At 41.6% G+C, this 72,089-nt stretch overlaps 2 protein-coding genes and 3 long non-coding RNA genes across 8 annotated transcripts in view; 4 read left to right on the forward strand and 1 right to left on the reverse strand.

Moving 5' to 3' along the window:
- On the forward strand, positions 6,011 to 12,008 carry LOC8072011 (50S ribosomal protein L4). Its single transcript, XM_002446290.2, has 7 exons — positions 6,011 to 6,337; positions 8,545 to 8,662; positions 8,944 to 9,092; positions 9,224 to 9,331; positions 9,440 to 9,559; positions 11,184 to 11,357; positions 11,460 to 12,008. The coding sequence occupies exons 1-7, from the start codon at positions 6,107 to 6,109 to the stop codon at positions 11,559 to 11,561; spliced, it is 1,002 nt and encodes a 333-aa protein (XP_002446335.1). The 5' UTR covers positions 6,011 to 6,106; the 3' UTR covers positions 11,562 to 12,008.
- On the reverse strand, positions 15,424 to 22,513 carry LOC8072012 (poly(A) polymerase I). Its single transcript, XM_002447676.2, has 13 exons — positions 22,229 to 22,513; positions 21,994 to 22,119; positions 20,441 to 20,538; positions 19,249 to 19,335; positions 18,942 to 19,072; positions 18,790 to 18,862; positions 18,661 to 18,706; positions 18,462 to 18,571; positions 18,229 to 18,336; positions 18,071 to 18,130; positions 17,533 to 17,594; positions 17,063 to 17,375; positions 15,424 to 16,059 (listed from the first exon to the last, which is right to left on the reverse strand). The coding sequence occupies exons 1-13, from the start codon at positions 22,419 to 22,421 to the stop codon at positions 15,838 to 15,840; spliced, it is 1,629 nt and encodes a 542-aa protein (XP_002447721.1). The 5' UTR covers positions 22,422 to 22,513; the 3' UTR covers positions 15,424 to 15,837.
- LOC110436625 lies at positions 42,911 to 48,124 on the forward strand. 3 transcript variants are annotated; one of them, XR_002454436.1, is made up of 7 exons: positions 42,911 to 42,996; positions 43,720 to 43,957; positions 44,417 to 44,499; positions 44,588 to 44,769; positions 44,908 to 45,012; positions 47,865 to 47,939; positions 48,082 to 48,124. It is a non-coding gene; the product is annotated as an uncharacterized LOC110436625 (long non-coding RNA). The 3 variants fall into 3 exon arrangements; XR_002454435.1 differs by lacking the exon at positions 48,082 to 48,124 and having other exon boundaries at positions 47,865 to 47,963; XR_002454437.1 differs by lacking the exon at positions 48,082 to 48,124 and having other exon boundaries at positions 43,720 to 43,916; positions 47,865 to 47,963.
- Positions 48,825 to 49,172, forward strand: LOC8072013. 2 transcript variants are annotated; one of them, XR_002454052.1, is made up of 3 exons: positions 48,825 to 48,926; positions 49,012 to 49,080; positions 49,157 to 49,172. It is a non-coding gene; the product is annotated as an uncharacterized LOC8072013 (long non-coding RNA). The 2 variants fall into 2 exon arrangements; XR_002454051.1 differs by having other exon boundaries at positions 49,154 to 49,169.
- The window catches only part of LOC8072016, an 895-nt gene continuing 420 nt past the window's right edge, over positions 71,615 to 72,089 (forward strand). Inside the window, exons 1-2 of the long non-coding RNA XR_002453822.1 lie at positions 71,615 to 71,938; positions 71,979 to 72,035. This is a non-coding gene — a long non-coding RNA (uncharacterized LOC8072016). The remainder of the gene's footprint in view (positions 71,939 to 71,978; positions 72,036 to 72,089) is intronic.

Here is a 72,089-nt window from a genome sequence, read left to right on the forward strand (position 1 = left end):
AATTTGCATTTTAGGGTTTCCATCCAATCTACACTCTCCATGAGTTCTAAGTGCAACCACTACTTTGAGAAGGTCAACACGTACAACCCCTAGAAAGGCACGTATATCAATCGATCAAAAGTTCATACATTCTTTTTCATTGTATTTTGATTTGTGTTGTAACCTATGGAGGCTTCACATCGTAGAGGCTCCACATGGATACATGGAGGCTACATGATCACACTACTATAAAAATCTTTTACGAGGTGTTTTGCAATTGGTTTCGAAAGCGGACAGCAAATTCAACCGCCTCGGTTAATGGCTGAGATTAATCGAGATGGTCATTTTTTTATTAAACGAGGCGGTTACAATAAACCACCTCGTAAAATCTATTTACGAGGGCAGTTGAAAAATAACCGCCTCTTAAAATTAACCAAGACATGCCTTATAATTGGGCCACCTCCAAAAATACATCTATTTTCAGAGACGGGCCTCTTAACTTGCATGCCTAGGAAAATAAGGTCGAGGCCCAAATAGGCCCAGACCAAGCCCGATAGGCGCCAAGTATAAAAACTAAGCCTAGAGTTTCACTCTCTCTTCTCCCTCAGCGCCGCGCCCCTCGTGACAGCAGCGATGTGCAACTCCTCCCTATCTCCCCGAGCATGCCATCTTCCTTTGTGCCCCTCTTTCTCCCTCGGTGCCCCTCTCAGACCACGCCTCCTCCATCTCCTTCTCCCTTAGCGCCCCTCGCATAGCCTCACCTAGACGCAGCGGCCTTTCCCTTCTTCCTCACCGGCAACGAGGTAGAGACGATGATGGCCTTTCCCTTCTTCCCCATTGGTAGTGAGGAGGAGGCTGCGGGGTGGAGGCTGCAGATCCGATAGGGAGCAGTAGGGTGGAGGTGGCATGGCTGCCTGGCGGCGGGCACAACCGAAGTGACAATTTGGGCCTGGCTGAGGCCCTCTTCCACCGGCCAAGGCCTTCACCGATCGAGCTCCTCCACCAGCGGCGGGCCCTCCTCCCCCTTCTTTTGGTGGATCCAACCACCGATGGCTAGATCCATGACCATGGTGGCCAGATCCGCCACTAGTGGTGGGATCTGCGCTCGGTCATATCCGACGCTAGTGGCCGGATCAAGATCCTTGGTGGCGGATCGAGGAACCCCGATGACGGTGGAGGCACGTAGCCTAGATCTAGGCCCAGGCCCAATGGGGCTACGAGCTCTTTTTGTTTTTTATTCAATTTACTGAGGCGGGCATCAAACCGTTTCGAAAAAGGTCACATTTACCGTGATCTTTCGTTCGAGACGGTGGTAATGCCTGCCTTGGTAAATCGAATATGCCCTCGATTGAATTTGTTAGTTTCAAAAAAACAAACCTACTTACCCTCCTCTAGGTCCTTTGCTGGACCCTTTTAGTAACACATTTGAATTAAACCAAAACAAGGAAGGAAAATAAATTGAGACATTGTTAAAATATTCTAGTGATTTCATGTAAACCGAAAAATAAATAAAAACTTCACTAGAAAATCATGATATATCCAAGTTCTAATCTTAAAAATGGTTCAAAAAATACAACATAAATCATAGTTACATCAAGCTCATCATGTATTTTATACGTATTAATCCCGTCTATGACCAAGAGTATTGGTTTCTACGTTTAAGACTAATCGTTTCAACTCTTATTACAAGAAAAAATATAGCATACGATAGAAATACGAGAGCAAGATACTTTTATATATTCTTTCGGTTGTACCTGAGGGCTCGAGTTTTTTCTTTTTTAGAAACAAACCCCCTCTCCTTATTGATCACCAATTATACTAGTATAATACCCGTGCTAACGCTACGGCAACATATAACCAATTGGCACTAAAAACCCTTCCAACCCCCAATGAAATGAAAATTCGGGTGAAGAGACTTTACTCCCCCGGTGTTGACTAATTAAAAAAACAAATCCCTTTTCATAATAATAGAATCATTGTTTAGTGTTGCACCAATAATCCCTTTTTCATCCTTTTGTTATCTCTCTCTTTGCCTGTGCTTGCTTAGACCTAATATTTTGCATTCTTCAATGTTCATTTGTGTCACCTCCCTTTTACTCAGGTATCACACTTGTGTTGCACGCACTCTTTTCCTTGCACGCTTAGCTTCAAGTTGCTCATCTGTTAACTTCATACTACAGGATTTCTTATATGAGGATGTTGTCATTATAAGAGGCTCAAACAAAATTGTCAAAATAATAAATTATTAAATTATGTGATTAGTAAGTTACAAAAGCTCAAGATTTCTATGTAGCTACTTTTAGCATGGAACTGATATGGATGCATCAAACCAACGCAGTGGCGATCAGCTCAAGAAAAACCAAATTGGTTTCGTGCCCAGCTTAACTTGCTTCAACGACCAAAACAAAATGCTTGTGCGAGGCTGAGCAAACCACTGTCTGCTGCAAGGTGCAATTGAATTAAATAAGGTTTAGCCAAGAATTATATTACTTGATATAAAAGAACATGAAGCAACGATTCAGGTTTAGACATAGCTTCTTAGTAATTTTGAGAACTTGTTTAATTTTTCAAATTACAGAATCATTTCAGACCATAAGCTGCAAGCCTTCTAATAAAAGCAAAAAAATAATTTTAGGATTTCCCTCAATCTATCAGGATCAGGATCAGGGATTCAGGATGAAAAATTGGCAAGATTGTGGGTTATTAGTGGTCATCATAAATGGGTATTTTATATGCCTACAGAATATTGAAGTCATGCAAATATCATATTTGTCATAACATATTATATGCATACATGCCTCAAAAATATTCTAAAAAGCAAAAATATTTTGTGGTATACATTCAACTTTATTGAAAAATGATTATATAAGCTACATGAACAACCTTGATGTCAAAGTAGTGATTGTCAGCTTAAAACAATTAAAGGTTTCAGATTACATTCCATCTACCAGAGCTAACTAAACACAAACCTAAAACACTATTGCCAATTTTGTCACACGATTTGCTAAAATGAATCATTCGATCAATCTATTTGTCTTGTACATATGGGTAGACAATGTTTTCTTGGTTGTAAAAATCCACTACCAATTCATGCATAGTTGAGCTACTCTTGCAGCTTGTCATGACGCAGACACCCTTTGAACATCAGTTATTAAACACATGAAACAAAAGAAGAGAAAAAAGTCAGGGAAGTACAAAGGAAACTGACTCACCAAGCTAAAAAGGCTTTAGAGGACAAGAGAAGATTTTCAATAAAAAAAAAGCAAGAATCTGCTATAAGAAATATTTAGAAGGGGATAATTTAGCCAACAGCTCGCGGGCGTCTCAAATTCTTTTTGCGGGTGGTCAGGGAAACACAGCTTAGGGAATGTGAGATGAATCAAGACAGAGCAATATTTAGAGTCGAAGATTCCGATGATCCAAGCATGTAATATGTAAAAGTCTAAAATTTTGGGCAAAAACAATTCAAGGTTCGACTTCCGCATACCAGAGAACTCGCTAAGCATGCAGTGCCTCCTCTTCCTCCTTGTTGCTGGTATGCTAGTCGTGCACCACCGCCGCATCGCCCTGCAGTTTGCGCGGCGGCGCTGCTCCATGAAGCGGTCGCGCTGAAATTGCCTACCAACAAATTATATATTCAGGTTTGACAAGCTCAAAATCAACCCCAATAAAGAAACAATAAATAAACCTATCATACTAAAAGAAAATACCTTAAAAACATATTCATAATTAAAAACAAGAAATGGTTGGAAGGGCATAAAATTTTTTATTGGAATGCACGCAGAGGTATATATATTTTTTTTCACTGTTTCCTATTTAGCTAATGCCTGAAATCGATAAGCTACATCATAGTCCATTCCAATGTACAGATGCACAGGAAATTTAACAGTGACATTAGTGCCTCTTCAGGGTTGAACACAAATGTATTGTTATCTTTTTTGACAGAACTGGAGGGGCTGCAGCCCCTACAGATAATTAAATATGAGAAAATGTATTGTTATCTTCTTCCAGTGAAGTCACAGTTGTCCTTGGTGGGATCCATCTAGTACCAATAAATAAATAATAGCGATGGAAAGGAGGGAGAGGCGCTTACCAATCTCAAATTGCATTACTACTCAGAATTCTCAAATTGTGTTGTGACTACCTGTGGAATGCGGGAAAAAAGAGAACAATTCACTAAAACAATCAGATCACCCAAAGCCCCACTTCCACATCCACATTACTTGCAAAAAAATTCAATCTTTTCCACATCGCAACAGGTACACAAGTGCTGCTAACACATCCATATAACTAACCAGTCGATGCAAAATCCTCAAGAATCAAGAACTTATTACTGCAATGCATTGCACGTGTGTTAGTTTGCAAGTACCTAGATGTTGAAGATGAGGGCCAGGACGTACGCCCAAACGAAGAGAGAGATGATGCCGATACTAGAGAGATAGCGATGGGGCCGCTCTTCTCGGCGCCTTTTGTCTCCTCCATCAGGTGCGTCGCCTCGTCCTTGGTCGGAGCGCCACCATAGAAGCCATTGTTGTTGTGTCGCCGGTGGTCGTAGCTAGGGTTTTGAACTTGGGAAGGCGTGCTGGGGAAGGGAGGGGAGAGGAGGAGATGAAGTTGCACCTAGGGGAGGAAGGTCGAGCTTGGACTACCAGCGGCCTGGACTGGCCTGGTGGCCAGCGGCGGCGCCCTGCCATGGTCCGTCCGTGGGGGAGAGGAGAGGAAGAGTCACGCGAGTCCGATCTACAGGAGAGGCGTCGAGCATGCGTGGGATGGTAAGGCGTGCTGGGGAAGGGAGGGGAGAGGAGGAGATGAAGTTGCACGTGGGGGAGGAAGGTCGAGCTTGGACTACCAGCGGCCTGGCCTGGCCTGGTGGCCAGCGGCGGCGCCCTGCCATGGTCCGTCCGTGGGCGAGAGGAGAGGAAGAGTCACACGGCTGGTGTTTCCTCGTGTAAGGAAAAAAAAGAAAAACTACGTAATTTTATTTGCCGGTGATTGAAACCATCGGTGCTCGATCCCACGACGTTGGGTGAGTGCGCGCGGGTGGGAGTGTGGAGAGTTGGAAGCAGCTTCTCACCTCTTAATCTCAGACGTTGGATTCTTAGTTCGTGTGTTGTGAGCCGTTGATCTTGAAGGAGGGAGGAGATTTCAAGAAGATTTCAATTATAGTAGAGATTACAAACTCCAAATGGAGGAGAGATGAGCCATACATGCCTATACAAAGTGTAAACTAACTTGAGCTCTCCAACAGTTCCCTATATGGGTTGCCATCCTCTAAAATTTGGCAAAACATCAAAATTTCAATCTCCAACAGTTCTCCATTTAGTTTGCCATTTTTTGCCAAGTTGCCATCGAGAGCCCTCCAGCGCGTAAAAATGCGCACGCGCATCTCGCTTGCCATCGAGCGTCGCGGTTCTCGGAGGGTGGATGGCGCGCGTCGGACTTTTCCTTCCCACGTGAAACTCTTCGCTCCTGCGCGTCCTCCCTCTATATGTCGATTGTCCTCCTTGCGCCGCCACTAGGGAACCGGACGAGTGATCGCGGATCGCGCCCTTCCTCTTTGCGCCGGCATCCAGTTTTGCGATCAGGTACGTGCTTCTCCTCGTTGTCTTCGATCTCGCGATAGGCTAGGGTTCAGTTTTGTGCCGCCATCCAGGTTTGCGAACAGGTTCATGGCGATCAGGTTTGCGTCGGACTTTGCCATCCAGTTTTGCGCTAGTAGATTAATTGATCTCGCAATAGATCAGTTCATGGCGACGTGTTCCAGCGGCGGCGTGAGGAAGGCGACGTGTTCGTGCGCGATGGAGGAGAGTATGCGATGGAGGAAGCGGTATGGATCGGCCAGGCAAACTACCGGTCAACAAACTAAACGAGGTGGGCCTCCTCTTTTTTTTATTTGGCAAGGAGAAATAGAGAACTGTTGGAGATGAGCTTTTTTCAACTTGGTAAATCATTATAGCAACTTGCTAAAACTCACAATTTGGCAAGTGAGAAGTAGGAAACTGTTGGAGATGGTAACTGATGCGCATAAAAATTCGATTGCCGCCCTTCGCCGGGCCGGCATGGACCGGGTATCGGCCCACCATCTCGAACGACGAGGAGCACGTCGTGGTCTGTGGGCTGTGCGCGCATGCTGTCGCTGAAACTCGGAAAGGCTCCCAGGCGAACAAGCTCTCTTCCGCCGCCGCAGCCGCCTCGCTCCGCCGGCGCGACTCTAGCCGCGGCGTGCCCCTTCTCTGCCCACCCGATGCGGGCCCTCGCGCGCGCCGCGTCGTCGCTGCTCCGCCGCGCCGCGGGATCCGCGCCCACCACGGGGTCGCCGCACCACCCTTCGCCGGGCGTAGGCCCGTGCCTCGCCAAGGTCTGGACCCCCTCTCTTCCTCCCTCCCTCCCCGTGTCCTCGGTGCGCCGTCGCCTGGCTCTCCACGGCGGTGGTGGCGGTGGGCTGAGTCTGCTCGCCGCCTCGGTAGGGTACTAGGATTTACGAGTGGGTTTGTAACGTGGGATTCGGGGTGGCCCGTTGCCGCCACTGTCTAGGTGCAAGTGTTAAGCAGCTGCTGCCCTTGCGTTCGGATGCTTTGGTCCCGTGTAGGATGGGAAATGGGCCTGCTTCTGGCTAGAGTTGTGGTTTAGGTGCAAGATTGCTCGGCCACTTGCCTGAATCCTGTGTCACACCCCGTGGCCACCGGTGGTGAGGACCAGGACGTGAGGCAGATGAGGATGCTCTTGCCGGTAGATTCCTGTGGCAGCCGACGAGGATCGCCAGGATGTGAGAATAGTCTCTAAGGACGATGAAGAGGAACCCCTGATTCAATGTCTGATTAGCCTCTTCTAAGTGCCTCAGTCTTCCGCTTTTTTATCCTTCTCTCTCACTAACCACTGAGACCCACTGTCTGTAGGCCGAGGCCAAACATAGTACAGGTGTTACACTTCTGCCCCCATGAAAAGTTGTTTGTCCCCAAGCAACACAATTATCCGCAGAGCCTAATCCTTGCTGCCCCTTTGCTGCCCAACATTTAAGAAGAATTTCTCCAAGGTGTGCTATCCACCACTTCCATCAATTTAATCACGCTGAGGTATTGAGCTCCCCAAACTGTGAAGGGCCGACACAGTGCTTCGCATCTGCTAGCAGAATATCTAGCAGATGTTTCTTATGCAATGCCAAGATGTCAACTGGACATGAACACCCAGCGACTTTGGAGGAGACTGAAATGAGTTTTGGATAGTGCTAATCACTGTTATTATTTGTAGATCTCAGTATACCTGCATCGCATGGCCAGATGATTGACAAGATAACTAGGAACCTCACTTTAGCATCAACGACAAGTTGAAACATTTTCTTGTGTGTATAGTTCCTTTGTTCCACATACTTAAGCCTTCCAACTGAAGTCTCCAAAATCAGTCTCCCCGTGTTTGATCTGTCAAACAAAGTGATTTGCTCTCCTCTACACTTAAATCCACAACTTTTTGGAACAACTAAAGCATTTGTGTCACCTGTAAAAATTCCACTATGCCTCTGCACAGGACCCATAGAGTCAGCTTGACCTTGTCTTGATTTTAACCAAAGAAGTGCAACCATATTGACTGTGAGCAAACGGCTAATAAAGATAACCCAGGTCATCTTCTCATTAGGACTAGCTAATATTGTCATGAAGTTCTGATGAACAACCATCAGTTCAGGAGGGCGCAGTGCATGAAAATCCCAGAAATAGTAAGTTCGAAGAAGTAAAATGAACTTCATATTTTCCCTAGTAAGCCACTCCCTCGAACAACAACCTAATTCTCTGTACAGCCTAACGTGCTGTTCAGTTTGCCCAGGACTAATTGCTATTACTCCATACCTGACTCCCTTACTCCCATCATGATGCGCATTTCTTCAAACACTTGGTCTGTGGTGTTGCTTAGCCACATGAAGCTATCAGCAAAAGCAGGCAACATGCCCACTGTTTCTACACCATGCTCAAGTAAGAGAGGAAAAGAGGCACTGATATTGCTAGTGATCTTATTGGCATCAAGCTCAATCACTGATTCAGTGCTCTCATTATCCATGTAATCCGTGCCCCCTACAAATTTCTGCAATAATTCATGGCACAGATGAAGGTCCTGCAACATCTCCACATCCCACCACAAGACATCATTGCTAAGTATTTCATCAAACGCATACACAGCATCCATGCCAAGCTCCAAGAGAAGAGGAGCAACTGCTGCCATGAGTGAGAATGTCGTCTATGGATGCCTTGACCATTTGCTTGCTGTCCTCACCAGCCAAGTGCTCTCCATTTGCAGTTACTTGCTGAAAATAACCACCTTGTGAGTCAAGGTTGTGCAGCAGCTCATCATCCCACACAACTTCTGAAGTAAGCCATTCACTGAACACATTGAACCTGTTAGCACTTTGGGGTATTAAGATTTAAACATAGAAGTTTTCTTATCTTTTTGCCAATACCTAGCTTATTAAATCCAAACAAGTCTATTTCCTTTCTCTCTGTTTGAAAATGTATTTTTAGTATATTTGATTGCACATGAGTTTGCATTGACTTTTCTTTTAAATACTTGTTCCATTTCCAGAATCTGCCAGGTTTCTTTTTCAATGGGTATTCTACTCTTTTGGCTCCACCAAGTGAAGTGCTGATTCCACCAGAACTTCTTTCTAGCAGGACTGTGTGGACACCAGATCGGGAGCTTGGTAAGATCTCCCCCCTATTGACTAGTTTCAAATCACTATTTAGTGGCATTTCTCTCAATAGTAGTCTTCTCAATTTTCTTTTAACGACAAATGATCTATCATATGACTTACCATCTTATCTTTGGTCAGCTAAAGCTTTGCTTACTGTTTGTTACCTAATTGGACCAAAATTTGACATGAATGAAACTTCACTTCACTTCTGCATTATTGCAGTTATTCATGAATAATGCTGATAAGAATATGCTGAACTTTGATTCCTCTGTCTTGTTATAATAATGCAGGGCAGTATGAAGACCTGGTAGCTAGGGTTACAAACTTCCATAATGAGGACAAGGGCTTCATGGTTTTGGATGGTGATGTTTTTGATGTTCCAATTAGGAAGGATATTGTTCACCGGGTAGTAAGGTGGCAGCTTGCTAAAAGACAGCAGGTGCACCAATAGGATCACTCAATTATATTTTTACTTGGCCTTCACTTATGGATTTTTGGACTGATGTATATCATCTTGTCAAAGTAACAATTCTGTATTCTAATAAATTAGGCCCTTCTTTGTTTTTACAGGGGACACACTCAACCAAAACAATCAGTGAAGTGAGTGGCACCGGAAGAAAGCCTTACAAGCAAAAAGGAACTGGAAGAGCACGGCATGGAACACTGCGCGGTCCCCAGGTTAGTTATTATAACTGAACGAATAATGATACATATATTCATATTGAGATTGCTTGAAACATACTATCCCAGTTTGTAGTTCAGTCAACTAAATTATGAACATAACAGTTCCGTGGTGGTGCAACCATGCATGGGCCTAAACCACGAAGCCATGCAATCAAGCTGCAGAAGAAAGTGCGGCGTCTGGGGCTTAAGATTGCCTTGTCTGCTCGAACTGCAGAGGGGAAGGTATTTGCTATCTACTAAATTAATATATACTGTATATGCATTGATGTGCTCACTTTTGGTTAATAACTATTATTATATCTACAAAATATTATTGACAAATGAATTGCTATACTTAATCATAGTTTAATAGTGTGCTCTACGAGGAAACATGATTACCAAATTTTTTAAAACTAGACGACTTGCAATTTTTAACGAAATGACATCTTTTTAAATGTTTTTGTTGAACACCTTTTAATATCTTGACTTTCTAGACCTTCTTTAGTCTTTATGATGATATAGGATAAGTTTCTAACCACATGTGTAGTTATCTTGTAAACAACTATGAGCTGAGGAGTGTCAATTAATATTGTATACATGGTGCACCCCTGTGTTCTGTTGTCCCCATTGCATATTTAAGCCTGAATATATGAACAGGCTGTTCTCTTAGATGGGTCGATTTAATGACATTACCATCAATAGATTCCTAGGATCATGTTTTCACGACAGGTCCAATGGTTTGTTGCCAGATTTTACTGTAATCTGTCTATGTTTTCCTACCTTACTAAACTGCATTGTTTACTAAAATCTATTTAGCGGTATGACAAACAGGCTGCCAGGGCCGGCGGTCTGATAGTTCGGCCAAGTTATCTTTATAAGTTTAATTATCTTTGTATTTGTAATTTATATTAGTCTCAGATAGGTTATTTAGCAAAAGAGGTGAAGTAGAAGGGATATAAATATCTGTAGACTCTATTGATATAATCAAGCAATGAATTATGAAGAAACAACTCTAGTCTCCCTCAATCTCTCAAGCTCTTGGCAAAGCATAAGGCCTAGTTATCCCAAAATACCCCTTAAATCTCTCAAGCTCTTGGCAAAGCATAAGGCCTAGTTATCTCCCAAATATCCATCTTCCATAACACTGCATGCCTCCACTGAGCGCAACCATTGCCTGAGGCCAGATTCCATCCCGCAGGCAACAAACAGCCTGAATTCTGCCACTGCCCACCAAATCCCTTCTTCCATCTCAAAGATGAGCTCCTCTAGTCCTCCAATCCTCCATCTTCTTGCTTCTATGCTGTGTGTGCGTTTGATTTGTGCTCTGCACCTGCGACTCTGCCTTGCTCTAGCTCTGCTAATGCTGTTCTTGCCTCATGCTCTATGCTGCTGCTGGCTGAATGCACTGTTCGCTTGAACTTATCAGCACTACTTTTCAGCTATGGAACAGTGTTTTTCTCTCAGAACAAATCAGCATCAGCACCAGCATGAGGCAAGAATTTCATTTTTCTATTTCATAGGCAGTACAAGCAAGAGACAAGCTGTATTGGAAACAGTGCAGAGATAGTTTCACTCTCTTCATTAATCACCTGCCACATCATAATAAAAGCTGACATGACACTATATTTAATAAGAATGAAACTTCCATTGAGAGTGGCCTTATAAATCTTCTTGCATTCTGTTAAAAATGTATGGGCATATGATAATAATTTATTTGTTTTATCAATGTTAACAATGTTCTCTGACGTGGTTATAAAATTTTATTCTGCACACATTCAGAGCACTCTTGAACTTTTCTGTCCTGCAGGAAAAAAAAGAACTTATGAATTTCATCGTTTGCTTTAAATATGTTCCATTTTTTTTATAGCTCTTGGTCTTTGAGGACTTGGAAGTCCCTAGCCACAAGACAAAAAACATTGTGCAATACATTAGGCAGATGGATGATACAAAGAAGGTTCTGTTGGTGGATGGAGGTGACATTGATAAGAAGCTAAAGCTGGCTACTCAAAACCTTCACTATGTTAATGTACTTCCTTCCATTGTAAGTTCTGTGATTTCTGTACTTGAGGTTTGCTTAATCAAACTAAGTGTTCTTTGCTTGGTATATTTCTGGTTAAAAGACCATTCTGCTTTCATGAAACAGGGCCTGAACGTTTACAGCATCCTTCAGCATGACACCCTTGTAATGTCTCGGGCTGCTATCAACAGAATCGTCGAGCGGATGCATACCCCCATCAACCGCTAGCAAGGAGGGTTCTGGGTCAGACCACTGTTTCTTACAATCAGCAACTGTGCTTTCGTCCCCTGTTGAAGCTCGAGGATTTCCAGTTATCTCGGTGCTAACTTGGAGAGCTGCAATATCAACTGTTTATTTTTCGTCAGACCGAAGCAACCGAGGTAGGAGGGAATGGAGCCCTTCCGTGGCTTCTTGCGCGGACTATAGTGTCCTAGTTTAAGAAGACACGTACAGGTTGGTTTGGGAAATGAGTTAGTCCATCATCTACTTATTTCTCTCTTTCTCTTTTTTGGTTTGTTCTGTGGAATGGAATAGGTTGATGTATTATCACTTTATTACTTTCGAGCTAATAATTAGTACGAGTAATTTATTCAACTAAATTTGAGGAATGGGCTCGTGATGCACCACCTCTGGAGTGATTTTCAAACCAAATATCCTAGAAGGTTGTGATTATCATTGTGTGTGTTTTAAATGAATATCGTTGTTTTCTGAACACAAAAGAGGCTTGCAAAAAATGAATTTGTTCTACTTACTGGGCCTGTTTGCTTTTCATCTAGGCAAGTCTGACGCGACTAGCGTTCCCAGGCGTCCCGAATGTGATGCGTGCCTAAGCATTTAGTATTGGATATCGACCGTATACATCTAGCCTTTGCGGTATTAGAGGTGTGTGTTGTTCTTAATAGTTAAAATAAAATAAGTTGATGCATGACCACTTCATCCCTGGTTTCATCCTTTCATACCATAAGCAAATAGTTAGAATAAACATATGTAATAAAAGTAATTTCACCAAAATAATACTTCTAAAAGTAATTTCACCAAAGTAATTTGTTCCCAGGCGTCCCGAATGTGATGGGTTGTTTGGCTACGTGGTGACACTTTGGCTAACAAAACCTTAAACAGAGTATTATCTCCTGCTCCCTCCATCTTTAAATAAATCAATTTCTAAAATTTGTGCAAGTTAAACTATTTAAAGTTTGACTAATTCTATAGAAAAGAGTAACAACATCAATGATACTTTATAGAAAAGATATTTATCACACATAAAATTAGTACATCATAAAAATATATTCTATGATATATCTAATGATACTGATTTAATATTATATATCGATATTTTTTTCTAAAAATTCAGTAAAAGTTTTAAAATTTACTTAAGATAACGCTAGGAATTTATTTATTTAGGGACAAAGAGAGTATAAAAAGGCTACTCTTAACGTCTCACATCCATACAGTATCCATCCACAAACTCAATTTTAAAACATAGCTACTTTATTCTAAGCCAAACTAATTAGATTTAACGAATTTAATAAGAAAAATGTTAATATCTAGGAATTCAAACGTTAAATCACTTATAAAATATCTACAAATTTTCAAATATTCTATATGGTGCTATGGAATTTTTTTTTGACAAGGAACAAACAGACATATATTAAAAGCAGTATGAAGCTGCAGAGATGTTTACATTGTACAGGTCTACAGTTAGTAGAGCCTGAAGGAGAGAGTAGAGAGAGGCACATGCCGATCTATTGCAACTATGAGCTAACTCTGTAAAAGATGAGGTCTAGGCTTGTTTAGCCAAAGTATCTGTCGTAGAGTTGAAGTTTCTATTAATCTTGAACAGTAAGGCCTGCAATGTTTGCATACACCTGAGGATATGGTTTCATCCTCCAATGAAGAGGGTGGTCTTGGTTGTCTTTGTGAAGGAACTCCACCAATTATTGTGAATCTGAAAGGAATGTGCATGAAGAGAGTTGCATAGTTTGGACCATCTTTACACCTAGCGCTAGTGCTGCAGCCTCGCCCATAAAAAGCAAATGACAGTCCTTCATTTTGGCTTTGATGTAGATGGACTGTGCCGGTTGTACCTGGAAATTAATTAAGAATGAAAATCAAATCCCCAGCCCAGCAGTAGTATTGGTGCAGGGTGTGGAGTCTGGTGTCGTAGAAACATCCACATAATATCTTGATCCTTAGAGATGTGTTGGGTTGGAACAGACATATTGATTGCCACCCAAATTAATGTTTGTTTCCTGCAGGACAGAAGGATTCAGGCCTTGTTTAGTTCACCCCAAAAAGCAAAAAATTTCCAAGATTCTCCGTCACATCGAATCTTACGCCACATACATGAAGTATTAAATATAGACGAAAATTAAAACTAATTACACAGTTTATCTGTAAATCACGAGATGAATCTTTTAAGCCTAGTTACTCTATGATTGGATAATGTTTGTCAAATAAAAATAAAAATGCTACAGTTCCGAAAACTTTTCAGTTTCCGGAACTAAACAAGGCCTCATACATGAAGGCGGAGTGAATGTTTTTTCAGTGCAGTTGCTCAAAGTTAAAATATCTGTAAACGTGGTCTATGATGAATTGAGCAAAGTTGTCCGGAGACAATCCACCTGGTCAGCTTTGGAGGCGTCTTCGATTGGTCAATTCGTCACGAGGCAAAGCATTGTTTGCATGCGTAGGCTTGCAGCAGAGCGGGTCTTTTTTCATGAAAGCGATACCTCGTCATCAATAGAAGCAGTCTACAAATCGTTGGTGCACCAACAACTTTACTATCGACTATCGAGATGTGCATTTTTTTATTATTTTTCTTCTACATACGGATCAAAAGATACAACGTTGACATATATATAGGCCCCGTTTAGTTTCTCATTTGAGCTAAAAAATTTTAGGTTTTAGTCCACTATTTTACATAATGGAACTAAACATCATCCAAATTTTTTGGCAAGATAATTACCATTTTGCATTCTTGATTTTGGCCAGAGTAAAAAAAAAAAGCTCAAAAGAGTGGCTTAATGTATTTTGGACCCTGAAAATTTTGACATTTTGAATGGAACTAAACACGCCCATAAAAAATTTGATATTTTGCATTTCTCATTCCAGAGTGCTTGATATTTTGTATTTTGCACTTCATAAGAAACTAAACACACCCATAATAAAAAAATGTTGAATAATGACCTAAAAGGTCCACCCTCAAGAAGCCGATATTAGAGCAACCAGAATGTGTGCAAAAGGCAGTCATAGGACTTAAAATATTTAAATATTATGAAACTAGTCCATAGCAAAAGTTACCTATAAGACTATGGACTACCTATAAGGAATAAAAAAACGTTAGTGGAGAGAAGAGGAACTGATGGTTGGGTGGTTGTGCTTCTGAATGAATTTTTTGTGTTCGTGCACTAATTCTTTATCCATTTAGACTACTCATATGGACTATCATATTGTGGCAACAACAATAACTAAGTCTACTGACACAAAAGCTGCCCTTATGGATCAACCAGTCCAAACACATTGTGGTTGCTCTTAGCACATCCCAATAGACTATGCATGCATCTTTTATTACAAAATTTACAAACTAAACCAAAAAATCAAACCCCAGTACACTCTATCTTTTCCACTTTCCAAAACCACCACCCTCTCTCTCCACTAATGGAGAGGCTATATCTCTCCAAATTTAATATAGGGCAGTTTTATTGCGATTTTCACATATAAGGGAAATTTATGATAAACAATTGTTCAATATACGGTAGCTTTATCATGATTTTTTCACACAAGCAAAATTATAATAAACTATTTTAGCGCATGTTTAAGTTCTCCATGAAATACAAAAGGCCAACTACTTTGAAATGATAAAATGCAAAATACCAAAATTTTCAAAATTATGTTTAATTTCATCCGGAATACAAAATTTATTACCCTCGTTATGGCCTCTTGAGACTCTTTTGGACTTTTTTTAAAGCCTCTTGAGGCCAAAATCTAAAATGAATAGTCACCTTTTTGCCAAAAATTTTATAGAGAACAAAACGATGGACCAAAACCTAGAATTTTTTGGAATAAAAGGGAACTAAATACTCCCTTAATATAGAGAACAAAACTATATTAATGAATCAAATATGTGAGCGTTGGGTTTGACTTGGGCGGAAAATTGAGAGTAATCAGTTGGAATGCTAAAATAAATCAACCTATTAATAATGATTTACATATTATAGCATCACCTCCAACAGTCTGAAAGAATGTTGACTCCCTACTGTCTTATTTAGAAAAGGATCGACTCCACCCAGAAGGCTCGAACCCTGTCATGTGTCATGTTCCGGCGAGGAGCATACTTACGCCGACCATGAGATCATATCAACAGTATCAGAGCAGGCAATGACATCCATGTTTTGCCTTTGCTCTGATGCAGCAGCTCAGGTTCTGGGCCCCAGCTATTTATTATGATCTCGCAAAGCACCAGGTCCCTTGTAAGCCCTAAACTCATCCTGATCATGACGTGTCTTTAAGAACTGCAGCCATCTTCATCCTCCATGTCTGTAGGGTATAGTGTGTCGAAAACCACCAGTGTAAAGAGATTTGTTATTTCTGCATGTGAACCATTAGACAGGTTATGGTAATTGATCATCCCATCGCGTTTTGGTTCATAGCCACGCTCCTTCTTGCCATATTGAACACTCTCGATAGATTTGAGAACCTTCAGGTAGACTTGTAGTGGTATAAACACCTACAAAAAGGATAAAACTGATTATTTAACAGGAAATAAACACAACAGGTAGTAGCATAAACCAGCACCAGCCAGTTGCAGCAACACTAACAGCATTTTATTCTTTTTCTACTTAGAATAAACAAGCATTAGCAGAATGGAAGCCAAAACTCATTTCTCATTTTTATCTATAGGAGAGCCGTGCATCATTATATTTGTATATTAAGAAGAAAAAGAGCCCAAGATGACAGGTATTAATCCACACACAAACCCATATGCCCATCAGGGTGATTCTAATTCCATGAGGACTCGCCAGAATCTCATGTTTGCTATTTTCAACAATGTGAACTAAAATGATCTCTCCCACTCCCATGACTTGTAAGCATCAGCATCAGGACACTAGCTACTTCACTACGAGCTTAATTCTTTGCTTACTTTACTGATAAAATGAAAGCCAAAAGCATTATCATAACTATCAATGCTATTTTCAACAGTGTGAACTAATTTGGTATCTGACCCATTCTCATGACTTTACTAGGATCAGGACTAGGGATGAAAACGGATCAGATACGAACGGATATCACCGATACCACATTTGTTTTCATATTTTTGGTCGAATTCGGATAATAACAATCATGTCGGATAAGATATGATTGGATGTCGACATCATAAATATACAATTTAAGTATTCGGATACGGATACGATATCGGATATTAAATATTCGAACTCAAATACGGATAGATCTAAACCCCTCTAAACGAATTCGGTCTCGAATACGGTCGGAAAATATCCGTACCATTTTCATCCCTAATCAGGACAGTTAACAGCACCAATGATACTAAAGCTTAATTCTACTTGCTTATCTTATAATAAGATAATACTAACTGAATAAATTAATTTCAGCAATGTGAATTACTTTCAGGTACCTTTCTCACAGGATATAGAGGTCAGAAGATTGCACACACTAAACATTGGAGAAAATATCGAACCTAAAAATAGAAGAGATAAGTTGGTAGTGCTTACAAGATCTGACGATGGTGCTTGAGGGATTTTCGCCATAGCATTTCCGACATGATACTCATCAGTCATTTCAGTTAATGCCCGCTTCATCAATGCAGCAAAGCTTTGTACTTCACCTGCCAAATGCTTATCAGTCCAGACTTTGGGTTCTAAGAGCTCCCGAAATCCAGTATCATGTTGCCGGTTGATTGATTTTCCAATATCCACTGCCAAAGACATATCACCTCCCAGGTAGAAGGCTAGTGCAAAAGTAGCCACTACCAAAGGATCACATGGTTTGCGTGCCAATGCTTCATGAAAGGCTAAAAGGCTTATCCTGTAGCAGTAACAAGCAAGTTGAATATGTTGGGGAATAACAAAACTACCTCAATTACTTCATTTTCAATAATGTAAAAGAGTCCACATCAGCTAGAAATAGAAGAACGTAAAAAATTTCCTTGTCTGCCACTAACAGGTTGGATAATTCAACTCACCATAGACTATTATGACATGGCCTATTAGGTGCAAGAAAATTATCCAGCTTAGAAAATAAGACCTGCACAAAGAGATCGAATGAAACATAGTAACTTAATGGGAAAACCTACCAACTAAATAAACAAAATTAATCAGCAACAAATGCTCCATTAAAAACCGAAGCATAGCAACAAAACAAAGGAAATGCAATTGTAAACTGTTGCTCTAGCCATATCAGACACAAAGAACAACTCACCCTGAAACCATCAAAACTTGCAACAAGCAAGTCCTAATGTTCATTCAAATTTAAAATGACATTGATTGCAAACTTCGATTAGCTATAATTTTAGGAGCTAAGAGACTGATGAACATTAAAAATGATAATAAATCACAGATTCATAGTGAACATGACAAAATGTTCTGCTCTGGAAAGCGGGGCAGAGCACAAAAGGAGAATAAACTTAAATTTCTATTTCATCTTTACAGCATATCAATTGAAGATTTTAAGTTCCTTTCAATCTACATAACAGCAGTAAACTGTACCAACATAAAACTTACAAGTAGCATATTAGTTCCTTTATCCTTCCTCTTAAAACGAGTCGAAGAAAAATATGCTGCCTGTACAGTAAGATCAAATCATTTAGTCAGCACAATAACAAAAACTCTACAAACATTTGATTTTCAAGATATGTTTGTTTTCCTAGCCATGAGTTTACCTGAAAGGGCAACAAATGTTCAAGGAGGCCAAACCTCCACAGCAACCTTAAAGAAGCTTCAGCTGAACCATAAGCAAGCATATAGTTCATCTCCAGGAGTATCCTTCCCTGTAAAATTGCATGAAAATAAAATAAATCAAAGAGGCAAACATATAAGCTACTTCATTGTGGTTCTTTAGAGAAGCCAAAATCATTGATATAATGAAACTATGTTGTCCATGTCAGAATCAGACCTTGTCAAGTCTTGCCACTGAGTAAGCAAGCGTTCTCACATAATAAGCTGTTTCTTTGGGGAAGCTAAACCCTAAACGAGCTGCAATTCTGATTGCACGTAGAATACGGGCTGTTAATTACATGATCGCATTAATGACAATGATCACACACAAAAAGTAGAACTATAATGAAAGAAATGGTTGAACTTTGGATACTGACCACAGTCCTCCTGGAACGAAGTGCCAGCAGGAATTACAGTCCGAACCTGTTAAAGGGAGAAAACTGCAAAATGAGTGCAGAAAAAGATTGTCGAACAGGGCAACTATGAAACAAACAAGTAACACAGACCTTAGCTTTCTTAATATCTTCAATGCCTCCCAAGTAATCATAGATCTTTTCTGAATATGGGTTGAACATTAACCTGCATATTTCCAAGAAAAAAATAGCACAAGCTGCAATATTGTATGCTTCACATTTGATGAAAGTACAGAAGTACTAACCCATTAATTGTGAAGTCCCTCCCTTGGCAGTTCTTCCAGCGAACAAAATCATTCTTGCTACAATTTTGGCTCTTTGAATTGTAAATTTGGCTACCACTTGACCCCCTTGCACTAGTATAAAAACTTGACACCTGCAAATAAGGACTTTAGATATATCTTGCTAGTTGCCCACTCCAATGCAAAAGGAAATTTTGATTCAACAAATGCCAACAATGAAGTGTGCAGTTTAGCAAGATGTAGCTGATGACAATAGGTCTGTGTTCTGCAGAGGGTGCTAAAATTTACAATCAATAAAAGTTGCACGAACCTCAACGATGGAATTGTTCTCATGTACATGGCATATGGGGAAACGCCTTCCTACTATAACAGCTGATCCAGAGAAAGTGTCTTTAACCTGCAGAATTTAAAATAGTAACAATAATTTTAATTGGCACAAACACATTGTATAAGAAATATCTTCTCTGGCATCTCAACCAACAATCCTGAACATGGAAACTTCACAAACAGAATGAATCAATCACCATCTACGCTGAACTGTGCAAAAGGTATTTCTTTTACCCAAAATATTGACACGGTAATAAACAAAGAAGCATTGCACAAGTAGGGAAAATTTAAACAAGCATACACACTTGATAACTTTATTTGGCACTGGTAGATATGCCATATACTGATAGTAATGTCTCTTCTACATAGTGCCACATCCAATCATCTCTTTTCATATAGGATCGCATCCATATCAAACATATGTTTTCCAAGACTAAAATCATTTATGTCAGTTTGTGGACTCCCAAAATGCCATCACATAGATGCTAGAGAATGCAAAATTGATGGTTCACCAATATCTCACACCTATGTAAGGTATTCAGGATTGTCTGATATGAATTATTGTGACCACAAAAAAAAGGGACCATAAGAATATACTGAAATCTACAAAGAACAAAAGTGTAAGTGTAAGTAAACCAAGATCATTGTTTCCAAGCAAGACATCCTCACATCTAGACACCATCACTTTGACACCATTGAAATGACTAGGTACTGTTAAGTATGTACCATTTAAAAAACTTAAATATAAAGCTACCAAGTAGTTTCACTGTGTTTGGGACAAACAGGCTTTAGGTTATCATTAGCAGCACATCAACAGTGAAGTTCAGAGCAAAAACATAACCAAACTTTAATGTACAGTGTCAATAACATGTACATACAATATACATAATCAAAGTTTATCTTCATTTAAAAAGTGAAACTTTGCACTCAATACACTGAAAGTAACTCTGTCAGTTATAACCAGCAAATCAATCACAAATCTGCAGCATATGTGTCATATTTCTTTTGCAACAAAGTGGTACCTGCTATCTGCAAAATTATAACAGCAACTTAAAATATCTACGCATTACAGTGAAACAATAGCTCCAACACATGATGCCTCAAAACTTGAGTAGACTTTCATTCCAGTAAGACCACTACATCATGATAACATCCTTGTTAATTTGAGTTATAACCTGCCTAAGATCAGCTGTTGTTATTATGTCGAAATCTTTTGGCGTCTTCTTCATTATAAGATCACGAACACAACCACCAACAAGGTACACATCATATCCTGCACAAAAAGGTGAAACATATCAACAAAACCAGTAATGCAATGAACGAGCAACAGCAAAGGATACTCAAGCACCTAACTAGAAGATGAGAGAGAGGGAAATACAATGGAATTGAAATATCATACATATTTGATTAGCTGTATTAATCGACTAATAGCACCAGATAGGATACAAATATGGTTTTGCATTTCTATCCAATTAGTCATTTCTCCTGTAATCACATTTATATCTTTCACAAAATAAAGTAGACCATACATGTTTCACTCTGAAATGTGATTTTATCCAAACTACTACAATTTGCTTGCAGAAGCAATAGATACATCTGCTGCAGTATAGATAATAGATTTTTTTTTCTATTCTAGTTAAGTAAAATGCAACTATTATCTGTTGCCCTACTAAGACCTTTTCAGCATCCCTGATATCGTTCATGCGCACAGTCCTATCCCTAGTAGCAAAGGCGGAAGACGTGCATCAAATCAAAGAATCAGGAACAACTCTATATGTTGCTCGTGAGCCACCAAGTACCAGTCTCACAACAGTACTGGCGTTAAGGATCGGTCCTTCACTTGTGGATCATTCTCAAGTCGAACTCGCTCTCTTGCCACGCTTTTGACACACGAACTCGGGGCCAAAGCAATTGTTTGTCTTGCATTGCAGCAATCAAACCAAAATCAAGTATTGAAGTTGAAACACTTCTTTTATTGGTAGCCTAGCTCCCAAAGCTGTTCCAGTCCCTGCCCATCCCTTTGTGGCAGAGCGAGCGCCTTGACTAAGATAGATTGACTCTTTCATTATTGCAGCCTATTCTAGTTCCAATTGTGTTTGAGGAAAACCCCCTTAGGCATCAATGGAACTGTGATATAGGAGTTCAAAAACCTCATTTTGTTTGAGAGATAGTAAAATTTCTTCTTTCAATTGGAATTGAAATATCACACACATCTGATTAGCCATATTGATCGACTACTAACACCCAACAGGATACAAATATGGTTTTGCATTTCCCTATCCGGTTAGCCATTTCTCCTGTAATCACATTTACATCTTTCACAAAATAAAGTATGCATACATGTTTCACGAAATGTGATTTTATCCAAACTACTCAAATTTGCTTGCAGAACCAATAGATACATTCTGTTGCAGTATAGTCTATAGATAATAGATTGTTTGTTTTCTAGTCTAGTTAAGTAAAATGCAACTGGTATCTTTGATTCTAAATATTTGGGGCTATGAGTTGAGTGTTCAATTCAGTCAGCATTTGTTCCGACATTTGAACCATAACTAGTATAATTGAGTTTACTTATAAACGGATGAGCCCTCACCCAAAGGGCTGAAGCCACTAGTTCAATCGCAGGATCTCGGACTGAAATCCAACTCCAACAATGACGTTTCAGGATCAGGCACAAGCACAACAACAAACCAAAACGCTAGCAGTGTCATCGGGGTGGGGGACGCACCTCTGCTGCGGAGGCGGTGTAGTACGTTCCAGGCCTCTGCGGGGATCATGGACTCCTTGATCCCGAACCGCTTGGCACTGACCTTCTTCCACTCCGGCCCGTCCAACCCCTCCGCTCCCGGCGCACCTGCAGAGAATGCCCAGCGCCCACCAGATAAAGAAGAGCAAACCCTTGGGGGGTAGCATTTGGCCGTCACCACTGGACCGACAACGAGAACGGCGGAGGGGAGACTTACCGGCGGATGCGGGGGCGGTAGATGGGGTGGAGGAGTCGGAGGGCGAGGGCGAGGGCGAGGAAGGGGGCTGGGACGGGGACGGTGCGCGGCGGCGGCGCCGTGGGGAGGCGAGCGCCGCGAGTGGGGATGGAGCCAGGCGGCCGGGCCGCGTGAGCGAGCCGAGCCACCGCAGCTCCGGCGAGCGCAGGGCCATCGCGACCGGGACGGCGCGAGCGGGGTGGAGGCACGCAGCTCGCACGCGACGCGAGCGGCGGAGGGTGGTGGATAGGAAGAGCTGGCTGCTGACGGCGGCGAATATGCCAAATCCTCCTCCGCTACTTCTTTCCATTCTTGCTTCTATCGGCGGGCTGCTTTGTGGCCCATGGGCCGTAGCGTCCTCTCATTCGTACCATCAACCTACCCATATATGGGTTGTAGTTTTTTTTTTTTTCCTTTGGTCTCTCTTTAATTTTTGATTGATGATATGGGTGATGGGCAGTACCTCATCCATTTCAAATTATAAGATATTTTGATTATTCTATATTCATAACTTCCGTGTGTATGACGATGTCCTCGTGTTAAGCGGTTCTGTTTTGGAAGTTTGCTATGCTGAAGTGTAAAATCTAGTTGATATAATAAGAAAAAATGCTTACTTTGCACTACTACATAAAAAAGAATAGATAATTATTTTTGAGTAAAATGCTCAAATCAATGCCAAACAGAGTCTTTAGGTCAAATGTTGCTCTCATTCTTAAAAATTGAGGTGCCACTGAATTCACATGTCCATTATATTTGCAAGCAGCACACCTGCAGCATTTTGATCGCTAATGTATGATAGAAGATACTTCTTGGATCTAGATTACAAAATGTTTATCAAATCAATGCAATCATGTGTTCAATGTATAACTCATCCATACTTGTTGGACTTTCAGATAAGGGAACAATGAAAAACTAAAACCTCCTTTTGCTCCACTAGGAGAAATATTTTTTTCACCCATCAAATATATTTGTGAGATCAACGACAAGAGGGTCGTCTTAAGTCCAAACATAGCAGTGTGATTTTTCTTCTCTATATACTATTAAAAAGCGGCAAATGTCCAAATCTACCCGGCAGGACCAAAATCTCCACTGTATGGTACGCCACTACAATCTCTTCCTCACCCTGCCGTTATGTCACTTCCAGAATAATTATTTTCTCGCACCTTGCAACACGCCACTCCCCGCCTCCCCGACAATTGTTTAGCCTCCCTCTTGTGCCCGCGAAAACAAATTCGCGGCCCCAGCGCTGATGCTGCCCTTGCATCATAAACTCGGACACGTGTTGCCGCATACGCTCCGCCATCTCCACAAACTACCTGAGGAAAAAAGTCTTTGCCCCACCGTTGGATGCTACGTCACCGCCACCGTCAATGCAGATGCGCCATCAGAGACCCCGCCGCCTCGACACCGCTCGACGCTCCGTTGCCTCCACAAACTGCCTCGTTGACGCCACCAGACCACCCCTGCCTCGTCAACCCATATACTGTCGCCACAGGCCAGCTACGGGCAGGCGACGAGCGCGCAACTGGTATGCCACCCCTTCTCTTCGGATCTCATCTTACGTCGAGCTCACCGTTGTGGCACCTCTTATGTAGATTACCTGTGCTGCTAGCTTAACTTGACTCAGCTTGGAGCCTCCCTCTACTAACCACAAAGTACTCGGTGGGTTTGTTGTATATTATTTTGTGAACTTGAGAGTTTCATATAACAATAAAATTTGGTGTAGTTGGGTGCTTCAAACATTTTTTTTGTGATGTTTAGAGATTGAAGAACCGAAGAGACTTCTTCCAGTTCAGATCTTCTATTCAAAAACAAGAAAAAGGTATTTATGTTATTATGACAAATATGTCACCACTAAAAAGATGTTTATTCCACTGCTCACTACCTGGCAATGGATTTAGACTTTCAGATATTTAATTCAGTCTTTCAGACATCATTCAGTCTCTTTGATTAAAGGAGCTAATGCCTTTCATATTTAGAAATGAGCTCGGACAACAAGGCATCAGCTGGAGGGCGCTGAACAAGGACAAACTGATGCCTGGTATAGTTTTAATTTCAATTTGGGTGCTGTCATGTTCTCCTATCAATGCATGCTTGCTCTTTCTTTGGCAGTTATCTAAGAGTTTGTTTGGTTTTTCTTGCTAAATTTTAGCCAACTGAAACTATTTTAGCTACTCTTGGCTAACTAGTGGAACTAAAGTACTTTAACTCTTTTTTTAGTCAGTGTATTTGGAAGTTTAGCTACTAAAGTGACTAAAATTTAGTTGGTTACAATTTAGTAGGGAGAACTAAACAGGCCCTAAGTCTCTATTCAGGAGCTGGAAGAAAAGGCTCAAGGTCACAAGCTAGTATCCTTTAAAATCTGTTTGCCCAATTATTTTGTTACTAATCTAATATAAGATATCACACGGCCCACCTCTTGAATTTTTACTATAATCTTGTCTAGAAGACTCCATCCCATGTGCAATAAATCAATATTTTGTTAAGTTCGTAAACTTATGCGTACTGATATGATGATATTATTTTTAAGACGTACATTGTTCATAGTTTGATCTAAGATAAATATATTTTGATTCTTATATGCTTGATTTATTTACAATAAACATACTTCATTGTTCAAACAGTATATATGCACTACTGGATACTGTGAGTTATGTCAAACAGCACATGGGCCTTGTTTAGTTGGTGAAAAATTTTGGTTTTGGCTACTGTAACACTTTCGTTTGTATTTGACAAATATTATCTAATCATGGATTAACTAGGCTCAAAAGATTTGTCTCGTAAATTATAGATAAACTATGCAATTAGTTTTTATTTTCATCTATATTTAGTGCTCCATACATGTGCTTAAAGATTTGATGTGATAAGGAATCTCGAATTTTTTTTAGGAACTAAACAAGGCCCATGGTTGATGTGCCCTCCGAAAATCACTCGTTTGTCTCCGAAGAGCAATATATTATAATATAATCTACGTACTTCAGGATGTAGAGGTGGCATGATTTGTTAACAGGCCCAATAATCCCGCTTGCTCCATTCGTATCTGGGCCAGGCCTCCAAGCTCCAAGCCCAGCTGGCTACTCCTCATCAATCAAATCAAAAGTCAAAAAAAGAGGGACAAGGGCTTCGTCATTAGCTGCACCTGCACATACAACCTTTTGGAAGAGCAGAATACTATACTACTAAAAACAAACAATAAACGCCGTGTAGCATCTTTTTCCGAGACATGCATGCATGCCCATGCATGCAAAGCTGGTGATCATGGTTATATGGGGCACATGTGGGTCCCGTACGTACGTACTCATCCCGTTCCATGTACACACATAGTACACATTTTTAAAAGAGATGAGAGATATATACTTAATAACATAGCCCTAAATTACAAGACGTTTCAAGAATCTTAAAGAGTCAAAATATTTTAAATTTAACTTAAATTATCGAAAAAATTATAATAATTTGTAACATCAAATAAATATATTATAAAAATATAATTAATAAAGAATTTAGTGATACTTAGTTAATATTATAAATATTATTATTTTATTATATGAATTTAGTTAGACTGAAAGTATTTTGAGAGCCTGTTTGGTACAGCTTACAACAGCTTCATGAGCTGTTGTGAGCTGTTTTTTTTGCCAAACACTTATTTCCAAAACAGCTTCATGGGTGAAGCTGTTTTTCCCCTCCTCTCACAAATACATAAGTTGGATGAAGCTGGAAAAAAGTAGCTTATTGCAGCTTCTCCCTCATTTCTCTCTCTCAACTATGTATGAAGTAGTTGGTGAAGCTATTTTGCCAAACACTTTTTCCAAAACAGCTTAGCTTCATCTAGAAAGTCACTCATGAAGCTATTTTCTAAAAAAACAGCTTTACTAGTGAAGTTGAGCTGTGCCAAACAAGCCCTGACTTGTCAAGATTTTTGGATTGTATAATAATTTGGGATCGAGCAAGTACTAGCTAGCTGCAGGCTGGCCGGGGCAACACTGCAAATGTATATATAGTACTCATGCATGGGCCATGCACGCAAGCATCTTTTGGCCTAGCTAGCTCCGCTTTTGTGTACTACACGACCACACGACGCACGGTCAGTGAGAGTGATGCATCGTCTCTTATGAAAATGAGACGCACTTTGCGCCATTTTTTTTCCATGCATGCAGTGATGACCTATGATGACGATGCGTCAAGGCTTAGTGGGGGAATTCTGGTGTGTGTGATGTCCCTCGCTATATATGTGTGCCTCTTAGCTTCTTTTTCCTGCGCGCTCACCATTTGCATATTTGCAGTGCATGCCTGCGTGCATGTGTCTACTACTATACCATACCGTATATATATACGCATGCAGCATAGCATGCATGCATGCAGTGCCTGTGTCTGTCTATTGGATGGATGGATCATGGATCAGAATCACCAGCCAATATATATATATCGATCTGCAAAAATATAATGTCAGGGCAAGTATAGTAGAACGCGTAGGGTTTCTTTTATGCATGTCTGTCGTCTCTGCCTGAAACGTGTCCGCCAGCTTTACACCTTAACATGATTGAACGTTAGTTTAGGGTTCTTTTGTAGTAATTGCATATTGTAGCATCCACATCAGAAGGCACTACATACTGGTACGGTTTTATTCCTTGTCCAGTGTGCACGCGCGCTCATCTCTCTCTCTCTCTCTCTCTCTCTCTCTCTCTCTCTCTCTCTCTCTCTCTCTCTCTCTCTCTCTCTCTCTCTCTCTCTCTTTTCCCAGCTCTATTTGTTTACCAATTAATTTGCGAGATCGGTTTCTTTTCGGTACGACGTCTGACAGGACTTTCATAGTTTCATGTGTGTGTTCGTTCTTGAATCTTAAGCATGCATGCATGTCACACTCTGTCTCACTCTCCTTCAGTCGTTTGCACCAATGGAGGAGGATCGATAGTTATGACCACAAGGGGGGCCATGCGCCCATGCGTAGATGCCCTCCAGGCCGCCCCACTAATTAACTTTGCAGATTACTTCGAAGTTACAGAGCATGACCATGAAGAGTAGGTTTCGCTAACCTGTTTTCTGGATTTATTAGTTCAAGTTAGTGTTGAATTATATATACCCAGAGTTTCTAATTAGTAATAGTCAAACTTTTTTATCACTTTGACCATCGATTTTATAGAAAATCAGATAGTTTAACATCATGAAACTTATGGTTTTAAATTCACCATGAGAAATACTTTCATAACATGCATGAATTTATAGCAATTAATGGTCAAAGATATAAATATTTGACCTAGAAGAAAACTAGAATGGCAACTGATTTGAAAAGAAGGGAGTATATCACACTATATAATAATTTGTATCCTAAAATAACCTCCTTTCCAAACACATATATGCAATTAATTTATGGTAAGTCCAAGCTCTCCAACAAAAGTACTTATGAATACTGAAGATGTTTTTATAGTAACAGAAAGCTAATGACACTATGCACAAACTCAAAGCAGTTCTTCCAAAGTTCATGTCAATATCATACAGTGTTCTTGCCCATCTCCATTATTTCATTTAAAACTCTCTCCAAAGATGCCATGTCATGTGAAGAGAGGCTAGCTGGTACAACATCTATAATGCATTGTACGATCGATGGTGTTGTTTCTTAGAATTTCAAAGTCAATTAATTGGTACATGAGTTATGTATACAACCATGGACCCAAAACATGCTTAATTGTGGTGTTTTGATTTTAATTTGTGGCCAAAGCTCCAAAATGTTTCTCTCCATGAAGGTACTTTATTTTGGCGCCAACTTCCATATACATGCAGTAATTTTCATCAGTAGTCCAGCAGTACCGCCAAGAAAAGAGACCCCATATAACTCGACCAAAGACACTAGCTGGCAAGAATTGCAGGATGACGACATGACGAAGTGCATACCTTAGCCTTAACATGTGCGTGCGACAGCGATCGGTGATATAATAATATCAAAACGGCACTGAGGGCAAGAATAGAGTACAGTACAGTATATATAGTATATATATATATATATATGCAAGAACAAAGGCATAGAAAGCTCTATTATGTCCATACTCATGGCCTTCACTATGCACACAAAAGGCCACACATTCCCATGAAAAGCATACACACGGGCCCGGGCGTTTTTAATCAAACCCTGTTGTTGCTGGCCGTGTCCAGCAGCCTGCAGCCACTTGTTATTAATTACTATTTCATCCCCGGCCCGGCCCAGTGTTTTGCATGCACTAGGTACAGTCAGCAGCACTAGCACAGCGTACGTACGTACGTACGTACCACACAACTCTTGTCATTTGCCAGTAAATATACTTATTTACAGTACTGATGCCAGCAGTAGTGACTAGTGAGTGACACAGAAATATAGACAAGCTATAGCCACGATACATTTGCAAGGCCGGCCGGGGCCGGGAGCACGCAGTGCATGCATGCAGCATTGCATGGCTGCATGAATACCACTGGCCCCGAAATATTCCCTGACGTGTGGACCCTTTCCCTTATTACTCCTCTCTGACTCTCTGCACCCATCTACTACTACTCCTATCCATATGACCATGATGCATGCATGCATTTTTTGTAATAGTATATGGCTGGTGGTAGGGTTTGCTTGTAGCTCAAATAAACCTGCATGCATCACCGGCGGTAATCATCGTGTCTGCCTAGCTCTGCATAATTAATGGCACTTTTAAGCAAAGCCACGGCCCGGCCGGCCTGTACGGCGTGGTCGCTTTGGAATCCGGGGGCCTTTGCAAATATATTCCTCCTGTCCCTCCGGCCGGCCGCCCACCTCACAATGCAAATAGATCGATGTCGATCGAGGCCATATTCATGTATATATATACATATACATATAGATCGGCCGGCCATGAGTGACACTTTTTGTTTCTGTTACCAACCTTATATATATATTATTGCTCCTACTACTATAGTTGTATGCGCACAAACTTCCATGTATGGATGAAACTAAAGCAGCTCAAACTGCCCTCTCAAAGACGTTTGGATCGGAGTACGTACCCGAGTACTAGTACGTATGTAGCTTTTGCTTCATGCATTAGCTAGGATCGTCCACATGATGAGTGCACTCACAAACTAGTATGTCATACACACTATAGCCATGCATGCATGCACATGAGATCCAGGCATGGTAAAAGTGTTTTTTAACGTTACTAGCCGGTTCTCGAGTATATATATATATGCCCTAGCTAGTTTCTTTCTTTTTGCATTTTGGGAATAATTAACTGCACTGTGCCACTGTCTAGTTATCAGGGCCGAAAGATTAGGAAATGATAGTACGTACTACACCACACTAGAAGTACTATTTCTATAAGGGATCTGAAATTTTTTTGGATTTTGCTGTACTTTCTGATAAACATTGTTCAATCATAAAACAACTAGGCTTAAAAGATTCGTCTCGCGATTTATAGATAAACTGTGCAATTATTTAATACTCTATGCATAGCGTCGTCCGTACGTAGGTGAGACAAAGATTCCTAATTGCATGCATGCATCATGCATGGACCAACCTTTACTCCATGTCAGGGTAGTCGTACGTCCATCTGCATGCGGATTAAACATGCATGCATGCATATGGTGGCTGCTGGCTGCTGCGCGCCGGCTGGAATGTTTAGTTGTTCTGTATGGGGTCTTCAGTGAACCCTTGTTAAGATATACTCGGCCACAGGATTAAACTAAGGCGAGTGTCATGTCACGCGTGAAAACCGATCCATCGTGAGCAGAGCTAGCGATCGAGGTGTTTGCTGCGTTATTGCATGGGTACAGCACTAAACTAAACTAACGAAACGGGATTGGAAAGGTAGCTAGCCCTTTCATCAACAGTTTAAACTAATCTTCTTAATTAAAATGGAATGTTTAGTTGCTGTGCATGCATGCATGCATGTGGTTGTGGCGTGGCCGACATGCACACACAGGAGAGGTCCCGTCTTTCAAGTATACTATATCGATCCACGCACGCGGATGATGGGCTGCTTACGTCCGTCCGTCCGTCAAATTAAGCAAACCCTTGTATTAGTCGAGTCTAGCTAGGTCCAAAGTTGTTTGAATGGAATAATCCTAGCTAGTACCCTAGCTTGTACCCGTCTCCTTCAGAGAAGCATCATACATGCATACGTAGTAGGTGTAGCCGTCTCAGCTCTACACTAGTAAAGCCTTGTTCCAAAAACCCAAAACTTTATAAGATTTTTTTGTCACATCGAATCTTATGGCACATGTATGAAGTATTAAATATAGATAAAAAGAATAACTAATTGCACAGTTTACCTGTAAATCACGAGACGAATCTTTTAAGTTTATTTACTCCATAATTAGACAATGTTTGTAAAATAAAAATAAAAATGCTACAGTATCAAAAATCCAAAAAACTTTTTGCATCTAAACAAGGCCTACGTAGTTCAGTACATCTGAGACAATCAACGGTGGAAATTAAATTACGTAGAGTACTACAGTAAATGAAGCATGCAGCCGGGTCGTACGTAGTAGCTGGACGTGCATGCCGATGCGGTCTGGCGCCCAGGGGCTGATCTGCGCCGGGATTCAAGGGTAGTAGCAAAGGGAATGTGTAGTAATAGCGCTCTGTCTGTGTTGTCTCTGCACAAGTGCAGCGCAGGCGGAGGCGCGAGGCCACCCCACCACCAAGCTCTCTCTCTCTCTCTCTCTCTCTCTCTGCCGCAACACTGCACGCACTACTGCAGCATGCATGCATGGGCTTCGGTAGGCCATCCGGGCCCCCCCCCTTCCCTTCACCTGTGTCTGTGTCTTGGTGGTGTTGACCCGGCCCACCACTACATTATTTTTCCAGGGACGGCCCACCGTTACATTTACACACCGTACTCCATCCGTGCCACGTCCGTTTCTCTTCTCTTTGCTAGCTTGAGGCTATTCCGTCGAATCTGTTAATAATGTTTTTTTCTTTCACAATAAATTAATAAATAATATTTTCAGTTATGATTTTTCATACGAATATTTAGTTTCATTTACGAGTACATGTGTCCCTGGGTCTCGGTCCCTATTTGTAGTCATACGTACTACATAATTTCTGACTTCCCCATCCATTCGGTGTCAAGCTTTACAATCCAGCTGTTGTGGCAGCAAACTACTCATCAGTGCAAGAAAACTACTACTCAGGACAACGACAATCCATAATTTTGAATACCGTTCACTGGAAATTTGGTCAAGTGTGCACTTTGGCACGTACACAAACTCTCTAGCTAGTTGCACTCTTTCTGGATGAGAGGGATCGGAGTACATCCTTAGGCCAATTTAAATAGGGTTTTATTAGAGTTTCATGCACATTAAACATGCTGATGTGGCACTATATTAATGAAGAGAGATGATAAGAGTAGAAAGAGTTTCATCCCTATAAAACTCATATGCACTCTTTCCAAGATTCGAATATGCTGGAAATTGAATCATGAAACTTGAAGATGACCTTAGGGGATGAAGGGAGCACGTTTCATCAAGACCAAGAGAATAAGGCCTTGTTTAGTTCCGAAAACTTTTCGGTTTTCGGAACTGTAGCACTTTCGTTTCTATTTGACAAACATTATCCAATTATGAAGTAATTAGACTTAAAAGATTCATCTCGTGATTTACAGTAAAACTGTGTAATTAGTTTTTATTTTTATTTATATTTAATACTCATGCATGTGCCGCAAGATTCGATGTGACGGAGAATCTTGAAAAGATTTCGTTTTTTGGGTGAACTAAACAAGGCCTAATAAGAAAATTAAGTTCGTTAACCCGAACCACATGCATGAGAGAAGCTGGTTTTGGTACTGCCCATGAACGTAACACGTACGACTAGGCTACGCTCGGGATTCCGGTGATAGCTCAATTATGGCCCACAGAAAAGTCGCTCGTGTGTTCCCTTGAATTCATCACAAAGTAGGGATATATGCGCCTCGCTCTGAGTTGTACTATGATTACCCACTGGATCGATGTTACACATACGTGCTGTCCATCCATCGATTGCACGTTGACTATACACCAGGTGCAATAATATTTGTATATGCACGAGTTGACCAAACATTCCTGTACCCCAACCTGTAAGGATATATATAAAACGCTTGGTTACAAAAACTATTTTCATTTTGTGTGTTTGGTTTGAACCAACTGGCTAGAAAAAGAAACATTATTGTTCGCAAAAAAGGGAAACAAACATTATTATCGTATAGAAAAGAATATATATATATATATATATATATATATATATATATATATATATATATATATATATATATATATATATATATATATATATATATATAAAATAGACATATATAGCTATAGCTATAGAACGTTTACTACTGTTTTTTTCAGTTAAATTCCATATATAGTGGGATGTATTTGTAGTGTTAATAATCTATATACATATAGATAGACAAAATAACACGAGTGCAATTTTGTTGGACTATACTAGTCACTTGATATATCAATGCCTTTGTCTTTTTTTTAAAAAAAACAAAGAGAAAGAACGTGCAAGTGCCACCAACTGCAAGGAGCCAAAAGCTTTCTGAGACTTGATGAGATGGAACACGCATTAGGATTTACGACTGGTAGGAGCTCGTAGCTAGCACATGCAAACATGCATATTATTATACGCCAGGACTGGACAGCAGGTAGTAGTAGTATCTACTACGTGCGTACGTACGTACGCGTAGACGGAAGGCTTGGAAGCTACTACTTCTGGTTCTAGTACTAGTAGGCAGCCATATGGCTCGTCATTTCACTGTTTTTGTAGCTGGCCGCTCCTCTTGCCGGTCATCGGTCTGGATTGATTGATTCATTCATGCACGCACGCAGGGACTGCACGAGCTTCCATGCATCATCCGGCCTCAAGATACTCTGCTCTCACAATCTGTCGAGCACCGTATGTATGTTGCAGAGCACGAGATCTGTCGCACGTACGCACGCGCGCACACAAAGGCAGCATTCACACGCTAGCTAGTGTACAACTAGTAGAGTACGGAGTAGGTAGCTAGCGGGTACGGGCGGCAGTAATGTATCATCATTGCACATGTATGTACATTACTATACATCTTGTTAAGAACGACGTATAGGAGTATAAAGTAAACGAAATCAATCACAGCAAAAACGCACGATTTATATGAAAATCCTCTTCAATGTGAAAGGGAAGACCACGGGCACCAGCCGGCAACAATCTTATTATCTCAAGTGTTTTGGGTTACACGTCCATAGTGGCTTACAAGAGAAGTTTCCACGAAACCCTAGCAAAGGCATATATATATACCGTACTGTGGGGGGCTTCGGCCCCTCCCCATGCCCGTGCATGCAGGTGTAACGGGCCTCCGCTTCGCTTCGTCGAAAGCTCGACCAATATATCCTAAATTGAATTTGGAACAACATGTTACAGGAGTACTCGTAGCATGCAATCTAATGCACGTACACTATACACTACTGTCTACAGCTACTGCATTTGAATCATCTACCAGTATATACTAGTATACCGTATGTGCATGGATGCATGAGTGATGAGTGAAGCCCCCCTGCCAAACCCCTGCATTATTGTTGCTTTATTAACGTTGTGGCCAGTCATGTGTGCATGCGGCAGCATCCATTACTCCTGCGCGCGCGCGCTGCATTATTCTTTCTGCAGCAGCCAGTAGCTAGCCGATCGAGCCGCCGTATGAGGTGGAGGCGCAGTACATGGTCGCATGTGTGTCGTCTGCATGCAAGCCTGCAGGATGCAGCTGCAGCGGCTGCGGGTTCATGAATGATAGGGGAGGCAGGGCAGGGCAGGGCAGGGCAGGGCAGGCCAAGCAGCCAGGCCAGGCGCCCAGGCCGGGGGCGCAGCACAAATCAAGGGACAGACACAGCGCCATCATTCTCATATGCCCCCAACTGTTGCATGCTGCTGCTTCCTTCCTGTCCATGTAATTGTGCTGTCCACAGCCACCCCACCCGATAGACGCATGCTTTCTCTAGTACTACTAGTCTACTACTACTACTCCTCCTAGCTGGGCCTTGTTTAGTCGGTAAAGGAAAAAATTTGGTAACATTTTCGTTTGTTTATAGTAATTATTGTTCAACTATGGACTAACTAGGTTTAAAAAATTTACCTCGTCAATTTCGACAAAACTGTGTAATTAGTTTTTATTTTCGTTTATATTTAATACTCCATACATACGTCTAAAGATTTAATGTGATAGGAAATCTTAAAAAAATTTGAGTTTTTGGGTGGAAGTAAAGACGCCCAGGGAGGAGTACATACGACTGGACCTACTTGTGCCATTCATCCCAAAATTAAAACATCAACAACGCGCCATGGACAATGGACATGCATGCATGCACGCACGCACATTCTTCCACACGTATGCTATTTAATGGGCACTTAATTGCTGATAGTCATTGGTCGGAGGGAGGAAAGCCAGTCTACACAATGGTCAATCCTCTCTTTTCCTCAAATATCCTATCCTCCGGACTAGAGTATCGCCACCAGATATCCTATCCAATCTTCTATACTTAAAAAAAAAGTATTTTAGGAGACAAAAGTGCTGCAACAGATTTTCTATCTCATCTGGGTCTCCTAAAATAAGCATACTACTCTCTCCCAACTATAAAAGAGAAAAAACCCTCTTCCCTATCCCTAAAATAATTATAGGACAATAATTGTCAAATACAAACGAAAGTATTATAGTAGTCAAAACTAAAAAAATCATAAACTAAACAAGGCCCGAACTAGGGGATTGGCACTAGTCAGCAAGGGTGCAAAAAAGATAGCATTGCTCCGACGTGGTAGGGAAGTTGGAAGAGGGAGGATCAACGGTTGGCATGGGAGGAAAGAGAGTGCATGTGTACGACATGGTTCGACGGCAGTGACAAAGCTTGAGCTAAGATGGAGGGGGCATGCATCAAATGACACTAGAGATTAGGAAGGAAATTCATAGGTCTTTTCAGGGTGTAATAAGCTCATGAGAACAAGATCAGTGGAGAATCATATATATGGAGCAGGACCGTGGGCATGATCATCCTTGTCAGCACAATGGCAATATAGGCGGTTCACATAACTTGACCGCCTGTGTAAATGAACCATTTACACAGGCGGTTTTATTACAATAACCGCCTGTACTGAGCCTTTTATACAGACGGTTTTCAATTCTGGCCGTATAATTTTACAACACAGGCGCGTTATAATTAAAACCGCCTGTGCAAATGTTTTATCCTCGCCGGCTTAGAACCTCTGTGTACTAGTGTGACATGCTCGACATTATATTATGGGGAAGATGGAGAGAGGAGAGAGCCATCTCTCGACGGTCGTCGGCGTGGGAAGAAAGAGAGAGTCCCATGTTCTGCATGGTAGGAAAGAGGACATCAGCACGAAGAACAGATCATCATAGAGGGCACAACAGGGTGTGGTGCTTTAAAAAAAAACTTGAAATAATCGAGCTATTGCATCGTACTGTTCATGTAACGTGGGTGACAGTGGCAGAGGATAGTTATGGCCAAAACGGGCTTATAGATGCACAAAGTGTACTGCAGTAGTAATCCTGTGCGTCCCTGTGGTGACTTCATGAACTTCAAGATTTGCCGGCTCAGTCCTTCAAAGGTGCTCATAGGGGTAGAGTTTGCGTACGTGTGTTCATAGGAGTGAGTGTGCGTGCGTGTTGAGTGTCTGCGTTGTACTGTGTAATCTCAAAAAAAAATAAATGGCGTTAATTTGCTTGGAATCCCTGTATTCTTGGTGGATATGGCACTGGCGGGCAGATGCATGCATGCCTACTGTTTGCGAAAGAGTTTTTTAGTGGACGGCCAGGGGGGCCATATAACTCATTCATAAATGAGAAAAGTGAGTGAGCCAGGGAGACCCACCGGCTATAATTCCCAGTGATGCGGAGAGGAGCCATTTGGGGAAGCTTGCATGATGATGAGAATGGACGACTATGGAGCATGCATGCAGGAACTATTTCGCTACAGTACCTTGCATTGCATTGCATGCATGCATCATATCCATGCCCCACAGTAGTTCAAAAACCAGCGAGAGCATCCACTCCTCTCTCCTGCTTCCAAAATTTGGTGCTTTGTGTGTGTTTTGCATGGAGTGGAGGGAAGACCTAAGCTGAAAAGGTAGCATGCCATGATTTCTGCGTGGGGGGTGGATAATATAATGCCACATCTTCAACACGCTGGAACCAAAGGATCAACGTAAAACTTGGTCATCCAAAGGAAGCACCTTGGATGGAGAAACAAATTAAACCCCCACTACTAAAAAATGGCATCACCAACGGTCAATTTTAACAAATCAGTTGGTGAAAGTGTCATAGACGATGAGCATTTCTGCAGTCGTGCCCTTTTTATCAAAATTACTGCAAAATTTGCATGCCTCCCTATTCATATACATTCATACACAAACGAACACACTCGATCCATGTGCGAGGCACATGATTACATATTTACACAGGAGCAATTATGTGTTGTTTGTCAGTGATCAGTTGCGAGTTGGAGGACCAGCCGCGCCTGCGATTGAAAAGCAGATGCATGGACGTGTCTCGCAGCTCAAGGGCTACGTAGGCCCTGCAGTTTAGGGATGAAGACGAAAGAGAAGGACAAAAGAAAAGAGTTGGCCAAGGGAAGCAGAAAGGTTATGTGGGCTTATCCTAAATTAAAGTCCCACATTCTTTTGTTTTGACCATTAATGACTAAAAAATTGTATACTTTGATCTATGAGCTAGGTTGATGCTACTACATTCATCATTAGAGACATATATACCTTCATAACGTGTAGATGCCTAACTGACTTATGCCGGCGATGGAATGGAGTGGTGTTAACAAACAAAAGAAGTGTCCATATTAATTCTGAAAGCCTTAAAACTACCACTTTACCCGAGAAAACAAAATAAAATGCCCTATCATGTGTTGCTAAATTGCCCGCCGTTGTCATTACCAAATGGAAAAAAAATGACTGAAAATGATCTTGTATTACTATGTTAACTGTATATAGAAAGCTTCTATGACAATATATATTGCACTCGTTTTTCTTTCATGACAGAAATGTGACGATTTTAAATGAAATTGCAATTTTGACTCATCTCATTAAGACCATAAGCTTGGGTTGAAGTTGGGTATCAAACAAGATAATAGTATAAAGTATGTGGGCTGTATATAGGTCTTGTTTAGTTCCCAAAACATTTTTCAAAAAATTTCAGATTCCCCGTCACATCAAACATTAAATATATATAAAAATAATAATTAAATATACAATTTATCTATAATTTATAAAATAAATCTTTTAAAAATAAGGCCACGAAATGGCTTGTCAGGAAATAAATGTGAGGTTGACCAATGGGCAGGTCATCGCACCGCAGCAGCAGGTCTCTCGATCCGTCTAAAATTCTGTGCAAAAGGTAAGCTACCTACTCCTACCTGAGACATAAACAAGTCGAGGGAGGCAGCAGCCTGCATTGATGCTGATCCTGGGTGTAGCAGCAGCAGCAGCAGCAGCAGCGCCAAAGGCGCGCACGCGGCCTCGCAACGGATCCATCCGATCCGAGGGCATGCAGCAGCACCAAACCAAAAGCTAGCTATCAGTAGTCGTCTCGTCTACGCGCGCGTACACATGACATGCGCATATATGGAGTACTCCGTACGCACGTATTCGATGGAATATCAGTACAGTACAGTACAGTCGGAGGCTCCGAGCCGGGCCCTCCCTAGCTAGAAATATTGCTGCTAGTACTGCTAGTTTCTGAAAAATTTTAGAAAGTTTTCAAAATTCTTTATCACATCGAATCTTGCGATACATACATAGAATATTAAATATAAATAAAAAAAAAAAATTCATTACATAGTTCATCTGTAATTTACGAGACGAATCTTTAGATTCTAATTAATCTATAATTAAACAATAATTGTTAAATTCAAACAGAAGTGAAGTAGCTAAAACTAAAATTTTTCATCAACTACCTCCTAGTCCGAGCAAGACGAAGCATAGGAAGGCGGCCGGCAACAAGGATGGAACGACACAGTACAGGCAGCTACTACTGTCTAGGAGGGCTAGTGTTGCATTGGTAGCTGCTCATGCATGCAGGCAATAGCGAACAGTGGCGGAGCTAGAACTTGAAACTTGAGTATTCCCACCTCTATGTCATAAAAAAAAATTGAATTTATAGACTTAAAATATAATAAATAACACTGCAAATCAACAACTTTAAATCAATATTCACTCTCTAGAATTTAGACTTCTAATTGAATGACTAGTTTTTTACCTGTTTTGAGCTAAAATGTGATAAAATACTATAGATTATAACATTATACATTCATATATATAAGTATATATACATATCTACGTAAAAGTGTACCAAAATAGTTAGGTATTTCCAGAAATAGATCCGCCATGATAGCTAAGCGCTAGCTAGCTCCAAAGGCGGATCGATCGACACTGCTGGTAGTAAGACTGTAGAAGTAGTAGATAGCATATATATATATATAGGGTCTTGTTTAGTTTACTCTAAAAACTAAAAACTTTTCAAAATTTCCCATCACATCAAATCTTAAGACACATGTATGAAGCATTAGATATAGACGAAAACAAAAACTAATTGGACAGTTTGCCTGTAAATCAGGAGATGAATCTTTTGAGCCTACTTAGTCTATAATTGGATAATATTTGTCAAATAAAAGCAAAAATGCTACAATATCAAAATCTAAAATCTTTTTGCAACTAAACAAAGCGTAGGTAGTATAGATGATGATGATGATGATCGGCTATTTACCCGAGGCTCATCAGAGCTTACCAGTAGCAGTGTAGAGATCCAACTGCTGCCACGGCATGGGCTCTCGTGGATGGATCTGCAGAGTGAGCTGCATGCAGACGATGAGCAATCATGGACCCCTGCTACTACATACTGTTGCTAGTAGTAGTACATAGCTTTGGTGGAGCTGCTCGATCGTGGCTGGACCCAGCTGAGCCAGATGGCTGTGACTGTGGGAGACCGGCCGGCAGAGACCTCAATTCACGGCTACTATGGACGGTGACGGTGGAAGCTGTTGGACATGCTCTCGCTCGTCTCACCCATTCCAAATGATTTTAGATTTGTGTACAAACGTGGTGCAGATCCAGTCGACATGCCGATGCCCAACATACTACGTAGGCCTTGTTTAGTTTCCAAAAATTCTCAAGATTACCCGTTACATCAAATTTTACGACACATGTATGAAACATTAAATAATTTTCGTGAACTAAACAAGGCCTTATGGTGATCGCTCCAGATTACACACAAATCTTCATCAACTACATGAGAGATCATAAGTTGCCTGAAGGCAAGGTTGAAGCCGAAAGTCATCGAGAGAAGCAAGAACTATGTGTTACTCAGCGACTGACTATACCGACAGGGTACAAAATAGACCCCACACATATATATGCACTAGTTCGTGATGTAAATATAGATGGATCACTTACACACCACAGGCTCATAAATTTATCTTGAAAGATATCAGCAAAGTAGTATTAGGTTACTGAGCTTAGCACAAAAAATTGTTGGGGATATAAAAGGCAAAATATGTCATTGTCTATTACGCCAAATATCTTTGGATTGTAGTAGGAAAACCAAGGAAAAAGTGTAGGATTTCCATTCCTACGGATGGAGTTAATGTAGCACCGCTTGGTTCACAGGAATGGGCCATAGGAAAAAAGTTGGAAATTTTCCTTTGTTTTTGGTTTCATAGGAAAACCATAGGAAAAAACATTCACTTCAACCTCAGCCTTGTTTCGTTCCATTTTTTTAAAAAAATGGACACTGTAGCACTTTTGTTTATATTGACGAATATTATCTAATTATGGACTAACTAGGCTCAAAAGATTCGTCTCGCAAATTACAGGTGAACTATGTAACTAGTTTTTATTTTTATCTATATTTAATGCTCCATACATGCGTCTAAAGATTCGATGTGACATTGAATCTAAAAAATTTTGCAAAATTTTTTGAGAACTAAACAAGGCCGACTCATTGTTTCTTGTTCCTGTGTTTTTCATGCGTTTCATCCAAACACCTGTTCCTACAAAATCCATGTGTTTTTTATTCCTCTATTTTACATATGCATCCTATCATATTCATGTGTTTTTCCCTATTCCAGTAATTTTTTTAATCCTGCATACCCTGGGGCAAAGACTTTCTGCAATGTGTATATATCCTTCTTTATGGTTTTGAAAGGGGAGTGATAGGCGTCGCCATTGGCCATTACTCTATCTAGCTGACTGCTTCGGTCTACCTGGACATAATGAATTCAGGGCCTCTTTTCAACGTAGGAATTTCATAGGAAATGTATCGAAATTTCATAGAAATTAGTTTATTTGTCACAGAAAAAATTGTAGGAATAGGGGAAAAAATGGGAGATAGAAAGGCCCGGGGTCGGTTCGTTCCTTCGTTTACCGACGAGAGAATAGAGATAGCGAGGCAGCCATCACCCATCAGGTGGTGCTCTGCGCTGTTGTATCTCCTACAACTAAAAAGAGTAAAAGATGGACACCCGTTTCGTGCGACATTCGTCCATCGGGTTTTCGTCCTGCCTCCTCCTGCGACGCGCCTCCTCCTGCGACACCCGTTTCTCTCTTCCGCAGAGCGCCCGCCTCCTCCTCCACGCAGAGCGCCCGCCTCCTCCTCGACGAATCCTCCTCGGTGACCCCTCGACGAATCCTCCTCCACGCAGAGCGCCCGCCTCCTCCTCGACGAATCCTCCACGCAGAGCCCCCACGCAGAGCGCCCGCCTCCATCCTCCTCGACGAATCCTCCTCGGCGCTCCCTCCCAGATCCTCCTCGACGAATCCTCCTCGGCGCCCGCCTCCTCGACGAATCCTCGACGCCTCCTCCCAGATCCTCCTCCACGCAGAGCCCCCTCTCATCCTCCTCGGCGCCCCGCTCCCAAATTCTCCTCGGCGCCCGCCTCCTCGACGATTCCTCCTCGGCGCCCCGCTCCCAGATCCTCCTCGACGAATCCTCCACGCAGAGCCAACCGGTGAGCCACTACGGTGAAGCCCATGGAGAAATTCCAGACGCCTGCAATAATAGGTAGCATCTCTAATGTGTATCTAGGTTATCTACCTTTTCTAGAATTGAGCATTTTAATTTTAACTCTGGTTACCATTACCATCTAGAAAGAGAGATAATCAGTAACAAATTGTTTTTTAGGAAAAAACAAGAAATTAATTGATAGAAAATAAGTTACTTTTGGAAATTTTGATAGAAAAAAGCTAACTCAATTTATGAAAAAAGCTAAGTTCATCTTGACTGATGGGGAATGAGATGACAAAAGTTAAGTGCTAGGCTATTAAGTTAAGTATGGTCTTGTTCTAACTCAACCTACCCTGGTACTTGCTTCCCTGATTGTGCAAATCAGTAGATGGTTTCTCAAAAAAAGAGAAGCTATACTGTAGCTCAGTCTAATGCATTTCTTTTGATTTAGTTAATACCAAACTCAATCTTAGCCTACTACTGCAAAGTTCTTTGTATAGGCTTGAATCTCAACATAGTGTTGTATGTAGGAACCCTTAACGTATAATGCTTTTGTTTTTGGAAAAAAAATTCTATTCTTTCTAAAAGGAATGACCACCTTCATGCTATGACATACCACTGTCGTCTTTCATCAGAAAAATTTGTGTAAGCATATACATAAAAGACAGAACACAGGTTGCTAGATTTGTGATGTCAATTTTCTCTGTATTATGTACCTTTTCTGTTTTCATTTTGATTAAGGATGCTGCTGATGTTGCTATTGCAACAATGCTTTCTGGGATACAGGTCTGTGTTTTCCCTGCTATTTTCTTCCTTTACAAATTACAATGACCATGATGCTCCGGTGTAGTACATTTGGTCTCCTGTGTTTCATGCGACATGAATGTGCAGGCTCTGGCCTCTGCAAGAACTCTGTTTTCTTGCAGTTTGCCAATATATATGTCTATCTATCTTGTAAAGCTCTTGCAGCTTGCCAATATTTATGTTTTCTTTTCTATGACTAGGTTTCAAGAGTAGAATTGTTGGATGAGGTTCAGATAAAGGCAATAAACATGGCAAATGGCAAAAATTTGCCTGAAGTGCCGACCTTGATGTTTGAATTCATAGGGACAGGTAATGCAACTTACTATGTGATCAGTTATATTATGTATCCATGAGTTTATTTGAAAATATAAGGTGCCATGTGAATGTAGTATGATGAATAAGAGGTTTGCATGTAGCCATCATCTGCTTACAGATTATGAATTTGACTTGATTCTTGATCAACAATAATGGGTAATGAATGATAATACGACTACTGCTGCATCAATGCAATTGCTTCTGTATTTTGGGATATCAATTAGAAAAGGTTTACTTTTGCAGTTTAGGTTCTGGGATGCACAAACTTCTCGGAATATTCTCTGCGCACAATGTACACTGTTGTTCAGACAACTTTCACAGTATTATATCTAATATAAGATTGGAGTGGTATCAGTCAAGATAGGCAACGTGAAAAGTGAAGTTTATTTGATAACAATACATATCCAATTTTGCTATATGATCTTCAGGGCAAAGCCAACATATTAATATATTTTACTGGCTGCTGGACTGTGCTCAACACTCATTAGAAAATTCTTTGAACTCACAGAACTTATTAAACTGCAACTGTTGTTACGGTCTATGATCAATACAATGTGTTCTACTATTTGTGGAGTTAGTAAATTTACTAATATGTACATGCTTTATTTATGCACTGCAGATTATAAGAGCTAGAAAACTACTATTGGAGGACTCCAGTATAAAACAATAAAGGTAAGCAAATTTTCACATTAATTTCTGTGCATTTTGAAAATTCAGGGTGAAGCTTTATTAGAGCCCCCCCTCGCAGATCCTGCCCGCGAAAGCCACCGCTATCTCCTCCTGATCCGCATCCCACTCGGCGGCGGCGCCTACGCCTGCATCTTGCCGGTTGCCCAACTCGACGTCGCCACCGCCGATCCCGGAAGCTGGTGAGGGTTGCCGGAAGCGCCTGCCTCTTGCCGGTTGCCGGACGCACCTATCAACCGCTGGTGACGACGAATCGACACAGGAAGCTGGTGACGAGCTCGGCACAGGAACACGACGCTGGTGAGGCCAAAGCCATCCCGCTTCTTTTTGCTTTCTGCTGTGCAAAATCTGCCAACCCTAACCGCTAAACCGTAATATATTTTTGTGTTGTTGATCTCCTGGTCATCTTGCAGTCTGAATTTCTAAATTTTCAGTTTTAAATATCTTATTATCCAGTTTTCAATTTTAAACAATGTAATATGTGCTATCTATTTTTCGCGGTGCTCATACATTCTCTATTCTCTAATATGTCCAACTTTTAGTTTTAAACAATATAATATATGCAATTTGAACTGGGTATCGCTGCCTGCTATAATTTATATGTGGAGCATTGGTTGCATTTTTGCAAAGATCTTAACTGGTAGGCCTTTATTCCCTGAAAAAAAAATATTGTTCACCAGACTGATCTCTTTGTCAAACCATTGCCAGATACTATTAGCTTGTTCATCTAAGCAAAGAGAGAAAGCAAAGAGGAAACAGGAATGTACATTACCCTTTGTAGAGAACTTCCATGCACATTCTTCATTGCTCAAGCTCTTGTCATTTTCAGTTTGCATTGCTGTTATTTAAGCTACTTTGCGCACTTGAAGTTGTCAAGTTGGTCGAAGGGCAGCTTGTCTTGTCAGGTTAGCACATAAGGCAATGGAACCACTTCCAAAGAGCCAAGGTATTACCGTTATCACCTCATAAAACACATGTTGTCATGTTCAGGTGTTCCAACCATCTGAGCCTATTAGGTTCAATTGGTTTTGAAAACCTTAAATTATAACTGGTCGTTTTGATTATGATTGTTAAACATTTAATCAGGTATTTGGCCTACAATTCTCTTAAAATAGAATCATACTTGCTGGTCATTTATTTCTTTTTGCTCTTACTTTCTTTTTTGCTATTACCTGTCTATGGTTGATTGCTTTATACTCCGACCTTGTCACAATGCCAATTCTGATTTTTTTTTGCTCTTACTCAACCATGTCTGTTAGCCCTCTAGATCCAAATAGACCCATATTGCTCTTTATAAGGTCCGGCTCGTAAATCAAAACATGTTGAATAATGTGTTTTCGTCTAGCTCATGTGTATTCCTTCTTTGGGAAAGCTAGAGCATCTAATTTCTATCATTTGGTATCAGGAAGAGATTGTTCATAATGGAACCTATACAAAACAATGAAGGTCGTACGCCATTTGCAGACTTGACAAACTCCATTAATGGAGGTAATTGTTCATACATTTTTCCAAACACACTTTCACTTGTATTATTGGTGGTGATTAAGTAAATTTGTATGAACTTATTTTCAAACAGCTGTTCATACAACATCAAATTCACAAGTGCAAGCTGATGAACGTGTGCAACGTAAAAGGGAAAGAGAAAAGGCAAGACATGCAACAATGACTCAAGAACAAAGGGATGAAAAAAAAATAAAAAACATAGAGAAAAATATCATCAAAAAAAGGCAGAAACTTCACTAGCTGCTGGGTCCAGAGGTCCACCGTATTCTAATTTTCCATTTTTGAATTTTGTATTACCATTTTTTTCGTTTATGTGAGACATATAGTATTGTATATCACCTACTTGTATTAGTCATTTGTTTGCTTATTTAGAATATAATTATGTTGTACCAGATGGATTTAAATCAACCACGGAAAACACCAATGGCTATGAAGATAGTGACTGGCTACATCGAGACAATTCATATAAACCCATGCCGAGTGATAAAGAAAACACATGTACCATTTTGTTTTTTTACTGATTAATTATTATTTTTTTCTTGTGTTTTGTAACACCCAAAATTTTGAATTTTAATTAATAGGATTTAATTTGAATTATTTAAGAATTTTAGTGAGCATTTAATGTAGCAAATAAATAATTTTTGTGAAAATTAAAATTTATCATAAGCTTAGTAACATGATTTTGTGCATTCATGCTGAGACATATTTTATTTTGTGTTGATTGTATTTGGTTTGTATTTAATTGTCCTCAAAATCCTTTCTGAAAAGGCTTTGAAAAAAAAATTAAACAAAACAGAAAAGAAATTAGAAAAAAAAAGAAGAAAGCCCCTGGGATCCAGGCCGAGGCCCAGCTCCCCTCACTCCCCCCGGCCTGCTCTTTCTTCTCCCCTCTCCCCTCACTCGGCCCACTCCCGCTCCCAGGCCCAGCACGCGCACAGCCCAGCTCAGGCCCGCAGCACGCCTTCTTCTTTTCTCTCTCTGTTTCGCTGACAATCGGGGCCCGCGTGGCAGCGTCCTGTTCATCTTCCCCACGTCGTCACCGAGCAGAACTCGGCCGGCCTCCAATCCCACCCGGATTCTTCGGGATTTTCTTGCCCTACGTGCACAACCGAGCGCTATAAAGCTAGTTTCCCCACCCCGCGGTCTCCCCTTTCGCATCTAAGGCATCGAATTGAACCCTAGCCGCCCCAGTTGCGAGTTTGGATCTCGCCAAGTCACTAAGCCACTCCAACGCGCAGCGCGAGCCCTCGGCTCTCTCTCCGACCGGAACTTTTCCCCAGGTGAGACCGCGTGAAGCTCCGCTGCGTACCGGTGCTCTTGCTTTCGGTTAAGGTGGTCAGCAGAGCGGGTTCCGGGAACTCCGGCGAAGTCTCCCCATGGCGCCGCCGTGATGGTGCCCTGCTCCGGCCGGCGGACGCCCTTCACCTCTCCCATTTCATCTCAACCGTCCGATCGGTATCCTGTGGCCCAGAATAGAAGTTACCCCTTCGGGGTAACATTTTCTAAAGAGCCCTTGAAGTTTTTAACTTTTAACCCGCAGTCCTTGGCGTCTGGTAGAAATACGTATTCCAGTATCAAAGGCGTATTTTCGTCGGTTTGAATCAATTTACGCTTTCCAGAATTTACAAAAATGCCATTGAGTTTGTTTAGGCCATAAAATGCTCATTTTAACTCCGTTTTTGTCCATTCAAATTTCGTTAGATTCGTATTTCTGAGCTCTACAAGTTATATTTATTTATTCTCTGTTTTGAAACTTTTTAATTCTGCAGTAGCATTTAATCAATTATTACTCTATAGGAAATCTTAGAAAATTCATATCTTTCACGTTTTAATTCCGATTTTCGTGAGCTTTACGTCTGTGTGATCGTAGCGCGGTGTAGAATATTTTGATAAACCTTTATATTTGTTTTACCACTGTTTGGTGTATTGTTCTAATTATATCTTGGTTGCTTCGTGTATGATTGTCTACATTGGATTGCGTGTTGTTGACTGATGATTGGGATTAGACGGTGAGCCTTACGTTGGTGATCAAGACCAAGCTTTTGAAGACCAGCAAGCTCAGGAGAGCTTTGAGCAAGGCAAGTATAACTTGGGATCATCCTTGTTACCTATTCACTATTAACTACACATATATATATATATATCATATGCATGCTATCACCTTGTCGACCTTAGCAAAATCATAGATGATTGTTACCTGTATTCCTTGCTACCTACTTGATATGCATTTGTTGTAGATGTGCTAGTGCTTGAAATAATCCATGATCTTGTAAGATGATTAATAGCTATGCAATGAACATAAAAGAATGACAAATAACTGTATGAGATCTTGTCTGTACGTGATCACCTGGGATAACAGTGCAACCATGAGGGCTATAATGGCTCTGGCTTTAGCTCAGTATGGAGACCTTTTCTAGCTTGTTAGAGGTTACCCGAAAGGGCGGAGGGGCTGAACCGACACGGGTATAGTGCGAGCCCCTGTCCCTATGTGTATAGGCTGCGCGTCATTGTGCCATTCGGAAGGGGGGTATCTATATCTGCTCGCAAAGGAAACCTTGGGGCCCTAACATGTTAGACGAACTTTTGAAAGGCTTCATAGTGATCCCTGCCGACCTCCCTAGGAAGGGGGTTAAGAGATTAGCTACCTCGGGCGAAAGGGTAAATCATGACTCATGGGTAAAGATGTACAACCTCTGCAGAGTGTAAAACTGGTATACTAGCCGAGCTCACGGTCAGGAGCGGCCTTGGGGACATCTACATTAAGATGATGAGCTTGTTATGTTATTATGTTCATTTGATTATCGTTTATGCTATGAGATTAATAATGCTTACACTTGATCATGGGATTAATGGATTATCTATGCTACCTTGACATTTGCTATCCAATGATTATGAACATGCTATCCACTATTAAAAGCTAAATGCAGTCAAACCAGTGTCAGCTATTTGAGCCTCATGAACCCCTGGTTATACTTGCTGAGTACGATATGTGCTCACTCTTGCAATTTTCCAACACCTCAGGATATGATAATGAAGATGACTGGAATGAGGACTATCGTTATGAGTACTAGGTTTGGAGTCAACCAGTCAACAGTGCCCTGTGTGGAGCTTCCGTCGAGAGCGTTGTTTAATATTATTATCATCTTTGTATGAGACTATGTGATATATTATATTCCGCTATGTAATAAACACTGCAATGTTACGTTTGAGATTTGTCTACTTATGTGTGCGACTATTCCTGGGGCACATATGAGTCTTTTATGCATCCTATTTTGTTCTTAAAATATGGGTGTGATATGTTTGTATGATGATAAGGCCAAGGTTAATTTAATATTATTATATATATGTAGATAATTACTCCGATAGATGTGTAGATCAAAGTGGCATGCTTGACTTGACTGTTGCATCACCTGATCTAAACCCAGGTACATTATTTTTTTATTAATGTTATCTATTTGAGAAGATAAAATAGAGTGGCCAACCCAATTGTCATTCATGACAATGTAACACGGAATTAATGTACCTCTATAATTTATTGGAAATCATACTTTTTTTTATTATATATAGGTGTTGTCAATACATCCAGTCCCATCAAGGACATTGTCACGTGTCCAAAAGAGCGTAAGCGCGAGCTAGATAGAGCACGAAGGGCTGCAATGTCTCCTGAACAAAAGGCGCTAATAAATAAGAGACGACGTGACTCGTATGCGGCAAAAAATGCATAGATAACCACCGGCAAGAAAACTGCAAATGACTCCACAAGAAAAGAAGGAGAAACGAAAAGAGAGCAAGAAAAACTACAATAGGATGGTGAGGGAAAACCGGTCCAACAATTTGCATCCGGACTCAATTGCTATGGAGAGCCCTCACTTCAACCCTCAAATTATTTTCCCTGCTTCACCTCAATCGCCTGAAGCGCCTTTAGATGATATGGAAATACCTGAACTCGGTGGCACGCCTGTCCACATTGCACCAACTGTAGTTCAAAATCCAGAAGTCGAGACCCCTAAATTGGTTGCGGCACAGACCCTACATAGACATCGAGTGACCAATGGCGAGAGAAATGCCCTTCTATCCCATTGCAATCGGGTTTTTGAAGCAAACATTGGAGGAAGGGCTAGAGGGTGTGCGGATGGAAAATGCAACGATTCGAACAGACTGACTCAACCGAGTGTTGTTTGCAACGGTAATGAACCTTCCTCACCATATATTAGGAAGATTTTTTATCTTCGCTAACATATTACAAAAACTCATACTTTCGCTTACTACAGATGGTGTCACCCAACAAACTCCAATTCAAGCACCTAATAATTGTATAGGCACACAAACACAACCGTCTGTAGCTGACGGTACCTCTTCAGTGCCTCCATATAGTGCACAAGATCATACATCAGACTCTATGGTCGAGGATGGTATTTTCTTTATTACATTTTATCTCTTTCTGGTGTTTATATGCCATAATATCTCTTTCAACATATATGTGGCCATGTTAAACAGACTATGACGAAGATGTCATATTTGAGGAGGACGAGGAAGAGGATGAGGCATACTTTTTCGCCGGTCAAGGTACATTGCGTAACAGTAAAAAGTTTAATTCATAAATTCTCTTTCAACACGTAACACGTGAACTTTTTCTTAGAAGACGAGGATGAGGGAACCAATGTCGACACATATGAGCAAGAGAATCATGAGCCTGATGTCGCAGATCCATATGACCGGGTCTATGCTAATGTCCCATCAGAGTCGCACATGTTACCCTCGGAGCCGAACTGCAAGCACTGTAACGCAAAGAAATTCGATGGCGAACCCCCCGGATTCTGTTGTAGGGGTGGAAAGATTCATCTTTCAAGTCCTGAGACACCACCAGAGCTCATGAGGTTGTGGTCAAGCTCGGACGCTGATGCTAGGCACTTTCGTGCAAACATCAGATACTTCAACGACCACTTCTCTTTCATGTCTTTGTACTGCCACCTAGATCGTATCACCACTAACATGCGAATCTGTGGTGTCTACACATTTCGTGCCCATGGTCAGATTTACCATAACATACGATCATTTGGTAAAGACGAGGGTGTCGAAAAAGACACCTCGAACTTTATTTTTATGATGACGACCCATCCCTCGAGCATCGCATGAGCAAGTGTCGTGAGCAATGCGCCCAAAAAGATAGAGAAGTTATACAACAATTGGTCGGGATCCTTGAAGGGAATCCTTACTCTCAGCAACTAAGGAGTATGGGTCATGTTGAAAACCTCGAGGATTTCGAGTTGAGCTGAACCTTGACCAACGCCTTGATCAAAGAACATATAATGTGCCGTTGACATCAGAGGTGGCCGCCGTATGGGTTGAGGGTAGTGAGCATCATGGCCAATTCGAGCATAGTGTTCTCCTCCAAGGGAAGGATCGGTCTATACATGGCATCCGCTCATATAATGCATGCTACGACTCAGTATCATACCCGTTGTTCTTTCCAAAGGGTGAGCTCGGGTGGCACAATTGCGTTCCAAAAGTGGGTGTAACTATGGCTCAAATTGATCGAGCTCGAGCAACCCGTAAAAGGCGTGCTGAGAATGGTGACGACGATGGAGGTAAATTGATCTTTTTTCAATTATGCAAAGTAAACTCTTTCTGCAAACTCATGATACTAATTCAAACAATGTCTCTCTGTAGAACCTATTTCAAATACATGTGTCTCAGTACGCGACTACTATTGCTACAAGTTTCAGATGCGGCCAGGGATATTTAATCCTATACTCTATGGCCGACGCCTTTTCTAGCAGTTTGCCATCGACACCTACATCAAGATTGAGAGCTCACGTTTAGACTACATGAGGAACAATCAGGATACATTGAGGGCTGACCTATACCAACGCCTCGTGGATAGCATGCATTCGGGTGAAGGGTCTGCTGAGAATGTTGGACGGCATACTTGTTGTCTTCGTCATTCATCGGAGGACCCCGTGACATGAGGCGTCGATACATGGATGCAATGGCTCTGGTTCGAAAGTATGGTAAACCTGATATCTTTCTCACAATGACATGCAACCCTAATTGGGATGAGATCAAGAATGAACTTTACCCAGGCCAAACACCACAGGACCGCCCAGATCTCGTCACACGGGTCTTCAGAGAAAAGTAGGATGCAATGAGAAAAATGTTGATGGAGAAAGACATACTTGGTAAGGTGAAGGCCTACGTATATGTAGTAGAGTTCCAAAAGAGGGGATTGCCGCATGCACACTTCTTGCTAATAATGGAACGAAAGTACAAGCTCACATGTCCCGAGCAATATGACATGATCATTAGTGCAGAGCTACCAAATAAGAAAAAATACCCTGAGCTATACAAGATGGTCACGAAGCATATGATGCATGGTCCTTGCGGGACGCTTAATCCATCCTGTCCGTGCACGGCAGGCCATGGGTCATGCAAGAACCGTTACCCACGGCCATTCTGTGAGGCAACATCACAGGGAAAGGATTCATACCCCTTTTATCGGCGACGCAATGATGGTCGCATGCTAAAAGTTCGAGGCCACTACTTGGACAATCAATGGGTTGTGCCTTACAATCCTTGCTTGCTTCGTACCTTCAACTAACGTTGAGGCTTGTGGGAGCATTAAATCAGTAAAGTATTTGTTCAAGTACATATACAAGGGACATGATAGGGCATTAGTTGTGATGAGGGAGACCGACAAAGAGGACGGGAAAGGAAACATTGATGAGATCAAATAGTATAGAGACGCCCGTTGGGTGACGCCTCCAGAAGCACTATGGAGGATATATGGCTTCGACTTGAGCAAAAACCATCTGCCAGTACAGCAGCTGCAACTTCATCTACCCGACATGCACATGGTGGCATTTCATAAACGGGACAAGGTCGAAAAGATCGTTAATAGGCCTAGTGTAGAAGAGTCAATGTTGACAGCATACTTCGATGCAAACAGGCATGATGAGGAAGCTCGCAAAATCTTATATCGAGACTTCCCAGAGTATTTTACCTGGCAGTCTGATGGTAAATTCTGGCAAAAAAGGAAAATCTCTGTTTTCCAAATTGTTTGAGTCATATCGGCCCATCCTGCCGAGGGTGAACGCTACTTTCTTCGTGTTCTCTTGAACAATGTTGCTGGTGCTACCTCATATGAACACCTCAGGACAATTGATGGGGTGCTACTACCTTCGTTTCGTGAAGCTACAGAAAGGAGGGGTCTAATCGAAGAGGATAATACCCTAGATGAATGTCTAACGGAAGCTACTTTGTTCGAGATGCCTAGCTCTCTAAGAAGGCTATTTGCAACAATATTGGTATTCTGCGAACCGCATGATGTGATGGGGTTGTGGACAAAACACTACGATGCAATGTCAGAGGACTATAGCCGCAATAATCCATCCTCAGATCTCGTGTAACAAATGGTTTTGATAGACATTAGAAACATGTTGCAGTCTATGGGAAAGGACATAAGGTCATTTCCTCTTCCAGATATTGATCACTCATATGATGATGCCAGCCATATACCTCGTGAGATATTTGAGGAAGCTAGCGTTGAGCAGAATCCTCAAGATGTGCTATTGTGTGACTCACTCAACGCCGAGCAAAAGTCTGCCTACAATGAGATAATGGCAACTGTCTACAGCAAACAAGGCGGGCTATTCTTTGTGGATGAACCTGGTGGGACAGGAAAGACATTTTTGTATAAGGCAGTGCTCGCAAAACTACGTAGCCAGGATAAGCTTGCCGTTGCCATAGCTACATCTGGGGTCGCAGCGGCCATAATGCCAGGTGGGAGGACAGCCCATTCGCGTTTCAAGGTACCCCTAACTCTTCAAGAGGGCGGTTGTTGTAGCTTCACAAAATAGAGTGGTACTGCCAAGTTGTTGCAGCAAGCAGCTCTCATAATTTGGGACGAGGCTTCTATGACAAAGAGGCAAAATTTGGAAGCACTAGACAACAGCCTACGTGATATCATGGGTCGGTCACACCTACCCTTTGGTGGGAAGACTGTTGTCCTTGGTGGGGATTTCAGATAAGTCCTCCCTGTTGTGCGGAAAGGATCTAGGGCTCAAATAGTCGGTGCTTCTCTACGAAGGTCGTATCTTTGGGAATCCATGCGCCACCTAAAGCTTGTTCGCAACATGAGGGCTCAGAGTGATCCGTGGTTTGTAGATTATTTGTTGCGCATTGGTGGTGGAACGGAAGAGGTTAACGAAGATGGCAATGTTCGTATTCCAGATGAGATCTGTATCCCGTACTCTGGTGATGCCGAGAAAGATCTTCACAGTCTGATTGACAACATCTTTCCAAATCTGAATGCAAACATGGCGGACAAAGACTACATCACCACCAGAGCGATTTTATCTACACGCAATGATTGGGTGGACATGATCAATATGAAAATGATTGATATGTTCCAAGGTGGTGAGACGGTGTATCACAGTTTTGACACCGCGGTAGATGATCCACATAACTACTATCCATCGGAGTTTCTTAATAGCCTGACCCCCAACGGGCTGCCACCACATGTCTTGAAGCTCAAGCTCGGGTGTCCTGTCATATTGCTTAGGAATATTGACCCCGCCAATGGGTTATGCAATGGTACAAGGTTGGTGGTACGGGGGTTCCGAAGAAATACAATCGACGCTGAAATCGTTGTCGGGCAGCATGCTAGGAAGCGTGTATTTCTTCCTCGAATACCGCTATGCCCATTTGATGATGAAATGTTCCCTTTCCAGTTTAAGAGGAAGCAGTTTCCTATCAGGCTGAGCTTTGCCATGACGGTCAACAAGTCACAGGGCCAAACTATCCCAAACGTGGGTGTGTACCTGCCCGCACCAGTCTTCTCTCACGGCCAGTTGTACGTTGCGATATCCAGAGCCACATCAAGAACGAATATTAAGATCCTTGCCCTACCACCTGATGCGGAGGCACAAGAGGTGGATGCCAAAAAGATAGAGAAAAAATATGCTAAAAAGAATTCAATGGGGAAAAAAACTAAGAATGCGTTAAATAAAAAAGATCGGGATAAGAAGACCCCAACAACAGATGGAACTTTCACAAAAAATATTGTATATAAGGAGGTCCTAACGCCATAGATGAGGTAATATTACTTTATTGATTCATAATAGCATTATTTATTCAAAATTTTCTGCACAAATAAATCTAATTTTCTCCATTTTTGTTGTTGTTCTTAGGGATTTTCAATTGGCTTATCAGACCCTACAGGGAGATGCTCTACACATACTTATGTGATGGTATAATTACCTAGAGTGTTTTATTGTAAATAAGTTCTTATCTTTTTTTATTTTGCCATGTATCATGTATAGATCAACTTTTGAAGAACTATTATTATTTTTTTTAAAAAAATGGCGTAACATCTTATATTGCTTATGTACCTTTTCAGCACAATTTATGTGATTGTAGCTTTTTTGTCTTAATTTGTGTGACTGTAGTATGTCATTATGGTGCGACTTGATTTTCTCTTTAGAATTCACCCCACCTATAATTTTTTTTCTGTCTCCGTTATTGGTTGCATGTAAGGGAATACAAGCGTTTTGTTTGGTTGGCCAGGATGAGTATTGAGTTGCCTCTCGTAGGGGGCTGAAATCACTTGAAGTTTCCTTTTGAATACGGGTGGAAATATTGATCACGAAAAAAGGGGAAACAAATAGCACCTTAGCTCATTCCTTTTGAATATCGCAAGGGACGCGTGGGAGAGAGGCTGCGAGAATGCAGCAGGATTATTTACCCACATTAAAATATTACACCAAAAAGGAAGGAATTAGACCTTACATGCTTAGTCGATGTAAAAAGGAAAGAGAACTGGTGTTAAAAGGAAAGAAAACCTATTGTACGTGCACATCAGGAAGGCAAAAATCTCGGTGTCATGCAAATCAGGAAGGCAAAATTAATCTGGAGCAAATCTACATGGCAAATCATGATCACTGCACGATCACCCCACGCCACCAATCTCGCACATCCTCACACAACGCAACCGCGCCCTCGCCTATAAGTTCCTAGGCCTCGCATAGCACCGCACGCAAACTCACTGCTCGTCCCCTCTGGTCGTCACGCACTAGGCTTTAAACTCCTTGCCTGCAGGTGTTGTAAGTCTCCTCCTCTTTTTTTTATATATCTCCAGCAGCGAGGAGAACAATCTCTGAAATTCGTCACCAGATCAGTCTACTCCTGTCCATCCTCGGCAAAGATTCCTGGCACCAACTACAACACAGGTATGGTTTAAGGTTTGCAAGTCAACACTCCTTTAGAATTGTAAATATATATATGCCAAAATAACTTTTGACTCATTAGTGTATCACGTTCTAATACATTTCATGTTGCGAAGTTATGATGACAAAAGAAACCACAAACACCACCTTTTCATAAGGTTCACTGTGATAAATTATTTTTAGATGAGAATATTATTATTAGATGTAATCATGTGATAGCTACAACATCAAATATATTATTACATCAAATATCATGCTGGTGAATCTCTCTACAGAAACTAGGCAATAAGATAAAAATTTAAGAATGATGCCCGTTCAGGATTTTATGTGCAGCGACCATTATAAATTTTAGTGTCATATATATCTGGCAAAATCATGTTGAACTTTGTACATTTCATCTAGGACTTGCAGCACTGGCAACTTAGATTTCACTGGTATAACTAAGTAATCAGGGTTGAAGTTAGTGGTTATTTAAATCTGGAAACATGTAATGCCTACAAGACATATATAAGTCCCGCAATTCCACTGTAAAATATATGAACCAACAGAAAAAAGGAATATTACCTAGACAAGAACCAGTGAACTGCTTTTCTGATTTTCAGTAAGAAGAATCTATGTCCTAGCCCCCAGGCTACCTCACACATTGCCTCTCAATATTATCTCTGTCACCAGTTTGATTGAAGTAGCATCTGAACCAACATCCAACAAAATAATATGCCAACAAATAGATATGTCAAACAGATTTCCAGATTTAAATAATATGCAATATTGAATAATGATTAGTGTGTCCAGGCAAAGTTTAGATAATATGCTGTAGATTATATTGATTCGCAGTCCAAATATTACCTGATGCCTCTCACTCTAACTCAGACATAAATGCGTGATTAGTGGTCACTGTAACTCAGACAAACACTTGGTGGTTCCATTGCGACTGTCTCTACTCTCCAATGTAGTGGCTGCTGGGACAGGAGCAATGTAGGATCTACAGGATTAGATAATAGTCTACAGAATATATAATAATGTCTAGATATATATACACAGTACAACTTTACAGTACAAATTCTATCTTGGTGTACTACAGCTGTATTTATTTTTTCTTTATGATAATTAATACAAACTTTCATAAACAGGATAGTTCCAGGTGACATATACCGAGATGGATTCCACCATTGTGTCGCTTAACAGAAAGAGGGTGTCTGCTAACAAGGTTCCAGCAATGATACCCACCAACAGATACAGACATTTTTATTCATATGTATGGGAATGAACACATATTCTTGTAATTGGTTGGTGAGACGGTCATTTTGTGTGTTCATTGGTTTACTCATGTAATTTTTTTCATTCAAACTTATATGGACGGTATTGTAGATGGGTTCAATTCCATGAAGTGGGATTTGAACACATATTCTCGACATGGGCATTAAGTGCTCAGGTATTTTGGAAAGGCAACGTGCGGCATCACCATGGTAGAAGCTATTTGCGTGTAATTCTCAAGGATGAGGAGGTACATTAAGTAAATTTTTAAGTCAAGTATGAAAATTTAATATGCAAGCACATGGCAAAACCTATATTTTGTCTAACATTTTTTCAGGGAACCAAAATGGAAGCAGTCGCCTACGACGATCAAACCATGAGGTTTGACAGTTTGCTCATTCAAGGCCAAGAATATGTATTCTTTAGCATTGGCTTCGTGCCTACTTGGGAAGATGACATGCGCTACATGTTCTGTTTGCATTCCGACTACTATGTGTATCTATCTACGCACACTACGGAAAATGCACAATCGAGTATTCTTGGGATTCCCCAGTTTCCTCGTACCTTTATGGCATTACAGGATGTTTATAATTTGGATGAGTTCATATTTGCAGGTATATATCTCATATGCCTATATTTAAGATCACATAGTTAACTAATTATGTTCTTATTATTCAATCAACACTTGTCATTTGGGTTTGTAGATATCATTGGTATTATTGTATATGTGTCTAATACACAAGGAAGGGATGACTCGATAAATCTATACAGACATGTGGTGCTGATGGACGAAAGGTACTTATTTAGTTGTTGGACACTATAATATAATAATGAAACTTATATAATTATTCACCTATAATCCAAACTCGTAGGAACAACTTCGTCATAATAAACGTCATGAAACCACACCTTTTGCGTCACACCATTGGTGAATGGCGGCGAGCGGCATCAGAGTTCTGCACTCTAGCTGCCCTACATCTATACATGAATTCTAGGAGAGGTACTACATTACTGATGTCCTCATATCTATTGTCTAATAATAGTTTCAGTTATTAACTTTTACTCATGCATCATAGGTGGTGTGACCACTAATGATTTCAGCGAAATTGTATTATCTCCTATTTGTGTACAGGCAGATGCATTTCAAGGTGAGATCCTTTTGGGGTAATTCATTTATCTAATTTCTTGTATATAGCATTGATCCAAAAGTTATTTCTGGTTTATAGGCCTACGCAATCGCCTGTTTGATGATGCATTCGAACGTCAACGAGTCCAACGGTTTGCCCATGACACTGTATCGTGTCTAATTGAGCGCAACCATTGTGTTGGCGCTCCCAGTCACGGATGTCATCGCAGAAGACCCCAACGATTGCCCCACCATCGTCCTTACATTGGTCGCGTGCATGGTTATGGTCGCTGAGTGCCTCATCGGCCATCCCACACATCGCCATTACATGGATGCGGTGCACGGTTAGGCACCGCCGGCAGCAGAGCTGGCTAGCAGTGATGGATGTATAAATAGACCAGGGTGGGTTAAATAATATAGACCTAGAAGTCAGCAGCACAAGTACGAGTACTGCAAATAGCTTATAGGCCATCTTTTTCTATGCTCACTAGCTATGTAATCCTATTCAGATGATACTTAATGATCTCAAAAACAAAAGGCAACTATTATAAGACAAAGCATTACTGAGATCAGCATAATATAATTACTGAGTCTATTCATAAGTGACGCTACATTGTTTTATAAGATGCCCGGTTTAGATAAATTTTATATACATGGGTAATGAATTTGTACCTCATCCAGCAAAGAAGAAATATTGTCACATAGCCCGGTTTAGATAAATTTTATATTAAAAATTATTTAATATTTTTGAAATCTCAAGAAAGTAGTAATTTACCTTGGTGCCTGTTCAGCAGTCTTTAGGATATTGTAAGAGCTGAATGTCCATTTTGATGGCTGAAACAAAATTTAAACATGCCAATATGTCACCAGAAACTTGAAAACTGTTAATCACCAATGAATGCACCACATAAGATCAAAAAAGCGCTAGAGTAGAGGTTTTAGTTGTAATGTACCACAGTTTGGTGAAAGATTGAACAACTCTAAACAGTTTCATTTGAGAAATTTGTTAGCACACAGTGTTGTACATTAAATCAATAAGCATTTAACCGTGCTTCAGTCAAAATTAACTAATCAACGTCAACTGTGTAATAAATTAACCCATTTTAGCAATCTAATCTGCAGAGCCAAAACAAATCACAGTTGGTATTCATTCAAAATTGAATTATTTCATCAAAGTAATTTTAAATAAATGATTTCTACCCTCCCTCAAATTGAAATATTTCATCAAAGTAATTTTCAAACAATGAATTGATCCCTCTCTCCTCTCTCTCTTGAATTATTTCACCAACCTAATTTTAAAACAATGATCTGTACCCTCTCCCTCCATCCATCCGATTGCAGGCCAATCCATATTGTGAACATTACTAATTTTAGGATATTCAATCAAATGTCAAAAGGCTACAAGTTGTAACACCCAAAATTTTTATTTCTTTAAAATAGATGAATTGAATTTAAATGAATTATTTTGTGAGCATTTTCAATATAGGAAAATAAATAAATTTGGAGAAATTAAAATTAAATATGAGTTAGAATAACATGTTGTTGCATGCATGCTGGTGCATTTTATTTGTGATGATTGTTTCGAAAACAAAATGTCTTTTGCTCAAAATTTCATTTGGAAATTTGGTTTGGAAAAGGAAAAAAAAGAAATCTAGAATTCTTCTCTCCCCCCTTCCTCCCTTTCGGCCTGTTGGCCCAGATTCCCCCCGCGCCCGCCTTCCCCTCTTCCTGGGCCGCGGCCCAGCCGACTCTTCGCCCTTCCCCCTCTCTCCCGCTGGTGGCTGACGGGTGGGGCCCACCCGTCAGGACCATCTCCTTCCCCAAACCGCCCGCCCCGATTTCCTCTCTCTCGGTTGGAAACCGCCCAGGCCGAAGCCCCGCGCCCACGATCTCCCCCTTTTCCCCCGCGTCTCGGCTAAGTAGTGGAGAGCGCCCGCGCCCGAAGCCGCTCCTCCCCTCTCATTTTCTCCTCCTCGCTCTCTCTCAACTCGCGTGAGCTCTGTGAAGTCGCAGAAGAACCGTCGCTGGAGTTTTCCGCCCGCCGCGCGAAGCCGCCGTCCCGAGCCGTTTTCGCTCCGAATTCGCGCCGTGGTGAGCATCATCTCCTTCCCCGCTCCCTCCCCGTCCTTTTGTCGAGCGATTTGAGGCCCGCTAGCACCCCGGCCGCGCTCGCCGGAGAAGCTTTCCGCCGCCGGCCATGGCGCGGCAGCTCGGACGCTTCCCGGGTCGCTCTGAGGCGGGGAGCGTGATCCCCTCGCCCTCCTCTCTCTCCCAGCGTTTTCGGTTTGGAAAACCGCCCGCCGTAGACTCTGTTGGAGGTGCGCCGGCGAGCTCGGGCCCGGCCGGCCATGGCACCCGCCGCGCCCTTCCTCCCCTCCGGCCAGGCGCGCCGCCCCTTCTCTCTCTCTTCCCCCGGATGGAATCTGAGCCGTGGATCTCTAATCCGACGGCCTAGAGAGCCCCGTACCCCTTCGCGGGTCGGTTTTGCTAAAGAGTCCCCCTGGAATTTAGTATTTGTGCCCGCAGTCCTTACGTATTTCGTAAATTACGCTTTATCTTTTAGAAAGCGTATTATCCGTCGGTTAGGTCAAAATACGCTTTCAGGAAATTACAGAATTGCCACTGAACTTGTTTTGGCCATAAAATATTCGTTATAGCTCCGATTTGACCCGTTCGAATTGTGTTAGATTTGTATTTAAATTCTCTACATGTTAGTACTACTGTTTCTGTAGTTTGCCACTTTTTATTTTCAGGGTTAGGTTTAATTAATTAAATGCCTATAGGAAATCGCCGTAAATTCGTAACTTGATCGTTTTAGTTCCGATTTTCGTGATCTTCGTATCTATGTGATCGTAGAAAAACGTAGGTTCTGTTTTTAAAATTTTATTTTGTTTTTGATCTGTTGGTGTACTGTTCTATTTAAAAGATTGTTTGCTTCATGTATGTATGTCTCCGATTGTTGTGTGTGATGATCGATGATCGAGTCTAATCGGTGAGCTTTACGTCGGTGATCAAGATCAGAGCCTTGGAAGCAAGTAAGATCAGCAGGACTAGCAGGAGCAATTGGATCAAGGCAAGTATAGTATTTGGGTTTTAATTCTATGACCATGATCTTTTGACTAGATTGATATAAAGCAACAAATGATAATAATGACTTTTTAACAACTTGAGGATTTATTCGTAAGTGATAACCGGGACGAAAGTGCAACCATGAGCGATATAATGGCTCTGGCTTTAGTCAAGTATGAGTAACATTTCTAGCTTGTTAGAGGTTACCCGTGTGGCACAAATGGGGGATAGCAGACCGTGGATCCCCTGCGGGGTAGAATCACATGGACTGACTACCGAAACCAAGCGGCCCTAACTTGTTAGACGAACCTTTGAAAGACTTCATAGTGATCCCTGCCGGCCTACCTTGGTAGTGGGTTACGAGGCTGATCACCTTAGGCGAAAGGGTAAATCATGACTCATGGGTAAAGATGTACAACCTCTGCAGAGTGTTAAAAAAACTGGTATACTAGCCGTGCTCACGGTCACGAGCGGCCTTGGGAACTCTTACATTAAGGGTGATGAATCTTGTGTTAAGAAACTCATTGATTATTGTTTAATGCTCTATATTATTTATGTCACATTGATCATGAGATTGTGGAATCTATACAATCTATTTGTTATGCTTGCGGAGTTCATCTTGGACTCACTCTTGCTATCTCCCCCACACCTCAGGAGAAGTATTGGGCTTGTGATCAACCAGTCAGCTGGATCATTGAAAGGTCCTAATATGGCTAGAGGGGGTGGGGGTGAATAGCCTATTTAAAAATTCTACAAACTCACTAGAGCAAGAGGTTAGTAAACAACAAAGCGAAGCTTTTTGCTCTAGCTCTAAAGGGGTGTTTGCAAGCCACCTACCCAACAATTCTAGCTGCTAAGATCACTAACCACACAAGAACTAAGCTACACAAAGCAAAGAAAGCAACTAAACTAATTACACTAGTTTGTGGTAAGTAAGGATAGGATGAGATAGTTATACCGCCGTGTAGGGGATGAACCAATCACCAATATAAACAATCAAGCACCGGGAGAATGCCAATCAAACACAATTGAGACACTGATTTTTCTCCCGAGGTTCACGTGCTTGCCGGCACGCTACGTCCCCGTTGTGTCGACCAACACTTGGTGGTTCGGTGGCTAAGAGGTGTTACACGAACCTCATCCTCACTAGGACACCACAAGAACCTACCCACAAGTGAGGTAACTCAATGACACGAGCACTTTACTAGAGTTACCTTTCGGCTCTCCACCGGAGAAGGTACAAGACCCCTCACAATCATCGGGAGATGGCCACGAACAATCACCAACTCGTGCCAATCCTCCTCCGCTGCTCCAAGCCGTCTAGGTGGCGGCAACCACCAAGAGTAACAAGAAAACCGCAGCTAGAACGATCCCCAAGTGCCACTAGATGCAATCACTCAAGCAAATGCACTTGGAATCACTCCCAATCTCACAAAGATGTATAATCTATGAAGGAGATGAGTGGGAGGTGTTTGCTTAGGCTCACAAGTATGTCTTGTATGTTAGAATGCCAAGAGTGTAAGCCCCAAGCCGGCCAAACACGTATTTATAAGCCCCTCAAGCAAATAGAGCCGTTGGCTCTTTCACTGGGCAAACTGCGGGGTCACCGGACGCTCTCAAAGGGGCACCGGGCACCGGTCACCGGATGCTAAGCACCGGTAGCGTCCGGTGCTCACCGGACCCATGCGCAGAGAGGGTCGCAAAACGCCCGCACACCGGACGCGCACCACCGGACGCTCAAGCCAGCGTCCGGTGCCTATCATCCGGTGCCTTACCCTAGCTGGGCTAGGCATTGTCTGCACCGGACGCTCAGACGCAGCGTCCGGTGCTCCAGAAGCCAGCGTCCGGTCCGTGTTTTCTCAGCGAGAAACACTCCCGCGACTTCTCCAAATTTCCCACCGGCGCAATAGAAAATATGCACTTCATTTTCTCGAAAAGCGTCGAATCCCGCCGAGCTTGCGAGGCGGGATGGAGAGAGGAACCCATCCTCTCTCTACCTTTCAAACTGCACCTCCTTTCTCAAAGTGTGCCAACACCACAATGTGTAAACCAACATGTGCACGTGTGTTAGCATTTTCACAATCATTTTCTTCGAAGGAGTTAAGTTAGCTCACTAGGTTCTAAATGCATGCACAAGAACAATGACACCTAGTGGCACTTGATAACCGCTTAGCCAAAGAATTCCCCTCTCTATAGTACGGCTATCTATCCTAAATGTGATCACACCCTCTATGGTGTCTTGATCACCAAAACCAAAACCCTAAGCAATACCTTTGCCTTGATCTCCATAGGGGTTTTTTTTCTCTTTCTTCTTTTCCAAGTTGAGCACTTGATCATCTTGTGGTCATCACCATCATCACCATGATCATCACTTGCTCCATCACTTGGCATGTACCAACCTCATCAAGTCTACACACACTTATTATGGAGGTTAGTACTAGGGTTTCATCAATTATCCAAAACCAAACTAGGGCTTTCAATCCTGTAGAGTGAAGTTAACACACGAAGTTTGGAGTTATATTCCATGGTTTGCTGCCTAAAGTTGTTTTTGATTTTCTATGTACGCTATGTAATTTATGCGTTGTCCTTTGATATTACCTCTTATTTGTAGCTATATGTGAGGCTTGTCTTCTAAAACTCACATATGGTGCATATCTGATTTTGTTCTTAAAATCAGGTGTTACAAAGTGGTATCAAAGCAATGCTGACTGTAGGACGCAAGCCTAGTTAGAACCGGACGTTTTAGCATGCCTCTATCTCTGCTTACTTCTTGTTTTCACCTTAACCTTGATAATTGCTAAAAATTATGCTTACCTCTACCCTATTCTGTTATAAAACTTTGTCTCTATTGTGAATCCAACCTCCTTATCTATTTAGATGGCTCATAATGAGGAGACCTTTGGCATGAATGGACAAAAGGACCCAACTACACCACCCATAAAAGCATTTGACAAGGAGAAGCTTCTAGCCATGCAAAAGCAAGTAGTGGAAGGAATGACTAAGAATGGGAACAATCAGCAGTGCATCTCAGGACCAGTGAAGAGACAAGTAGCAGAGGCTTGGAAAAATATGAGAACCCATGGAGGTGTTGGTAGTAGTACATCGGGATATCAGGATCAATGCCATTGCTATAGACATTATGGTCTTCCTTGTCTTCAGAATAGGTCATCTAAAATGGTAGTTAAGGCAAAACCAAATTGTGTGACTAAAGAGGATAAGAAGAGGAAGGCAAAATCACTAGAGCCAGCATTGGGAAGTGAACAACATTCAAATCCTAAGTTGTCACATTTAGCTTCGAACTCTAGCCATGAAAATCCAAACCTTGGAGATGAAAAAACTTCTCAAGCTAACCCCACTGCTCATGAGGTAATACATAGATGGATGGACCAGCACTTATAAAGAGTTTCAACCTCAAAGGATCAACCAAGTTAGGAAGAAAGCTAGCCAGCCAGAGACAAACCTTCAGAGTCAGCGAGCTGATAACACACCGAGCAACACCTCAGTGGAAAACGATCTCACGAAGGATCCATCTAAGAAAAAGTGTTATCACCACCGACAGGAAGGACACTATGTAAACTCTTGTCTACAGAGGAATCAATAGATACATCATGAAAGTAGCCACAATGAGTTTAAGATATAGGAGTTTGTGCCCTTGTGTACTAAAAACGCTAGTAGAGAAAGTCGAGTTTGTGTGCCTTGTGAACTTTTACTGCTTGGTCGAATTGTTTTTATGATTATGTTTGATTTGGATCTTTGTAATGAGTGCAATGATCTTGTGAGTTTCTTCACAATTTCATTTAGTTTATATGTCTAAGGCATAAGGATTAATGACATAAATAGTTGGGTTTTAGTTTTTCTCTTGTTATCTTATCCTGCCTTTCCGGAGTATCACTTCTTTATCAATTCATATCTTTGATCTGGGATGAACAAAAATCATGAGAAAATTCTGGATGATAGTGGACTTCAAGATTTTTCTCTGACCTCAAGAATCACCCCCATAGCTATTCTGGTATTGGAGTTATGCAAATCACAAGATGATATAGTTGTGCTGTCAAGAACCTGGACCAGTTTTGGTTGCTTACTGTTTTGGACAATTATAACTATAGAATTTGGAAAAGTGTTCTATAGAAAGGTTGTAGCAAATTCTCTAAGCTTTCTAACGGTATAAGCTATAACCCTATTGGATTAACAGAACAAGAGTTATGTCCATTTTATTGCGCTGGTGATTTTCATATCGCGAGGAAATTTCAGGATATATGTTCCATCCTTGCACATAAGTTCCTTAGGATTTCAAAAAGGTCTCAATGCAAGATAACTTGTCAAGAAAAAAAAATGCAAGCTACCTTCCTTGTGCCTCCTATTCGACCTTTCTTAAGGGGGGTAGAACCTTGATATCACGGGTTGATGCATTTTCAACTTATCTTGAAGAAAGTGTTGTCTCTTGAGATATTCTATGAATATGATCATCTCTCCTTCTCGTGCTACTGATGTTGGTCACCTGATGACAGGGAGTGTAGTATCTCATGGATCAGGAGCCCTATATGATGCCTCTTACTGATATGTGGGAAGGGAATGATGATCCTACCCTTAAAGAATGTTATGAGTATGATGAAACTGAGTACTATCAAAATAATGATACTGAAGAGCAAGTTGGAAGTGAAACAAATCAGAATCCACAACGGCGAAAGAGAAAAAGGAAAATCCGTAAGAAGCCTGCTCATGGAAGTAAGGTGCAACGAGACTATATCAATGGAAGACTGAGCAATGTGGATAGGCATAATATTCAGGGAGCTACCAAAGTGGTCGGTGGCTATATTCAAGTAGACTCAGTGCAAGATTTTGCTCTGTTTGACCCGAGTGCTTCGCATTCTTTCATTTTTGCTGACTTGGTAAAGACGATCGAGTGGGTGAAGTGCCCAACGAGGAAGCCTTTATTAGTTCAAACCCCAGTGGGAGAAATACAAGCAGATCAGGTGTGCTCAAATATCAATCTGGTCATAAACAAAGAAAACTTCACTGTAAACCTCATTGTGCTAGAGTCACTTGGTATTCCCTTGGTCCTTGGTAATGGATGGCTATGTGCACACAAAGGAGTGATCTATGGTACTGAGTACAAAATGCTCTTAACAACACCGTCAGAAAAAAGAATTGAGTATCACGGTGGTCCACTCCTACCTGACGAGGCAAATGCATATTAAGTGTCCATGTCTCTTGGAGTTGTAAGCTAAAAGAAATTAGTAATCAAGATGGACTTTGATCAATTATGAATAATAGTTATTCAATGAAAATTATGTTCACGAAGTGTGACCTTGAGACATAAGTGTTTAAGTTTGGTATGCAAGTTATGAAGTGGAAAGGGTTATCAAGATATTTTTCTGTTTCTCTCAGAGGATGTGAGCCTCTTCCGAATCTCGAGGACGAGATTCATTTTAAGGGGGGTAGAATTGTAGCACCCAAAATTTTTATTTCTTTAAAATAGATGAATTGAATTTAAGTGAATTATTTTGTGAGCATTTTCAATATAGGAAAATAAATAAATTTGGAGAAATTAAAATTAAATATGAGTTAGAATAACATGTTGTTGCATGCACGCTGGTGCATTTTATTTGTGATGATTGTTTTGAAAACAAAATGTCTTTTGCTCAAAATTTCATTTGGAAATTGGGTTTGGAAAAGGAAAAAAAAAGAAATCTGGAATTCTTCTCTCCTCCCTTCCTCCCTTTCGGCCTGTTTTCCCAGATTCCCCCCGCGCCCACCTTCCCCTCTTCCTGGGCTGCGGCCCAACCGACTCTTCCCCCTTCCCCCTCTCTCCCGCTGGTGGCTGACGGGTGGGGCCCACCCGTCAGGACCATCTCCTTTCCCAAACCGCCCGCCCCGATTTCCTCTCTCTCGGTTGGAAACCGCCCAGGCCGAAGCCCCGCGCCCACGATCTACCCCTTTTCCCCCGCGTCTCGGCTAAGTAGTGGAGAGCGCCCGCGCCCGAAGCCGCTCCTCCCCTCTCATTTTCTCCTCCTCGCTCTCTCTCAACTCGCGTGAGCTCTGTGAAGTCGCAGAAGAACCGTCGCCGGAGTTTTCCGCCCGCCGCGCGAAGCCGCCGTCCCGAGCCGTTTTCGCTCCGAATTCGCGCTGTGGTGAGCTTCGTCTCCTTCCCCGCTCCCTCCCTATCCTTTTGCCGAGCGATTTGAGGCCCGCTAGCACCCCGGCCGCGCTCGCCGGAGAAGCTTTCCACCGCCGGCCATGGCGCCGCAGCTCGGACGCTTCCCGGGTCGCTCCGAGGCCGGGAGCGTGATCCCCTCGCCCTCCTCTCTCTCTCCCAGCGTTTTTGGTTTGGAAAACCGCCCGCCGTAGACTCCGTTGGAGGTGCGCCGGTGAGCTCGGGCCCGGCCGGCCATGGCGCTCACCGCGCCCTTCCTCCCCTCCGGCCAGGCGCGCCGCCCCTTCTCTCTCTTCCCCCGGTTGGAATCTGAGCCGTGGATCTCTAATCCGACGACCCAGAGAGCCCTGTACCCCTTCGCGGGTCGGTTTTGCTAAAGAGTCCCCCTGGAATTTAGTATTTGTGCCCACAGTCCTTAGGTATTTCATAAATTACGTTTTATCTTTTAGAAAGCGTATTATCCGTCGGTTAGGTCAAAATACGCTTTCAGGAAATTACAGAATTGCCACTGAACTTGTTTTGGCCATAAAATATTCGTTATAGCTCCGATTTGACCCGTTCGAATTGCGTTAGAGTCGTATTTAAATTCTCTACATGTTAGTACTACTGTTTCTGTAGTTTGCCACTTTTTATTTTCAGGGTTAGGTTTAATTAATTAAATGCCTATAGGAAATCGCCGTAAATTCGTAACTTGATCGTTTTAGTACCGATTTTCGTGATCTTCTTATCTATGTGATCGTAGAAAAACGTAGGTTCTGTTTTTAAAATTTTATTTTGTTTTTGATCTGTTGGTGTACTGTTCTATTTAAAAGATTGTTTGCTTCGTGTATGTATGTCTCCGATTGTTGTGTGTGATGATCGATGATCGAGTCTAGTCGGTGAGCTTTACGTCGGTGATCAAGATCAGAGCCTTGGAAGCAAGTAAGATCAGTAGGACCAGTAGGAGCAATTGGATCAAGGCAAGTATAGTATTTGGGTTTTAATTCTATGACCATGATCTTGTGACTAGATTGATATAAAGCAACAAATGATAATAATGACTTTTTAACAACTTGAAGATTTATTCGTAAGTGATAACCGGGATGAAAGTGCAACCATGAGGGATATAATGGCTCTGGCTTAAGTCAAGTATGAGTAACTTTTCTAGATTGTTAGAGTTTACCCGTGTGGCGCAAATGGGGGATAGCAGACCGTGGATCCCCTGTGGGGTAGAATCACATGGACTGACTACCGAAACCAAGCGGCCCTAACTTGTTAGACGAACCTTTGAAAGACTTCATAGTGATCCCTGCCGGCCTACCTTGGTAGTGGGTTACGAGGCTGATCACCTCAGGCGAAAGGGTAAATCATGACTCATGGGTAAAGATGTACAACCTCTACAGAGTGTTAAAAAAACTGGTATACTAGCCGTGCTCACGGTCACGAGCGGCCTTGGGAACTCTTACATTAAGGGTGATGAATCTTGTGTTAAGAAACTCATTGATTATTGTTTAATGCTCTATATTATTTATGTCACATTGATCATGAGATTGTGGAATCTATACAATCTAGTTGTTATGCTTGCGGAGTTCATCTTGGACTCACTCTTGCTATCTCCCCCACACCTTAGGAGAAGTATTGGGCTTGTGATCAACCAGTCAGTGGATCCTGTAGAGTGAAGTTAACACCCGAAGTTTGGAGTTATATTCCGTGGTTTGCTGCCTAAGGTTTTTTCTGATTTTCTATGTACGCTATGTAATTTATGCGTTGTCCTTTGATATTACCCCTTATTTGTAGCTATATGTGAGGCTTGTCTTCTAAAACTCACATATGGTACATATCTGATTTTGTTCTTAAAATCGGGTGTTACAAGGATCCTTCTGTCAATCATTAATTCCTTTGAACACGTATAAATCATAATTTAAATCCTGAAAGAAATTAACCAATTTCATTGGCCTAGGATATTGGCATCCACCAACAGAGCCATATTTGACTGCCAAAATATTTAAACCATCCTGCAAATGAGGCAATAGCAAAGTATAATGTGAGACGCAACACCAAGGAAACTTCTAACAGTATTCTAAAAAGCTAATGGAATGCAATTCTCCAAAATGGCTGCAGTACGAAAAAATAACATTTTTTCCATGCGGCTATTTGGAATCGATTACAAGGATAGAGAAAATGTTTAGAAACTCAGGTAATCAGCATAGTATGTTACCAAAATGGCAGCAGCATTTTGTGGAAAATTATGGTGCCTATATGTTTGCACCCAAACTGAAGTTTCCAAATTAATGAGGACTGAAACGTCATTCAGATATCTATCAGACAGAATGACAGGTTCAGATGTTCTTCTTTGGGCAAGAAAGAAAGCACTAGCAGCAAGGTAACTTTCAAAGGTAACATACCGCGCCATAAAAGGAAGCAGAAATCAATCACATAAATCGACCGCGACATAAAAGGAAGCAGAAATCAATCACATAAATCGACTGCGCCATAAAAGGAAGCATGAATCAATCACATAAATCGACCGCACCATAAAAGGAAAAAAGAAATCAATCACATAAGGAAGTTATACAAACTTTCCTACAAAGAGCTCGGTCGACCTTGAGTATATAAGAAAGATAGGAAGTCCATCCTCCGGCTACTATGTAACCTAAGGATAGCAGTAGGGTATACCGGTCAGGATTGCTTGGCAGTGTCCCTTAATTCCTACCGACCGCTGGCCATTCCAGTGCTGGCGTCCGACGTCCACTACCCTCTACGCCATTCGTACACGTCTGCATCGAGCAGGCGAGTGTCTTCTCTAGGATCTAGAAGGTAAATAAGAAGGGGAATCACATCAATTTTGATTTCTAAGTTCCTGTACTTCAAGAACATCCCAAATCCTCCTCGCTGCTTAGATTTATTCATGACCCTGTTAAGTGCTAGGTAAATTGACATGCCTCTGTTCATGTTAGATTTATTTTTTATTTATGTCAGATTAGATGCAAATCAGTCACTGCTAAGTTGTTGATGCATGTCTACATGTCAAATATCGAGATTAGATTTATTTTACTAAGTAAGATTAGGGTTTTAATTAGATCTGCTTTAAATTAATGACACGATTAACTATCTGATTAGGGTTAGGGTTTCACTATTAATCACAGTTAGTCTTAATTAATCTCGCTTTATTTAAATCTCAGAAATCTGTATGTTTTCATATAACTCAGTGTGAATTAAGAAGATGATTGGGCAAAACCCAAGAAAAGTCCTAAAATTACTAATCTCAGATACCTAATCTTCAGCTCTAAGATTAAGATGACCTCACCCAGGCGGTTCGTACCCGGATCTGGCCGGGTCACCGCTGCAGGAGCGTTTTAGCTCGTACCCGGGCTGGCTGGGCCTCCACTGCAAGTGGCTGGTACACGGCGATGAGGCACTGCTGCCGAGGCCGGGAGGTCGCGGACTCGCTCCGCGTCGGGGCTCACGCCGGTGCCTCGGGACCCGCGCCTGGGCCGCCGGTTGAGACTGAGACACGCGGCCGCGGGGAGCTGGTCGAGGCCACACCGCGCCCCGCCCGAGCCGAACCAGGGACGCGAGCTCTATCCGAGGCAATCGCGCCGAGTGATGCTGCTGCACTGATCCGAGCGCCCTTTAGGGCCGAGCAGCTCGCGCCGGTCGCAGGCACCGGGGTGGGGCGATCTGGGGAAAAATCTAATTAAGTCAACGATGCCGGCCGAGCGCAGCAGTGGCGAGCGAACCGCAGGCGCGCTCACCTCGCAGGCCGCCGCGCGTGCTTCGGGGCAGCTGCCCGCTGGGGCCAAGCCGCGACGTCAGCACGCCGGTGGCCGTGGTTGCTTCTACGCCGCCGCGAGCCCGCTGCCCGAGCGCCGCGCAGTTGGCCGCGCCCCGTCCGCCGCGAGCCGCGCCTACGCCGTAGCGAGGCTGGTGGCCGCGCCCCGCCCGCCGGTGCCCGCGGCGCGCCGAGCCGACGCCGCAGCGAGGCCGGTAACGCCGGTGACGCCTAGGGCTGCTGGCCTCCACATGCCGCAGCGCGAGCGCGCTTGAGCAGGTGCGCTCGCCGACCAACTGCTGGCGTCCATCTTGTCTCTATCAGTTAGGGTCGGCTGAAGCAGGGAAAGGGAAATGAGAAGAGTGAGGAAGATTTAGGGTTTCAATCCCTTTTATATGAGATATTTCTGTCCTAACGAATCGTGGCCATCGATTTCGTTTGGATGGTTCAGATCAATTTCTGCATTGGGGTTTCTTACTGGGCCAAACTTGGGCTTCTGGTAGGAAAATCTCGGTACCGGGCTTTAGCTGGGCTGGCGAGGGAGAAGTGTTTGGCCCGAGGTTATAGTACATAGGGCCTACGTGACTAAGCTATGGGCTCCTGCAGGCCAAAACTGAATGTGTCGAATAATTTTTTTAGAGGAAAAACAAACAAAATTTGCTTTTTAATTTTTGCATTGTTTAAGAGTAAGAATAAGCACTAAGCAAATAATTATTAGCCAGTTCCTGTTGGAAAAATTTAAGTATAATGATAGTTAGACATATTATTATAACTAAAATGTAAATCTAAGTCTAAATTAATTAAAAAATTATCTAAGTCCATACATAGCCTTTTCTTTCATAAGTATATAAATAATAAGTTTTATTTACACCATATGTTTATTTTTTAGATCGCCATGGATACGCCAGATGCGAAGATTTCAGAAGATATTGTACAATCCGAAAAGTCCAATAATTCTATAGATGATTCTGAATGGTTACAACAGAAAATGGGTATAGAAGTTTCACCCGAAGTTCTACCACATGACCAAGGCTTAAGCATTGATACTACCCATGAAGAAAAACCCCTATCAACTTCTCTTGTAGATACAGTGGGAGAAAAGGAACTTTCCGAAACCAAGATAATACAAAATAAACCCAAAAAAATCTATGTCCTCACAGGTTGGCGCGGAAGGTATTCATATTTTCTCTTTGATGGATTAACTTAGAGAATCTAACTATCGTTGTATACTTTATTTCTATATAAGTATGTTGTCTTTTTCAGATTATGTTTGTACTAAAACTGATAGAGAAATAATTGAATATGTTAGAAAAATTCCACCAAATCCTGGGAAGGAGGAGCTTGTGCTCATAGATGACATTCCAGTGTCGAGAAATCACATGGAATGTCTTTTTCAACTACATGAATACTTGTCCGATGAGGTAACAGATGAGAGTCATAATTCTAAATCAAACATTGGCAACTTCAATGTCCTTTCTTTTTAATGCCTCAATGTATGCAGGTCATAGATGCTTATGTTAATTTGTTGAAGGCCCAGGATGGTTTGAAAAATAGGCAAGGAGGTACGGTCTATCTTGAAACTGCATGTATGAAGCGTGTTGGAGAAAATAATGAGACCATGGACGACATTTACCCTAAGCGCGGCCATCGTCCTGCTTTAGTTCAAAGAGTGCAAACTTACTTGGGCCATGATATGGTATTAATTTTGTGAACCAACTATTGTTCTTTTATTATCATTTTGTTATGGATGGTAAAATGTTTATTATTTGATTTTATAGGTGTTCCTTCCAATAAATGTTACGCATACACACTGGTACCTTGCAGTTGTAAACGCTGATAAACATGAGGTCCAGGTGCTAGACTCTTTGGGAGATATGTTCGGACGAGGTCCAGGTGCTAGACTCTTTGGGAGATATGTTCGGACGTGATGACTTGAAAAAAGTTGTAGGTGTCTTAGAACATAGCTATTTTTATATATTTTTTATTTAGAAATATTGA

This window comes from Sorghum bicolor, chromosome 6, assembly GCF_000003195.3.
Source record: "Sorghum bicolor cultivar BTx623 chromosome 6, Sorghum_bicolor_NCBIv3, whole genome shotgun sequence".
In the NCBI taxonomy this organism is placed as follows: Eukaryota; Viridiplantae; Streptophyta; class Magnoliopsida; order Poales; family Poaceae; genus Sorghum; species Sorghum bicolor.

Bases quoted from the DNA above. Each gene is read 5' to 3' on its own strand.
- LOC8072011 (XM_002446290.2), top strand. From the start codon at position 6,107: ATGCTGTCGCTGAAACTCGGAAAGGCTCCCAGGCGAACAAGCTCTCTT. The intron at 8,663-8,943 runs GTAAGATCTCCC...ATAATAATGCAG, and splicing joins GACACCAGATCGGGAGCTTG to GGCAGTATGAAGACCTGGTA. The intron at 11,358-11,459 runs GTAAGTTCTGTG...TTCATGAAACAG, and splicing joins TTAATGTACTTCCTTCCATT to GGCCTGAACGTTTACAGCAT.
- LOC8072012 (XM_002447676.2), bottom strand. From the start codon at position 22,421: ATGGCCCTGCGCTCGCCGGAGCTGCGGTGGCTCGGCTCGCTCACGCGG. The intron at 19,073-19,248 runs GTTCGTGCAACT...CCTTATTTGCAG, and splicing joins AGAACAATTCCATCGTTGAG to GTGTCAAGTTTTTATACTAG. The intron at 18,572-18,660 runs GTCAGTATCCAA...TGTAATTAACAG, and splicing joins TTCGTTCCAGGAGGACTGTG to CCCGTATTCTACGTGCAATC.